At 38.9% G+C, this 72089-nt stretch overlaps 1 long non-coding RNA gene across 2 annotated transcripts; it reads right to left on the reverse strand.

Annotated features, from left to right (window-relative positions):
- Positions 1-1775: 1775 nt before the first annotated feature.
- On the reverse strand, positions 1776-28508 carry LOC142362899 (uncharacterized). 2 transcript variants are annotated; one of them, XR_012765360.1, is made up of 6 exons: positions 28431-28508; positions 21678-21750; positions 15923-16075; positions 12997-13069; positions 11089-11183; positions 1776-9261 (listed from the first exon to the last, which is right to left on the reverse strand). It is a non-coding gene; the product is annotated as an uncharacterized LOC142362899 (long non-coding RNA). The 2 variants fall into 2 exon arrangements; XR_012765359.1 differs by lacking the exon at positions 28431-28508 and adding an exon at positions 25320-25389.
- Positions 28509-72089: the final 43581 nt, after the last annotated feature.

Raw genomic sequence — 72089 nt, forward strand, 5'->3', positions numbered from 1 at the left:
CAGGTTATAGAAAAACATGAACACCTGAGTCTGCCTGATTCCTTCAAGTGAGCAACTCCATGTGTGCCTGATAAAGTGAACACTTTTGTAGAGTCTCGTGTCTGTCCATCTGCACAATCCTTGAAAAGCATATATCTTGGGGAAGTGTGAGCTACTCTTTACTCGTATATCCAGTTTCCTCTGTTTATCTTCTGTAAGTAGGGGACAGAATCAGTATAAAATGTGTAGCTGGATTGTTTGAGCACCTGAGCAGAAGGTCCTTTGTGTATCTCCTACTTTTCTTCCTGTGTTGGTCTTTCATTTTTACAACTAAGATGGTCTGCCACCAACTTCAAGTATTTACGGCCTGATTTTAAAACATACTGATGACTTACTTCTCCCTCTAGCTTTCACTAGGGCTTAAGAAGATTTGAAAATTCAAACTCTAGATAGCCCAAGCTGGGCAGACAAAAATAAATGCACAGGAGGTTTATTTGTTTGATTTTATTTTTTTCTTTTTTTTGCCACATCCAATTTGTCCAAAGTTACACAGGGAGATGATGTTAGAGACAGTTGTTATTCAAACATTGTCTTAAGAAAGATGTCATAGTCTGAGATCCAGACATCTGGTCGTCATTAACCATCGCTGTTCACACATGATATTTTACTTAGACTGAACCAGGAGGCAGACAGTAATTTATATCGTGTAGTCAGTGGGAAAAAGTCTGGTAAAATGGATAAGTGGTCATGAATGGAAGTCTCTAGCAGGTTCAGCCTTGGGTTAAGTTCAGTAAGGAGACAGAATTAAGAAAGGAAATCACACCTTGGTGATTTTCCTGGCTTACAATAAAGAGGCTCCACCTAGAGATCATCAGATGAGAAGTGGTGTTATGGTGCCTTTTCCACAAAGTCTCAGGCTGTATGCAAAGAGATATTGCAATGTAAATGTTAAGCTTCTTTGTGTTTTTGTTTGCTGTTATTTTTTAGGTCTGGCTCTATAACATTTTCTGGGGAAAAAAATCATAGCATTACTTCGTTCATTTTCAAGTTGGCATTGTGAAATGTTGGATTAATAGATGTCCCACAGTCAAATATCACCAGAGTTTTCCTGTGTACTTCCTGAATTTTGCCAAAGATAAAAATGTCATCACTACCATTAGGGACATTAGGTAGGTACTGAACTACTCCGCGGATTACACTTTGAAAAGTTACAACACCTGAGTGTATTTCAGGCATACATCTCTTGTATACAGTATTTCAAATCTTCAAGAATTTGCTTTCTGGACTCAGATTAATAACTCAAGAAAGACACCTAATTTAGCAGACCTCCACTACAGATATTCTATTTTAAGCGTTAGCTCCTTGCATCCATACATTTATAGTTTTTCCTGGTCTTTAAGCAGCGTTCTGAATTTGTACAAAGTTGAAGACTGTCTATGATAGCACTGCACACTTGGGTAGAAGGATTAAACAGTGAGACTGATCAAGTAATCTTGTGGGATCAAAGAAGACTTTTTTCTTTTTTTGGTAGATGACACTGAAATTAAAAGTGATTCACTATTCTGGAAAGAAGGGAAGGGAAGGGAAGGGAAGGGAAGGGAAGGGAAGGGAAGGGAAGGGAAGGGAAGGGAAGGGAAGGGAAGGGAAGGGAAGGGAAGGGAAGGGAAGGGAAGGGAAGGGAAGGGAAGGGAAGGGAAGGGAAGGGAAGGGAAGGGAAGGGAAGGGAAGGGAAGGGAAGGGAAGGGAAGGGAAGGGAAGGGAAGGGAAGGGAAGGGAAGGGAAGGGAAGGGAAGGGAAGGGAAGGGAAGGGAAGGGAAGGGAAGGGAAGGGAAAGGGAAGAAGGCCCCCACTGTTATCTTTCTGTACAAAGAAAACAGTGGAAACCTAATCATAGGATAGTAGAGGGGGTGGGGAAAGCAAATTAAGTTTTTTTAGTTTTCTATTTTAAAAAATGTCAGTGCAAGGTGTAAACCTCACCACAATATTTGTTCTCTGCCTAACCCATCTTTTTGCTTCTGTGTACACCTGAACACCTGTAGGTTACCAGCTGTGAAAACTGGCAGGAGGTATAGAGGTTTTTGCTTTTTTTTCCTTTCTGGACAAACAGGTCATGGCTGTCATTTGTTCAGCTAAGCATTAAATAATACCTTCAGAATTTATTCCCATATCCATTACAGATAGAAAAGACTCAAATGCCTCAGTTTCTGATCAGTTTGTCTATTTCAATGGCTTTGTTCTATGAACTTGAACTTGTCAAGAGAGGTGATTCTGCCCCTCTACTCTGCTCTGGTGAGACACCACCTGGAGTCCTGCGCCCAGCTCTGGAGCCCTCAACACAGGAAATACATGGACCTGCTGGAGCAGGTCCAGAGAAGGGCCATAGAAATGATCAGAGGCCTGCAACACCTCTTCTGTGAGGAAAGGCTAAGAAAGTTTGGGCTATTCAGCGCAGAGAAGAGAAGGCTCTGTGGAGACCTTATAACAGCCTTTCAGTACTTAAAGTGGCCTTATACAAAACATGGGGACAAACTTTTAGCAAGGGCTGTCGTGATAGGACAAGGGCTCATGGTTTTAAACTAAGGGAGGGTAGATTTAGACTAGATATAAAGAAGAATTTTTTTACGATGAGGTTGGTGAAACACTGGAACTGGTTGCCCAGAGAGGCAGTGGAGGCTCCATTGCTCAAAACATTCACGGTCAGCTTGGACAGGGCTCTGAGCAACCTAGTTAAAGATCTAGTTAAAGATGTCCCTGCTCACTGCAGGGGCTTTGGGATAGAAGACCTCTAAAGGTCCCTTCCCACCCAAAGCATTCTACGATTCTACGATTCTATCTATGAACTTTGTCCTAATTTCATTAATTATTAGGCTTTTGGGGAAAATTATGCTTGTCCCTATTTATATTCTCCACGCAGACAGAATAGCCATTGAAATCAATGGGCTGAGTAATGGCTTCCTCACCCTTTTCCTTGGGATGCACTAGGAAACAATATTGCAGAATTCCAGCTTCTTCCCTTCCTCACAAAGTTACCGCGTGCCTGAGTTCTCTGTCCACCTACCCCAGCATAATTTTAAATTGCGCCGAATTTTGTTCCAATTCTCTGTTTTCTCTGTTAGTCAGACTGTCGGATAAAATCTCACTGAGCCTATGGACATACGGGCTGTCCTTCAGTTATGATAAACATAAGAAGCACTTCTCTTTCAGTGTGTATCTCTGTGTGCAGAGACAAAGCAGAAGCATAGCAGAGAACTACAAATGGTCAGAGGATCACTTGCAGAATAAACCCAAGAACAAAGATCATTCTGGACATTGTGCTGGTGCAAACCTACTCCTGCAAAACAAACTCACCAAAACAGAAAAACAAGTCAGATGTTGAGAATTCTGATGTGTTCAAGAAAGACTGGGGTTTAGTACATTTTTGTAAAATGAGATTTGTTTTGCAGAAACATAACAGAAGCAGAAACATGCAGAAAGACACCAAACACTGATTAACAACTCATATGAAAAGAGCTGAAAGATATTAATATTACTGACTTTTTGTTTCTGTGCTACTGGACATTTTTGATTTTCATTTTGAGTTTCTGGCTCATTCAGTGTCAAAAAAACAGATTTTTTGTCAAAGAAACCAATGCACTTGATGACAAAAATGGCATTATGGAGACCAGCTCAAGAGCTGACATCAGTAATTTTACTTAGAGCACAAGGATAGTCCCCAAAACAAAAGTGATTAATGTGAGATATTTAAAACTAAAGCAAAATATAATGAAAAAAAAAAAGTTTATGGAAGTGTGGTTTATATAGAAATGAACAAGTAAAGTCTCCAAACATGCTTGGTGATACGCTGATAAAAAAATGTGGGTTTTTGGTTTTTATTTCGAAACTTTTCTTCTAATCTAGATTCAAACTCACTACATGACTGTCAGAGCTCTTCATGTCTTCATCCTCTATTTCCATTCCTCAGCCTAGTATGAAGTTTTACAAGATTAATTTTCAGTATAAAGAACTTGCAAAAGCACTGTTTTCAAGTAGCAGGGAAATATAGGTAAGCCCTGGCACTCCATCAGAAACTATTAACTTTCAGCATCCTTAGCACTGATTAGTTTTAAGGTAATTGAGATGAGTTAATGTCTCACTGGGACAAGAACCTTATTTTTTTCGAAGTCTATCATCCAAACTTCTATCTGCAGTGAGAACTCTAAGAATTGAATGGGATTCCATCTCGTTTTCTGCAGGCTGCTGAACATATTCTGTATATTTGTAAATTTCAATCTCTGTGGGATAGTCTCATGAAAATAGAGCCTTTCATTGGCTGCATAAGGGAGTAACAAAGCTGTTCCCCCCTTTCTGGTCAATTATATCGATTGTGATTCTGACATTTTCAAACACATTTCTCCATTTGCTCCAATTATACTAAGCATGATTGTCAAGATGATTGTCTCGGACTTTGAGAGACGTGCAATGAGCCAGCTCAGTTGTAGTGGTGTCAAAGTTAATTAATTTTTCTAAATCTAAAATGACCAGGGATGCATTCTGCTGTCTGTTTTGAATTAAAATCACTTTTTCACTTCTGCATTATTCCTAGTTTCTATTGATTTTAGGTTCAAACAGTATTAACTTCAATTCAAAATTTTTTTTTAACCTGTAAAGAACATGGAGGGATCACAAGCTCTGCTTAGAAATTTCCCCAAGGGGGTCATCCAAAGCTTAACAAAACATTCCCAGTAACTTAATGTTGCTTGATGTCTTTGAGGAAACTTCTCTTTCATTCTTCAGATTCATTTTTTTGGGAATGCTTTTATTCAAATGCAAAATATCCTAAAATAGGATAGTGTTCCTGCATCTGGAATTATTCGGTCTTTCCCAAATGTTTAAAAACAAAAACAACTGCAAAAAGGAAAAACAGGTAATTTTCAATTCAATAGGCATTTTTAATTTTTAAAGAAAACCTGTTGTGGTTTAGACGTGGCTAACAGCCAAACTCCCACCCAGCTGCTCACTTACTCCCCTCTGTCGGTAGGATGAGGGGAGAAAATAGGAAGAAGAATGAGAAAGCTCCCATGCTGAGGTAAGGACAGGTAGATTGCTTATCAACCACCTTTGTGGGAAAAGCAGACTGAAACTGGGGAAAATTAAAATGATTTACTGTCAATTAAAATAAATATTTAATTACTGATTCAGTAATTACTGATAGACTGAATTTATTGGTAGACAAAAAGACAAATATTAAAATAACACTTCTCCTCCTCCTTTCCCCAGGGTCAACTTCTCTCCTTCTCTCCAGGCTCCTCTCCACTACCTGAGCAGTGCAGGGGATAGTGGGGGGGTCATGGTCAACGCACAGCTTTTTCTCACTGCTGCTTCCTCCTTCTCACATCTTGTGTCTGCTCCAGCATGGGCTCTCCATGGCGGCAGCTCCTTTGGGAATATCCACATGCTATGGCGTGAGGTCCTCCACAGGCTGCAGTGGATGCCTGGTTCGGTGCCATGGAACACCTTCTTCTCCTCTGATGACCTTGGTGCTGCCTCTCCTGTTTCCTCACTCTTTTTTGTTCTCACCTCCTATCTGTGTTAGACACTTTCTGCCCTGCCTCACACCGGCTCTCCCGAGGCACCTCCATGGCGGCTGTGGGGCTGGGCCGTGCCCTGTGCTGGGGCCATTGGAGCTGGCCGGAACCAGCCATGTCTGGCACGGGGTAACCCCGGCTGCTCCTCACAGAGGCCATCCCTTGACACCTGCACCCAATACTAATTCAAATGAAACGTTTAAATAAAAGCTTTTCTCTGGGCCAGTTCTTCTAAATTTGGCTTCCATTTTTTTTGCACCTGCAGTTAATTTCAGCCAATAAAATATGTAGCTGAAGCAGTATGGAGGAGCCCTGGCAGTCAGCCTTCTATCCTGAAACAGCAGTGTGATTTTTCGAAAGGAATTTAAGTGATCACACCAATTTGCTGCATGACTCTTCACAACGTGGCGCAGTCCCAGCGTGCACAAACCAGGTTCCTTGTGGTGGCACCTCACCCATAGGGGAAGCCCCAGGGCACCCCGAGCCTGCCCCAGCCCCAGGCACACCACCAGGGTCAGGCTGAGCTGGGATGAGAACCAGGGTGCACGGGCAGGGCATTGGCACAGGCATGGACACCAGCATGGGCACCGACATGAGCACAGGCACAGGCATGGCTGTCGGCACCAACTGCTTTGCTGCCTGCTGCACTGCACGTCTCGCTAGCACACAAACAGATGCACTTGAAGAGTGACAAACACACTGGTGTTTGGTCTGGGGTCTGTTACATGCCTCAAAGTATTGTGACCAGTGTGATATAATGTTTGCTTGCTGGACTACGTGCAATGAGCTTGACAGTATCAATCTAAAACCGAGAGAGACAGAAGACATGTGACCCATAAAAGATTAAAAAAAAAAAAGGTAGATATGACACAGTAATTACCCCTATGATAGCTCTTTCTAAGTAAGGTAAATTGGTGATGACAATATAGAGAAATTCACCTCTCTAGCACTGTTTTCTGAATAAAATTTCCCACAGCTGTCAATCAGGCCATTTTACCTTCACACAAAATTAGCACCATTTATTTTAACAGTCTCTTTTGTACAGTGCTGAAAGGTGAACTATATTTTAATTCAACCTTGAGAATATTCTGTTGTGTTAAAAGTTCCTACTTTGCTGTGATCGTTATTATTTCTTAACTAAAAGTCTTAGACATATGAGCTTTAATTTCTCAGCAAGGCATTGATCTGTAAACCATAGCCTAAGAAGTACTTTTTACTTTTTAAATTTTATGATTGCAAATGACTGATAATTTTACTTTGATCATATTCATATATATATGTTCATATATATTTCCTTTTCATTCTACAGTGTAGCTGCAAGATGTTGTCTGCTTCATATAACACTTATCATACTTGGATATTATGTTTTATTAAAACAGTAAATGCCTTTTAAAATGACTCTTGGGTCTCTCCTGCACTGTCAATAAAATACTGTAAGACTGAGTGGTGCATGGGACCTTGCATAAGATTGTTAATGCTACAGGTAATTTTACAAAGAGGCTATGGCAACATAAAGCTGAGTATTTCAAAGGTAATTCTCAGGCAAATGACTTTTCTTCTCAAAATAAGAGCTACATAATACAGTGTGCTGAAGCAGGATAGCCCAGGAACTGGTCACTGAGTCCAAGGATAATTTTTCATTCCTATCCATCATAAATATTCTCACAGAAAGAGAGAGGACTGGGATTTCTCATCGTATTCCAAGGGCTGACTTACTATCGTAGTAACTGCCTGAGAAAATAATTGTACCCCATGTTTCATCTTGCAGTGCCCTGATCCCTTGACTCCTTAAGAAGCAATTAGAAGCTCTTTAGGAAGCTCTTTCAAGAAGCAATATTATGCTTGCTGTTCTCCTCCTACCTGTCCCACCCTAAAGGAACTGTGTTTGACACAAAACCATGAAAGGTGGTAAGACTTCTGTCTGACAAGTTAGGCCTTTTCCGACTTGCCTATAGCCCACCAAGAAGAATGCTCTGAGAAGTACTGGCTGTGTGGGTTCCAGAACCAGAAATGCAACAGGGGCTTCCTGACTCTCACTTTAGAAAGGGACAACTTTGGAAAAATGAAAACAGAAAGCAAGCATTTATACTACTAAGTTTATCACAGATTAATAAACCTGGATGTATTTTTTTATTGCTATTTTTAAATATTTCAGGTTTTCTCAGGTCTGTTACTTTTTCTTGTATTAACCTCAGGTAATCGGGTCCCATAAAACAAGCTGAACCTTCACTTTGAGACTTGCATACGGTGTGTTTAGCCAAGTGCTTAATTCTTCTGTGCCTGCCACTTTCTTCCAGAGCCATCTAAATGTAAAACTTCGTGGAATTTATAAGCTTGAATCTCTCTCAGTGTCTGAGATTTCATCATCTTCATGCACAGATGCAGACCACTCTGAGTCATTTGAGCTATCTGGTGAGCGCAGATCTCGGTTCTGAGATAGAATCTAGCAGTGCCATTTATGTTTCCTGAACAGTCAATGCCAGGTTCACATCTGGAGCCTGCTCAGCATGCTACAACTAAGACACACTTAAGATTTGAAATGGTGGTGGTGTCACCCAACCCATTAGTGAAGGATAAGGAAGGACACCCATAGGTCGAAAGTAGACTATAAGTTGCTCCACCTGGCCACTGCCTTCTTTGCGACAAGAAGCAGATTAGGTGCTGAGCTCCCCCTGCGCTCACCGCAGCACATGCAGATAGGCGCCATGCTGGGTGCAGCTGGGAAGCCTGAGCATCTGCTGGCACAAGGACAAGCAAAACAGCTAGTCGCTGATGAAAAAGTGGAGTGGAGCAGGTTGCTACCACTGTGAAGGGAGGTGGATCACCCGCTTGGACAGATGCTTGAAGGTGTGCAGGTGGCCAAGAGGAGCAGCTGTTTGCACCACGTGGGCAGGTAAGTGTCTGGGTTTCTGTGCACGGGGCAAGGATGAGGAATCCTTGTAGGAAAGAAGGGGAGAAAAGGCACTTGCAGGGAAGTGAGGCAGGGGCTGCTCTGGAGTCAGCAGGAAGAAGGGCTTCCACATGCACCCTTGCCACTAGCTGTGAGTTGGATCACTCTGGACCCTAGAACATTGGTTACTGTCTTGTATAATCTCCATTTCCCTAAGTGTCTGAGCTCTGCATTAAGTCTCACCTTAACCACTCTAGCCTCAGCTGAGCTTTACATAACTGCATGGGAGACAGGCTTGTAAGACTAAGACAATTTGGTAGAGGCCCCGAGGTATCAAATAAACCTGAAACTACTGTAAATTTGTAACTTAAGAAGGCTCTTCTTTATGGTCTCTTCGTTAGAAAAAATAAATGTATATGGAAAATTTGATTTTGGGTTTTTTGTGAGCACTCAGATTTCATTCTATACTACTTTATCCACCCTTCATTGAAGCTTTTCATCAAACATACAAATTGGATAATCTGAGGTCTCATTTTAAAAAATGAAAGGAATAACTGAGCCCTTGCTAGTGAGCAAACCTATTCAATCAGCTTCTGTGCAGAAGCACTTTTCAACATTAGCAATTGGATACCACCCATTAGCATGACTTAGTGCATCTGTGAAATGCTGCCAAACTTTTGTAATACAATTATTAAGCGGTGGCATTCCATAAAATAAACGAGGCCTGCCACTGTAAGCTCTCACTTGTAACAATTCTGTTTTTAAAGGTGACGAAGAACACCAGGCAATTCAGTGGTACAAGGTAGATCTGGGAAAGCTCAGAGAGTCCTATGAAAATAAATAAAAAAGTTGCAGTATAAGACCTCTTATCAAATTAAAAGCTTATTATATCTCTGTGTTGGTGCTTGCTTTCCTAGAAAAAAATGCCAAAGCATTCCTTCTCTGCAACTAAATTGACATGAATTCCCAATATTTGCATGTCACAAGTCAGGCTGCAGAAACTTACTGTGGTGCCTTGCTGACTATTCAGAAAAAAATAGTTCACAGAAGTGTAAGATCCACTTCTGTTGTCAGGTTTGTTGATTTAAATAAGATAAACTTTCTATTAGTCTAATCCTCTAAGCAAGGGGGAAAAAAACCAGAAACGGTGTCTTTTGAATAACGTGGGGTTTTTTTCTGCAAAAGCCAGGACAACATAGACTGTATGTGTAAACAGATGATTCAGAAGAAACTCACCTGATTATGGCTTTAAATAAAGAGCTGCAAATCCAGCCCCAAAGGATCCTCAGAAAGGTTCCTTAAGACTCTTGTATTTTGTCAGTCTGCACGACCTTCACAATACATGTCACTCCAAAATCTCAGTCAAGAACTTAGCTATGTAATGATAGCATTTAAATATACGTACTTATTTACCGCACAGTAATGTAGTAACGAAAGGTATATTGCTTCTTCATCTATTAGATCATTTAAGGTGTTATACTTTGTGGCCGTATTTTGGAAGCTTTGCTCAGGGCAGGCATCTGCTGCTGCAAACATATCTTTATCTGTAACCAGCTAAACGTTTTTTTAGCAGCTTTACTCCCCCTCTCGTTATTTTCTAGTTCTTAGGATAATTTAAGGGAGGAAAAAGAAAAGCTATCTATTCATCAAAAGAAATATCAGACTTGATAGCTCACCCTTTCATAATGCATGCTAAATTGCATGTGTAAAGGTTTTCATACAATACTATCAGAAACCAAATTAAGAAAAACGGAGTTCTAGATCAATACAGATTGTGTTTGCAGAAGATATTATTTAACAGATTAGAAAAGCAGTTAAAACACAGTTGTAGCACAAAGATAAATCCAGGAGAACAAAATCCAGTCTCCACAGAATGGGGAAGTGCTACATGATATAGATAAAGACTTGGAAGTTAAAATCATGTATCAAAAACTAAACAGGCCCTGGAGTTGTCAACGCTTGAGTGGAAGAGCTCTAAGAAAAGCCTGTTTGCTGCAGGATGTTGTTTGAATCAGCAAGCCTCTAAGTTAGCACTGGAACAATGTTGCAAGACTGGGTTATGGAAAAGGCCGTGGAGCCGTTATTTGTCAGCATTCAGAGACGTTATTGAAAATACAGTTGATTTGTATGTTGGAGTTTTTTTCCTCAGCATCTACGTGTGTTAATTCTGATTCCCTGGATAATTTCAAATAGCTAGTTATATTGAAGGCTATGAAGAGTAAATGATGTGACTCATTTTATCCTGAAATGATAGATTTTTCCTACCTTGTTTCAAATTTGTTACTGCAAAGTTAGATCAAGTTAGGCAAAATTTTCTTATTCTGTTAAGAAGATTTTTCTTACATTTTCTGCGTAAGGCAAAGCAAAGATTTTCTGAAGCCACATCTTTTTTTAAAAAAGAAAATTTATTATTTGGAAAACCCTAGCATTCTCATGATTTGGAACTGGGATTTGAAATTAGATACATAGGATGGCCTTTGTCAGAGATCTGCCTTTTGCCATCTCTGTAAAAGTTTATTTAAACTTGTTATGTCTTTGGGAAGTCACTATAAGAGCATGCTTGCTAGTGATTTGTTAATTTTTTTAACAGTTATATATTCCCAAAGGATACCATCTGCACTGGCAATGCTCCAGCCAGAGCTGAGAATTACTTACCCTGCAATTGTCTTCTAAGATGCTTCAGGCCATAACTGGTCCAGCAGCTGCACCAAAAACTGAGAGTCTGTTGCTCTTGTGGCCTCAGTAACATCCTACAAGGGACTCAAGGAGGACGTAGTAAGAAACCTCACAAATATATGGGAGATAAAGTTTAGCAGCAGTACGAGAGGAAGGATCCCAGGATAAAGCATGGAGAGACAGAAACTGGAATGACAGCGTTGGGTGGAAAGGACTGTTGTTCTTCGGGCGTAATGGGAGAAGAGCATGGGCTTGTAAGGTTAGTGACGGTGGGACAAGAAGTCTGAGTGATGAGGACAGTGAGACGTGATAAGGTCTCGAAGGAAAAGTCTAGGACTTGAGGCTACAAAGTGTGTGTGGAAAGGTTGAGCAAGACAGAAAACGAGGAAGCAGAGATAGAAACTGCATATGACTTATGAAACAAGCTTATTGTGTGACCTTGAGTTCATGTAACTTCCACACACTGAATCAGTTCCTGCAATTTTAATGAAGTCTAGACTGGAGGGGGAAGCCATAAACACCAATTCTAATCTTAGCCTCTTTGTTTCTGAGCCTGGTACTCTAATCCCATTGGGATATCTGCCCCGTCCTTTAGACAGATCTGCCTTTCTTCTCCGAGGACCCTCCCTCAGAGGTTAGCCTACCTCTTTCCTGGCCTTGAATGATTCATCCTCCCCAGGAATTCTTCTCCTTTTTGTCCATAAATCTCCCAGCAGGTCTGGCTCCAAGTCAGATGTTTCTTTCATCTCACAACCTTTACACTTATTTCTTTACCTGTGAAGACACTACTTAGGCAACACTTGAACATCCATGCACTTCCTGATGTCCTTATACTCAAACCTGTTTATTTTGCTGTTGACCAGAGAACTCAAGTGCACAAAAATCTCCACAGCTATCAGAAAGTGACCACTAGCAAATACACCCGTACTCTTCTTAAAGGCAACACAAAAAAAATGTTCTTTTAAAGGCAGAAGGAGCCACTATTATTGCTTGGTTAGACAGTCTACTCAAAGCCGCTTCCAGAATTTCAACATACAGTTCCTACTGACTGGAAGTTCTGGGTCAGGTAGCCACCTGCCTTTAGAAACACAGCCAGATGAACAAACCAATGACAATATTTTTTCTTGTTTCATTTTTATTTATTTATTTATTTATTTATTTTTAATCTGAAGAGAAGGGAAAATACGTGGAGAAAGAAGCAAAAGAATCTAGGCAGGCAATGGATGGTTAGGCAAGGAGTACAAATGATAAGACATAGAAATTGCAATCCCATTCCTCACTTTTTAGCCTAACTGTGAGCAAGCCTGCTGATTTCTCTAAGCCTCTTTTCTTCCAGTGGTATTGCTCTGTCGTTCTTCATTTAGTTGTATGGAAAGCACAGATATATCTGGGGTCTGTGTCTGGAGGCATTCATAAGATGATACTTTGCATATGACTGAAACAAAGCCTACTCCCAGCCTGTGGCACCAACCCCTCTCTGCTTGTACTGCCTGGGATCTGAGAAAGATTTTAGCAGCAAACTTTGAAAATATTTCCATCAGCTACATGGAAGTAAATATAAAATCATTTCTGATAAATTTGCAGAAGTGGTGAGGAGTGATAGCATGCAAAAAAAGAGATGATTGCAGGAGCTACTCTATTTGGCAAATGGGTACCCTTCAATCAAAATGTGTTTAATTCTGTCTCCCCAAATGCCAGACAACAGACTGCGAAATATAAGTTAAGCCTGGAGAATGGAGTAGTTTGTCTTGGAAAGCAGTGACTCTGAAAGGAATTTAGGGGTCACAGTAGATATACAACTCCAAAAGCCTTTATCTGGTGCTGTGGGAAAAGGGTTAATGCCATCCATCGGTATGTAAACACAGCAGTAGAGGGAGGTGATCTTACCTCTATGTGATTGTTATTGCAATACTCTGTGCTGTTCTGGTCTTCATATATTTAAAGGATGTTGGTGAAGGTCCTAAAAAGAGCCATAAAAATTATTTAATGACTGGAGACTTAATGACTTACAGCAAGAAATTTAAAGCAATCATTAAATTAAGCTTATAAAAAGAAAGATTGAAAGGTGATTTGATAATGGTTTATAACCACATGCATAGGGGAAAACCACCAGGGAACAAAGGATTCTTTAATCTACTGGGATAAAAAAGAAATATAGAAAGAATTGACTAAAAGCTGAAACATAAAATTAAAAATAGAGTACATATTTTTATCTGGAAAGGTAAAAATTGATTAAAATTAGCAGGGGAAATGGCGGACCATCCACCTCTTGCTGACTTTAGATCAAGACTGGAGTCCCCTTCAGAAGCTGGCTGTAACTGAAGAAAATATTTTTAATTATGTTAACGTAAGGGGAAAATGAGAAAAAAAATTATGGTCCCCATCAACTTCCATTATTTTATTTTTTTAAATCAACGTGGCATGGGCAACAGACTGTTGTATTACTTGGTAGCTTGCTTGAGTCTCAGGATCACAGGTCTTCTGCGAGCGGAACTATGCAGAGAGTATAGTGCTAACATCCAAATCAACTGGCTAGAGGTGTGAACTTAACTCTTCAGGAAAAAGTGGATAAGGCAATGATTTGTACAGATATGTTGTGAACTATTAGACAAAGACAATGGACATAGACTGAGTATTAGAAAGTTTGCCATCACTTTGTAGGCCTTGCCAGAAGGTATATAGCAAACATAACCTCCTTTCCCAACATTTATTTTGAAAGAATTTTACCCTAGCTGTGTAAAAGGTAGAAGCCTTTTTGGTATTTAGACCATATTCAGACTGAGCATTCCCTTCTGGCATTCATGAAGTGAAAGGACACTGAGCTAGAATGTCAGGGAAAAAATTCTCAATAAAAAACTCACTCTTTGAAAATAATTCCAGGGGTTTTAGTCTGAACTTGAGTTCGATTTGTTTGTTTGCTTGTTTTCACCTTACCTTTTCTGCTTCCTTCCTATCCTACCTTTCTGGGTATTTCTGTACATCCCGCACCAGGAAGCCAGGCTGGAATAGCCCTCTGACGAGGTCTGCTCTTGTTACAGCTCCTGTCCCCCAGGCTGTCTGCTCTGATTGACCACTTTTTACCTTACTGTTGAGACAGGAGGAGACCCTGGTCCTTGTCATTCTCCTTTAAGAGTGAGCAAGTAATTCAGAAAGAGGTGCTGATTTGGTTAATTTCATTCCCTCCTCCCTGTTTGTGAGTTATTTATGACTCTCATAAATATGCTTGCTGAATAATTCCTGTTAATTCTGGTCTGCATCTCATTTCAGAGCACTTCACTGCAAGTCTTCTGTGTGCAACATTTGAGCTGTGTTATCTAGTTTAAAGTAAGGATTTCTGGTATACTTTTCCATTAGACAACTGAATTATTGGGACTCACTTTTCTTAACATCTTAGGATAGCCTATCAAAAAAAAGCAAGACTCCTTCTTCTGTCACTCACACTGTGTGATCCCTGACAACTATCTTCACCTTTCTCTGCCCTAAGTGCAAGTTGGAGACAAACATTCCTACCCACCTTTCAAGTACATATTTCGGTAATAAAAGTCTTGTTTAACATCTTTATCACTGATCTGTATGAGGGGATTGAGTGCTCCCTCAATAGGTTTGCAGATGGTACCAAGCTGGGTGGGAGTGTCGATCTGCTTGAAGGTAAGGAGGCTCTGCAGAGGGGTCTGGACAGGCTGGATCGATGGGTCAAGGTCAGCTGTATGAGGTTCAACAAGACCAAGTGCTGGGTCCTCCACTTGGGTCACAACAACCCCGTGCAATGCTACAGGCTGGAAAGCTGCCCAGAGGAAAGGGACCTTGGGGTGTTGTTTGACAGCTGGCTGAACATGAGCCAGCATTGTGCCCAGGTGGCCAAGAAGGCCAGCGGCATCCTGGCTTGTATCAGGAATAGTGTGGCCAGCAGGAGCAAGGAGGTGACAGTGCCCCTGTACTCGGCACTGGTGAGGCGCACCTGGAGTACTGTGTTCAGTTTTGCGCCCCTCTCTACAAGAAGGACGTTGAGGTGCTGGAGTGTGTCCAGAGAAGGGCAACAAAGCTGGTGAGAGGGCTAGAGAACAAGACTTATGAGGAGCGGCTGAGGGAACTGGGGCTGTTTAGTCTGGAGAAGAGAAGGCTGAGGGGGGACCTTATTGCTCTCTACAACTCCCTGAAAGGAGGTTGTAGTGAGGAAGGTGTTGGTCTCTTCTCCCAACTAACTAATGATAGGACAAGAGGCAATGGCCTCAAGTTGCATCAGGGGAGGTTTAGATTGGATATTAGGTAAAAAATCTTTCTGAAAGAGCGGTCAGACATTGGAATAGGCTGCCCAGGGAGGTGATTGAGTCCCCATCCCTGAAGGAGTTCAAAAAACGTGTAGATGTGGCATTTTGGAATATGGTTTGTAGGCATGGTGTTGTTGGGCGGATTATTAGACTTAATGATCTTAGAGGTCTTTTCCAACCTATGATTCTATGAGTATGTTAAATGAAGCTTTTCCAGTCTGGAAAATGGTACCAACTCTTTCTATTTGTTTGTTTGTTTGTTTGTTTGTTTTCTGTCTCAGCTCCTCCATATTCCTGATGATTCTTTGCTTCTTTGGGTCCTTTCTCACCTGACTCTAGAGGATGTGCTGCCTGCTTCACTGTAGTCATGATTGTTTTACCATGCAGGGAAACTACTTGAGCAACATGCAGGAACAGAGTCTAAACAAATCACATGAAATCTTGCCTGTAACTTATTCTTCCAAAAAGAAAAAAATAATGGCTCAGTGGTTTCTGAACTTTGGGCCAGAATTTACTGTGTGAGTGGCTGTATGTAGTGCATTTACCATGGCCACAGTGTCACTAATCATGCAGTACTGACACTCCGGGCAACTGTGAGCCTAAAGATCTTGAGTTGTAATAGCTTCTCTCATGAACCTGGTAAACAGACAACCACCATATTTCTTTGTTATTCTTTAGCGTACAAGGAAAATGTGGACCTGGAAAATAAAGCACAGTAAGAGGATTTATTGTCATAGATTTGTCCTTCAGATTCATTACAGTTACCACATGGTCCGTTCTTGCCATAACTTATGTTTTGTAAGTACAGGTTGTACTTGTTAGCTTCTCTGTCACAGTTTTTGTTTTTCTTCTTAAACAGCCCCTACTAACAATGCCAGCGGGAAGAAAGACAAATACGTGTCAGACTCCAGGTGATAGATATAATCTGTACAGAGGTGGAAAAACCAAGAAAATTAATTGTTTATTCATTGGTGCTAAACATCTAGATAACAAGCACAAAGAACTGGAAATTCTCCTCATTGAGAGGTAATTTGGTCTAACTCTACTATGCTGAAATCCAGTGAGGGTGGTTGTACTATTACAATGTGAAAAAAAATAAAAATAAAAAAATCACTGGCCACGGTGTTTTTAGGAAGGACGAAGCCAGGGAGAATGGTATTTTCTAATAAACATTGTTATCTCTCATTCAGAACTGGAGAGTCATGAACATATGTAAATCAGTGCACAGTCTAGCAAGGTGAGGGATGGCTGTTTGTTATAGATCAAAATTAAACTAGCAAAGAGGATGAGCTACACATTCAGCATTTGTCTGAACAGAAGCAAATGATATTATAAATGAAACTGTAGTGGGGTGAGCATGAATAGTTTTTTCAGATAATTTAAGATGGTTTCCTCATCTAAAACTACTGCATAAAGATTAACTAACTTCCTGGTCATCAGGACAACGGACAAATTTTAGTTGATCCTTAAAATGAAATTGTAGTAGTTGCCCAAACCCAGTCCAGTTATAGCCTGATAACATTCAATAAGCATGAACAGAGGCCTTATTTTTGCTTAAATTTGACAACTGAATGAGCCAAGTCGTAAGAATATTATGTGTAAGAACTGGGAAGAAAATGAAAGAAAAGAAGAAAACTTCAACAAATAAAAGTAGGGAATACATTAAAGATGTTTGCCAGTAGTTAGAAAGCCAGTTCTGGGTCAAAGCACATTGTGGTTAAATGAGATGCCTTGAAAATTCACAGCAGTTGAAAAAGGAGGTGTGAGAGTCGTACAGTGGCATACTCGCTGTCTGACCCAGCTGAGAATACAGTTGCTCAAATTAGCATGTAGTCCCCTTTGCAACAGCGACCATTAGAAATATATGACAGGGCATTCCACTTTGAAAACATGATCCAGATATGGAGTTTCAGGATATACAGCCATTTCATTCAGTAAAATGAACACTCTCTATGTAAAGGCTGTACACTGTGGTTTTAGAAATGGACTTCATAACCATAGTCCTTGTGCCTGATAATCACTGACACTCCAGACATGGCATTCCAAAGGCTTCTCACAAAACAGATTTTAGTTTTAGTAGATTCTCTGCAAAGGTATGGACCTACCCTAAGGGATACTGGAATTCAAATGACAATTTAATCATTTGTCACTCTTCTTATGCTTCTTAAAGGCAGTATTTGCAGCATGAGCTATCAGTAAGCTATAAGGACCTTCTTGAAATTAAAGTGATTAAGTTTCCATTGCTTTTTATACCAACTTTTAACTTTCTCAGAACTCGGATAATAATCTACTTGTTATTGTATTAATACTTCATGTGTTAGTACATTATTATTGCTGTTGTCTCTGGATGTTCTATGTATTAATAAATATTTCAGACCATGGCAGATATCACTGTGCTGTTTCCAGTTAAGTGAATATCTGCTAAAATAATCCTTCTAAATGTACAGTTTGAACACACTCAGTAGAGACACATGAGATTTTAGCTCCTAAAATACCCTAGGCCTAGTATAAATGCTCTGAATTTTTTTCTGGAGGATTTTCTCATGTGTAATCTCTATCTTTCTGTTGACTACAGCAGGCAGCCTAGTCAAAATGACCTAAAACTAGATGTCTGAAGGTTGGTTTTGCTAAATGGTGGGGTTTTTTCCACAAACCATGGAAAAGTTGCAATAAAACCCATTTAAAACCACTATTAAAATTATAGGATAAAACATTTAGAAGTTAGAAAATAATAATATTAAAAGTTTTGGTGAAAATTTTGAGTGTTCTGGCATAAATTGTATGACAGTCTAAATTGCATGATCACATTTTCCTTTTTTCCCTAAGAGTTTTGTTTGCTTTAGTGTTCACAAAATTAGCAACAATTCAAGATGTCTTTTATCACTACCGACCAATACATGTCTCTAGGATTTATTTACTACACTCTGTCCAATCTTTCTCTGAAATCAGAAATATTAATTGTCCTGTGGATTTTTCTGATTTGATCATTACTATAGCATCTGAGCACTTCACAAATCATACCATAACACTTCTTTACAGCTAGAAAAAACATTAGCATTCAGAGTTTAAGATTAAAAGTACTCCCCAGTTTTAGAATCCCCAAATTATGCCTTATTCTTTGGAGGATGTTGTATTACCTACAAAATCAGTTGCAGTATGTGCAGATATGCCTGAGTCTTCTGAGTACCAACGATGGTGCTTACATACCTCTGCCCTGTCACCTCCCAGAATTAATCTCTCCATGTCAGATTTAGGTCAGTTTAACACCACTGAGAAATAGTTACGCTCTTACACTGCTCAGAAAATGAAGTCATATGCAAATGAATGGGAATCAGATTGCAGTGTAACTCTTCAGACAAAATTTATTAGTCTCTGACACATCAGTCAATGGCTGTGCATAAAAGATACATATCAGACTAATACTGCGTCTTTCATAAAGCATAAAATTTACAGTACCTATAATATCCCTATGCATAAACTTAAATGTGAATTGCCAGTGTTTGCAATTATCTAGAAAATAGCCTGCTCTTACAATTATTAAAGCAAATGTATAAACCCTGGATGACAGAAAACACAATTTTACTGCTATTAAGAGACAATTTAATGTATGAAATCACATTAGCATGCTCAAAAGATGGTTTTCAATCATTCACATGAACATTGTGAACACAAACCTGTTCTATGGAACTTCAAAAAGAGGATGGGTGATTTTTCAGAGATAAACCTTTATGAGTAGATTACTTGCATATTGCATGTACAGCAGAACAGCAATCTGTTGTCCTGAGAAACCGCCAACTCCACACACTTCCTTCATATACCAAGGAGTGAAACTACCTATATAAATCTGACACAAAAATTTTGTTTGCGACTACAGCCAATCTTCAGATCTCATTACTTAATTTTAGTTATATGTTTCTCTCCCACTTCAGGGGCTGAGAGGCAAGGAGGAGAGGGAGATGAAGGAGTTTTGTTCATGGGGGCCCTCACATACTTTTTGACAGAATGGGATATGACTTAGACTCCTGACTTCCTCAGGAGTGGAACAAACCAGTGAACAGACTGGTATCTTAACATCCAAACCACTGGATAGCTGGGGGGAAGAGTACAGACACACTGAGTACAGACCTGTCTGAAAACACGCCTGAAGTTTCTTCTGTGGACCTGGTCTTTCTTCCAATGCCCCTCCCACAGCAGCTGCCTTCTTCACCAGTCTTTCTCAAGAAGACTTCATCCTCACAGAGTTTAGAAAACTTCCCTGACCTATTCTTTCTTTCCATTTGCCCTCCAGCCATATAGTTCCATGACAATCTAGACTATTCCAGTTGGTACAATAGCTAGTTTTTACATAACTCTAAGGCTGATGTCTGCTCTTTGGAGCTATACTTCCAAGTTCAGAAATAATAGCAGCAGGAAAACTTACTTCCAATAGCATAGACCCAATCCTGAATTTTGAGGATTACCTGGCTATTGCATACTTTTACTAGAACGCTGCTTCTGTAGAAGTTCCATATTTCCTTGGTACAAGAGAACCTGCATCAAATTCATAGGAAGGTATCCAAAAGGTAAAGGAGGAAAAAAAGAGACCTTCTGTAATTCAAACACATTTTATAGTGTCTTTTGTGGAAATAGTTTGCCTTTTTCATTATGGATTATTTAATGTCTGCCAAAAGTGAAGAGCCAGTTGTGCTGTAGCTATATTTCTGACTGCCTGATACATATGAAATCTAGTTTAATTTGTGAGAGGACAGGCAAGTGCGAGACCTTGATATAGAAGAGACGTGAATGACCAAGGTCAAAAACCATAATAGACTTTTGTGTTTAGCGCTTAAATAATAACTCATAATCAGTAGAGGTAGGAGAGAAAATGGAGGTCAAACACTGGTAGAAATATTGAAGCAGCAAGTGCAGGTGTTATTCAAACTCGCAAAGTAAATAATGTTTCAGTGAATGGCACATTCACAACTTTTTTTTTCAGCCCCCATTTGTGATACACAATATAAAATTACCAGCCTGAACTGGAACTGTGTATCTGCTAAGAAAAGCAAGGGAAAGGTGTGTGTATAGGACTTCTGCACACACAAACTGGGAGGGAAATTTCATGTGTGTAGACAGGCATGTATGTGTATATATTCTTGGACTGAAAAAGAGCATCCAAGCTCAATTTTCACTGTTGCATAAACATGGATGAATTTCAGCTTTCATTTTCTACTTGAATTATTATCTATATCTCCACCCACGAAAAAAATGAAACTATTTCCAAATAATTAACACCAACTTCTGTCTTTCAGTGCTAGGGGCTTCCACAGTTTCGTACTCTCTGAGCTTTGATTAATAAGTCTTTAGTTGAAAGAAATTTTTATTAGGAGGAGACTCCAGGGACTATCTTCCTCTGAAATTTTTCGTTGGTGTAAGATGGTATGTTTGCAATTCAATTATGTGCATGAAAGACAAGATGCATTTCTTACCAAAGAAACTGGAATTAGGAGTACTTATTGGAATTCTTTATCATCTATTTTCTTGAACAATACATTAAATAAAGAGATTAGAGTCTGTAGGAAGCCATTCTCAATCAGGAGCCAGTGTCTACATCGAGATGGATATTTATGATCCATGGCACAAGGCAAGGTCTCAGGAGAAAGGAAAACCTCAAGCTGAAGTCTAAGTGAAATAGCTATGAAAAGAGCAAGGTGGAGCAACATAAAACAAAACCTATCTTCAATCAGAGAAGAATATGGAAAGATAAAGGATTTCTGAAGTGCTGGCTGAGTTGCAGACAGATATGCCCAAGTATGAAGCAGTACAGAAAATAAAATAGACACCAAGACGTTGTCTCTTGAATGAAGAACTGATTTGTAAATCCATTAACTGTTGCTCAAAACAGGGCACTAGGCAAGAGAGGAATATAAACAAAAATAGAACTAATACACCCACCTGGCCACCTTCCACAGGGACTGACAATATTGGAGCATCATTTAAAAAAAATTTTACAAATTGCATCTTTAATGGGAAGTAGAGAATAGGATAATAGGGCTCACCTGCTATCTATATGTCATCCAGCTGTGTGGCTGATAATCCCATACAGAATGTGCTCAACAAAATGTTTGTGGAGTGAGCCTGGTCATTTATGCTTAAATAGCATAAGAAGAGAGAAAGTAGTAGAACTGATGTAACATCAACAGTTACTGCCTTTTATTGCTATATTGCCTTATACCTTCTTGTTGAGATCTAGCACAAACACTAATTCAACACACACAAATTGTGTGTGACAATTTCCAACAATAGAAAGAAAAGCCATGTTACCTTATGAATGGCAGTCTAGTCTCATCAAATTCTTGGTCATATAACGCAGAAAACCATCCAAAACATTACAGACCTGAAATATAAAACAAGTAATCTCTTTACTGTGCAAGTCTGTCTACATGAACCAAATAATGTCTTAACCAAAGATCAGAACAAGGAAATCAGTCAAACACATATTAAATGAGGAGAAGGCTCTGAGTTATTCTGCCTGCCCTCAGTTCTTTAAACAGCAGAAATAAACCATACATGATCCTTGTGCAAGACTGTCATAATATGATTTAGCACCCTTTTTTTGTATCCTACATGCTAGAAAGCTGAGGCAAAAATCTGCCCCAAATTTATTAATGTTAGTAAGATAATATTTTTCTTTCAGCTTAAAGTACAGAATGGTTTATGGACCAGTATGACTTCTGGGATCACTGTACTGTTGAAAATTTTCTAAGTAAGGAAAATCAGAGAATACTGAAACTTGGGCAAAAGAGAGCCCAGTTTAGACAAGCATAGAGGACTCTGATCCAACAAGCTATTGCAGGACAGCTGACACCAAAATGAGCCAAAAATATTTAGGGGCTACGGGATCATTAGCTCTTGAAGCTGTCCTAGAGCTTATGAAAAGCACCTTGTATAATCGGTAAGTATATACTGATTAGCAATGGATTCAAGTGTACAGAAATGTGCAGGCTACCAACAGTAGCAATCAAAAATTATTGATAAGATATACAGAAGTGTGCAAAATTATTTTAGCAATGACTTAGTGGGGACTTAATGATGACTTAGAAGGGAATCATGAAGATGTTCGAAATGAACATGTAGTTTCTTTTGACTGCTCTCCAACTCATACAAAACATCTTCAGTATACTTGCCAGAGGAAAACTATTGTGTTACTTCTGACTGGCATATTTAAATGGTTATTTTCTCTCCTAAATTGCATAAGTGTATAAGGCTAAGGTATGATGCAAAAATATACTTCTTAACAGATGGGAGAGTATCATCAATAAGAACTTCACAATCCATACTCCCAGTGACGTTAGATCCAAATAGAATAATTCAGGTTGTAAGGTTCAGATTCAGAAGCCACTCCACCACTTGAAGGAAGGTCATATTCAACAACTAGTTAATTACAGTTTCAGAGAGAAGAGCTCCCTAAGATAACTCTGTATTCAATGGCAAGACAAGGAGAGTGAGAGTGCAAAAGAGAGCGAGGATCCTCCTTTGAGTCAAAACAGCGCTTGCTTTTATTTGTTCTGACCTGTCCCTGGAAGGTCTTTTGTAAATTAGAGAGGTTAGCCTCTTAATGACTAAAACTAATCTTTATTAATATGACCTCACATTCGTAATCTGACAACTACTTCAGAAAAAAATATTTTCCAAACTATTCTTTTTTTCTACCATATGCACAAAAAATTTTGTGTTTCTCTTTCTGAAATAAAGCATGTGCTTTTTATAAACATGACTGTCATATGGCTAATTTCATGCTCCTAAGCTCCAAATTGGAGAGTATTCTAACATTCAAGTAAAAGCAATGAAAGGAAGTCTATGGCCTCCCTTATTTTTGTAAGACTGCACCTGGACAGTGGTGTCACATACCAGGAATGACAGGGAAGGTGGGTCAAGTGGGAAAAGCAAATTGGTGTGGATATTATAGGCTAGGATGTTGATGACAGGTACAGTTACAGCATTTCCAGTGGGATTTACAGTAGCTGTAATCCAGAAGCTGTAATAATTCTTGAGGGATACTCATGGAAATCACACAGCTAGTCCCTTCTAAACAGAGAAATCCAGAAAACAGAACTATAAGAACAGATTCAATTTTTACTTTTAAGCTATCTCTTATTGCTGTGCATTTTTTCACATGTCTAGACAACAATATTAATGTTGTTTCCTGTGAGCCACACTTTCTAGTGCACCATTAACCTTCCTGTATCCTGCAAATCTGATGCCTTGCTCCCTGGTGGAATGCAGAGCACCCACACATGTACATGCACATACAGACACACACACACTCTGTTACAAGACTGTTCTTATAACGTTGGCAAAGGTTAAAATTAAGTTTTAGTACAGGCGTACATTGTACTCTGACGGCAGTCAATAGATCTAGTGCTACCGTCAAGTACACAAAGTGTGTTTATAAATCTTTGGTGTTCAAATTAATTTCAGGCTGCACTGCACACTCTTGCATCTACTGGTCTCTCATGTACCTGGGTTTTAATTGTTTCTCTCTTTGACATAATGAATGCCAGAAAGTAACCCTGAAGCACTCATTATGCATCATAAATCACAGTATCTTTTTAAAAGGGAAGGATAATTACAACAGAATAACAGTTCAAAACTGCTTGGAATTTGCTTTTTACTTTTGACAAATAGGGGAGAAAATAATTGCTAAAAACAATGTACCACATTGATTTAGATGACTCGTTATGCACACACAGTCTATTCTGCGAAAACACTCTTCTTTCCAAAAAAAAAATAAAAACACCGAACCTGAGAACTCTTCAAGCTCGTGACAAATTAGTTTGTTCAGGACAAAACACTGCACATTTGTAATTCCTTGTCTGTTTCTTAAAAGCCTGCGTGTCACATCTCTTCTGCCCCCTGTATATATGTGTGTTGAAGATTATTTTAAAGAATGCTTCATTATAGTAGGCTGCTTTTTTTTGTTCGTCTTACTTTTCATAAGAGTTATCTTTCCTTTGGAGTTGTCTTTTTTCCTTTTTAGCTCTTTTAGTTTTGATGAAAACATGCAAAGATGCCGTAGTTGTATGAATCACTGGGTGCTGGTACTGTTCTCTTTGTTTACTCTCTTGCTGGTGTGGAATCTGTCTTTACAGATTCTGCTGCTTTTAGTGAAAGCTGCTTGAGGTCAGATAGTTATACTCGAAGATAAGATGATTTCTCATAATTGCTGTCCCACACAAATAAATATTATTTGAATCATATAATAGTCATCAGATTGTGCTAGACTTGTTATTACAAAAAGCCAAGAAGAGTTACCTTGTTCTTATTTTGAAGGAATATGAGGGAAGCAGAGGCAAAATTATCACCATTCAAGCTTGCTAGCTTGAATTTATTTCAGATATGTCTATATGAGTTGCTGTTACTTTTGCATTTCCTTGTACTGTTATTTTTAAATAGCAATGAAGACATAGCCTGCATGATATAGGAAAAGTATTTTAACTCCATTTTGCTGTTCTTCATCCCCGGTCCTTTCTCTGCCCTTTTTAGACCCCACGTACAATGCCCGAGACCTGTTTCCCTAGGCTAGCAGCTCCATTAAAATCGCTAGGCTTTGTGTCTCCAAGCAGCCAGGGCAAACACTCTGCTTTGCAGGGTCAGGATTTATGATGGAAAGCTGTTCAGCAGCTCATCTGGAGCTAGCAGAATGAGGCTGCAATTTCATCTGAAGGTCTCCAGATGATACTGCTGAAGCAGAAACTTGCAGGATGGAAAGGGCATTCAAAAAGCAGCTCCACCTGCAACGTCCCCAAAGAGGGGTATGGTCTGAGGGACCTGAATATGGTTTTGTTCTCTTCCAAATGTTCTCCTTTCTTTCTACCCCATTACAAAACTCTCTTTGAGCTTTTTTGTGAACACGATCCTTAGCTGCAACCAACTCCTTTCATGTACATATCAAGCTACCTATACCTTGTTCCTCTTCTACCCTCCTGTACAGTGAGTTTCCAATGGCAAATCCACCATACTCAGGACTTGAACTGTAAAATAAAGAGCAAAAGTAAAACTCTTTAGCATACCAAGGTTTTACAAAATGCTCTCAACAAAGGGTTATTTAATTGTAGTATTGTATTTTTCATAGAGAATAACAGCACACTAAAATATATAGCTAAGAATTACACATACTCTTATGACCTACTAACATGGTAGGTCCAGTTAATGAATTTACCATGGTTCTATACTTTTTCACTAACCATCGAGTAGCTATGAATTTAATGGTAGTTAGCAAAATTATCTCTTACAATGTACATTATTCCTTTTAAACTTTACCTGCAATATTAAAAAAATACTGTCTCCTACAAATTAGGAAAAAGACATTTTGAAGTTGTTCTTCTAATATAAGATCTGCACAAGGTAAACTATGCAAAATATCTCTGCTTGGAGAAACAGCAAATCAGAAATATCATTTTCTACGAAACAGTTTGGTGCTCTGAAGAGGGCATCAAACCAGGCTTTTCCTGGACTGCAGATCATAGGGACAGGAGCATGCTGGCACAGGCATCAGTGAGAGGAGGGACTAAGTATTTTTCTTCAGGGTACTTTTTTCTTTACAAAATGACAGCAATCAAATTGGACTGACAGCAGTTAGAATACTAAACTCACGGTGGAAATGAGAATTTCCTAATAACGTGTATATATTGAGAGCACAGTATATGTCTTTGGACATATTGCTACAAAATTCATAATTTCTCAAGTATCATTTTGACGGCATTTTGTAGAACACCTTTTCATTAGCAGGACATTTTGTTTCCTTTGTTTATTTGTATGCCGTGTGGTTTGGCAGCAATTATTGTAAAATAGCTCTCTGGAAGAAAGTGTCACATACTTTCTTATTTCTTTTTAGTATTGGAAGAAAACATAAACGAGGGTCTTTCTCCTTAGCTGTACAACTAATATTCAAAATAACAAATTAACTGACATACCAGTGGTCCTTCTAAGACTGGGTCCCAGGGAACCCCTCTCTAACATCAGCCATTTCCTGAGGCTAAGAGCTCAGCAACGAATGACTTGCCTCAGACAAAGCTTCCTCCAATCTGTGTCCTATGGTTTATGCCTGGAAGAACAGGGGGGTCTTCCCCTCATAAAAAAAATAATAAAGCAAAGCAAATATACAATGTCATGGGATGCATCTGTGGCCACACTCAAAAACTCTATAAAATATCTAGTCTTGTCTCACAAAGTTCTCTGTCCTTACGGTCGCCATGACAACATATTTCAAGAGACACCTTGATCAGTATAAAAGTGTCATCTACTAATTATGTATTGCTGTGGAAAAAATTTACTGAAAGCGAGTTAGTCAGCAAACAGGAATTGGAAGTTAGCGTGGCAAGAAGTAGACATAAATCAAAAAACACATCTCAACTGCAGACAGGATTTAATTTCTTTACATGGATTCAAACACTGATTTCACTTCTGTAAAGGACTAAAGAAGCGTTCAGACTGAATATACTCAGACCTTGGAGTTAAAATTTGAAATTCATGCATATAGGATTTAAACTGTAGGTCCTACAAGGTTAAATGAAAACACTTCAAGTTACTTTCAGGAATGCATTACCTTGTTGAACATTGCTGCAGTGATTTCAGCAACAGTAACAAAGAGAATATTCATGCATGGCTGAAAACATTTTAAGGTCTACATGAATGATGCACAGAAATGTCTAAGAAGAGAAACATTTAAACCAAACATATCTAAATGCTGATCTGCTGAGAACAGCCAGACACCTTTGGGCTCTGTCTGAATGACTTTGAAAGAAACATACCGTAACAGGTCCCCTCCTTCTCATATTGCAGAGAGTCCTTTGGCATTCTAGACATTATAGACTGCTACCATTAACCACTCAGCCTCAAATAAGTTAGGCACCAGCTTGTGATGTACTTTTAAGTATATATATATGTATAAAATTACATAAGTAGCCAAATTATGTACACTATAGGCAACACCTTGATATAGATTCGGCTAAGTAGTTCTCGCAGGAAATAAAACAGCAGAAAATAGTCAGAAGTGGCAAAGTACAGCTTTCCAGAAGAACAAATAGCAAAATGAACTTATCTGCCTTCAGCAAAATAGATGTATTTTCTTGTCTTATTTAGATTCTCCTAAAGACTACCTGAAATAGCAGGCACTCAAGTTTATGCTGATTCTTTTCAGCTGATGTACCATATCCATATAAACCTAAAAGAAAAAATTCTTTCTCTGTAAGTTTATGTACCATAGCCAATAAATTGCTGCCCAGTCAAGGTCATTCATTTCCTCCTAATTATGAAATGCTAAATAAAGATGTCGGTCTCCCTCTTAAGAACTTCTTCTAGCCCAAACCCCAAATTTAGTAACCAAAGGACCCTTAACAAAATTGCTTCTCCTTTTCTCGATCAGTAGGTTTCAAAACAAATTTCTCTTTCCTTTTCCAGATAATCCATTCTGACCTCAATTAAAATGTTCGGCTTTGTCCTCTGTATTCAGCAGTGCTTGGCCAGTTCAGTCTGTCAGTTCTTCCAGCTCCCCATCCTTCCTCACACAATTATATATACAGCTGCAAGTTCCCAGTACAATCAGTCTCCAAAATTCTCATCTGTGAAAGCTTTACTCACATAAGTAGTTTTATGCAGGAAGAGAACAGTATGGATACTAGGATACCAGATGTGAAGTAAGTGGAGCTGCAACCACCTTTAAAAACATATATACTGTCAAACTACATAGGATCTAAGTAGCATTATCATCTTCAAAACATAGCAAAATTAATCAAATAAAATAAACAGGTCTCTATTAAAACACCATACAGAGTAAAAGAAAGTTTAGACCTACACACAACTGATAGAAAAGCTGATATCTCTGAGGAAATAAACCACAGACTTCCTACTGTTTAAGAACAGAGTATGACAAGCATGAGCAGCAGAGAAAATGTCATTAAAGTTCTACGTGGGAAAAGCTGTAAGTGTGTATCAGTCAAGATAATATCAGTGGGAAAATGGCTTCAAACCACCAGTGGCTAAAACAGTTAGGTATACTTAGAAACACATGCTCACCTTGAAAATTTAATGCAGAAAGGAAAAGATCTGAGTAGTCACTTTGCATGCTTAGTGATTCCCAGCAAGCTTTTCAGAACATCCTGTGTGAAAGTGTATGCTGGGGCATAGCTATGGCTCTTGCTGTCAGGGTGTATTCACATGGAAATTTCTAACTGAATCACTCAGTGGGCACATTTACATGGTAAAAAGCTGTAGAAAAATCTCCCAAAGCCAGAGGAAAGTTGTACTGCCAAAACTGTTAAGCCCTAAGTGGGTTTCCAAATAAAATCCAGTTGCTCTATTGGTTGCCACTTGAATGAGTCAACAATAAACTAAAGCACTAGTTAAAAAAGGCCTTTTTAATATGGAAAAGTATCTTTCAGTTTCTGAAACAGCAATCCCCTAGAATAAACTGAAAGGTGAGACTTCTGAAAGGCTTTGTCCAGTTTCAGCCCAGTGCCTTTCATATGTTTAGAGATGCATTCTACAGTTGCTGCATATCAAGTTTGTGGCTTTAGTGTGGTTTTCATCAGTTGCATTTCTTTGGACTTTAAACAGCTTTTGAACATTTTCCATATTGTGACTAACCTTTAACATACAGACCCATTCATGGACCACTTTTACTCCCTCTCTCGTTAACCTCATCTCACGCCTTTTCCTTCATAAGTTCATCTGCTTGAGTGCATGAAAGGTTCACAGAAGGTAAGATTAAATGAATTTCCTTCAGTGAAGGGCTGTTGAGGAGGTTGTAATTAATTTTGTACAGCAAAGAGTCTTTGGAGGCCCATTGATACTTCATAATGACCTTCATAATTTTTTTGATCTGTAGCTTTCTCCAAGTACTCTTTGTACTTCTGTAACTTTCTCCAAGTACTCTATGTCATCAAAGTAGAAAAGACATGTTTATTCTAAAAGGTAAATATCTGGGGTGTATGATTGACATATTGATGGTGACTTCAGGAAACAAAAACCAAAATGTCTGGTAAGAGGAAGTATATACAACCTCATTGTTTGCAATGAATGCTACAAGACATTGGAGTTGTAAATACATGCTGTGCTAAATTCTTTCTTCTCTAAAAAGACCAGTAAAATACCAGATGTGAATCTTGAATCTTAAGGAACTCAGTTACTTGAGCTCAACAAAATATTCCAGAATGTGATTTCAGCATTATTAGTCAGCTGTGAAAAGTCTGGTCCTCCTGCCCTTTACCCCTAACAGATATTTTTTGTAAGAATATTTTCTCTTTTGTTACTTGAAAAGCGAGAGCATTTAATATCTTAACAAGAACTACCAGCTGCTAAAACCTAACAAGAACAGCTCCCTTGGTCTGCTGAGGTTCACCGTTAAAGACCATCACTACAGACTTCCACGGAGCTTCTGCCCATGTGATTCTATTACTTTCTAAATATTGTGATGTTTCATGTGCATTGTGATAATATTTCAAATGTGTCAACCAGGCTGCTTTATTGTAATTTTTTAACCAGTTAGCAAGGTTGTAGTTGGAGGCATGGCTCCTAGGAGGTGCAAGACATGGCAGCAGTTGAAGCCTATTCTGGTGTTTGAGAAGGGGGCAATATTTGCAACAAACACACTTTTCAACCTCCCGCATCCTGAAAAGTGCCAAAGCCTCTGATCTTCTCTTAAGTGGAAAGGTCCCTATGCAATATAATTCTTCTCTTCTCTTTTCTACTTAAATAAGCATTTAAGTAGAAAAGAGAAGAATTATATTGTAATGTAAATGCTTATTTACAACATTTTCTTTCCACATATAAAAGAGTATTTTCCACCTCATACCAAGGCTTCCCAGCTTAAACCAAGTCTACTGTGGAGATTCAGAAGGTGGAATTATTTTCATTAGTCCATGCCTTAAAAAAATGCATCAGACTGGTGTTTGGGGGCACACATTATGCTGGTGAAGGCTTTGTGTTTTTTGTGAGACACAGACAAAAAAATTCAGTTGCAGTTGTTGTGGCCTTAAATTATGCCTAATATTCCATTTGATTACAACTTAGCTCTTTATAATTCTTTGCTTTCTGTTTAAATGCTGTCTTTTTCTGTTTAAATGCTGTCATTTAAATTTTCCAGGTACAGAACATAAAGTCTGACAAATAACAGCAAGAATAGATGTATGAAATAAACCATATCCATCATCCCCAGAAGCACAAAGAAAATCCACTGCTACCAGATCTTCTCGATATTCATAGCCATATTTAAAAAAAAAGCTCACCCATCTGCCATGAAAGAAATTTCACATGTTCATCCCTTCCCAGTCAAACAGAGTGGGTGGATAATAGCATTGAAAACAGGGAGTGAAAAAGTGGTTAATTTTTAAATAGCATAAATGATAGCAGCATATGCACAAGCTTCCTTTAATCAGTCAGCCAGCATTAGACAATTTCAAAAACTGGCTGTTAACGGTTTTTTTCTTAGCTTGTGGTATTTGAAGGACATTGATATACACATCAAACAGAATTCAGGGCACACATTGTGGAAGTGCCTGCGGAAGCTTTGCATGTAAGTTGAAGCTGGAATTCAATCCCTTTATCATACCATGACACATACAGCCTCTCTCCTACCAAATTTCCACTCATTTTGAATGAAGAATTAATTTTCTGAGGATTTACAGTTACAAGTGTTCATTAAAATCTAGCCTTTAAAAAAAATTGTCACTTACTCTACACCAAAAATTTAGCACAGGTCAACCTGCATAGCAAGCTTGCAACGTTGTATTGTTTTATTATTCATAGCATTTAACATTAAAAATATAAAATGCTACAGTTCTTAAAGGGGCCCTAGTAAAAACAAACAAGAAATTACTTTTTTACATGGAGGCCATAAACAAATGCACATTGCCAAATCTTGACCTTTATTCTCCTGTTATACACCTGCTTCAACCTTCTTGTTGCTGTGTCCATGTTCTACTATGCACAAATGTGCATGTATGAGCATACAGATGCCCAAATAACAGTTTCCCTCTGTTTTCTGTGGCCACATTACCTCACTTGAGACTATTTCAGCCAAAATTCTTATATCTCCCTGAAGTGTGACCCTTACTGAAATTTTTGCCATCACTTTTAGTAACTAGCAGTTCACCAATCAGCAGAAGCAGCTACATAACCTCTTCTCCCAGAGTCACAAAGACTATCTCCCAGTGATCTAAGGACAATAGCAGAAATGGAGGTCCTGCTAAAATAACCTCCTGAAAGCGAGTTAGTAACTTCAGTTGTATTATTTACAATGGAAGAAGACAATCATTTTGAAAGGTATTTCTCTGTATACACGCTGTGAAAGAACATTGTTTTCCTGAAGAGAAAACTACTTGTCAAATAGGGAAAGAAATAATGTATGTGTTCAGGTGGCTTTGTTGTCCTGTTTTCACATACTTAAGATGAAATAACAAATTTCTCCTTGCATGGGAATTGCAGAATATCTTCCCCAAAATATTTGTAACTCAGTGATAAGCAACAAATGAAAGTCCTTGAAAATTAAGAAGAGCTCCTTAGCCCAGGCAGTTAGTTACCAAATCTGCCAACTATATTGTTAAATCATCATATGCACTCTCTATAGGAGAGCTGTGATATATCAAAAATGATAAACTAAACCCAGTTGCTTTACATTTTATATATTTTACATTTGAAGTATGAAGAAATATTTTTAATTGGTTTTTAATGCCACCTGGAAAAGAAAGAATGGGTAAAAAATGTAATGCAACACGTTTCTAGTAAGAAAGGTAAGAAAGATTTGGAAACAGACTTATAATTAATGCTTTAAAGATGAAAGATAATTACTTCTAGCTAAGTTCTGAATGCTTCAGCTGCCATAAAAGGGAACAAGAAATCTCTGGCAAATATGCTTGGGAAGATGTGACTAAGAGAAAGGGTTTGCATCTGGAAATAAACTTAGGATGTTGCAGTGCTTTGAAGATAAGAAATCCCAATGTTGCTGTAGGTACAGTTGATCCCTGGGGGGGGACTTGCAGCCCAAGATGGGGAGGAGGAATAGTGTCTTCTGCCAAAGGGTGTAGCAAGGGTGGAGTCTGGTCCTGCTGGTACCAGGTTCTGGGGAGGAATTCCCCTCCACAGGCACAGACCGGTACCCCTCCTGCAAGGGCAACGGATGTCCAACACCCACTTCTAGGCAAACGCACTACAGAATCCAGGATACTTAGAGTCTTTTATGCAATATATTTCATGAGTCTTTCGTGACTCTTTTAAGCAGCCACAGGATTTCACTTAGGACTCGTGATCACTTTCTTCAGATGCAAGTAAAACTCCACTCCTTCCCCAAGGATAGCAGCTGCTCCCCATCCCAGTCAACAAGAGCCACAGATGCCTAGACAACACATACAAAGCTGTAGTCTTTTGAAAAGGAGGTATAAATCTCCAAGTTTATTTCTGTCCTTTACCTCAGGCGTCTGGTTTCATACATATTTGTACCACCATGTAGTATGTAACTACTGAAAACTGAAGGAATCATTTGGATGGAATGCAAGATACAATTGTAAGAAATTATTATCTTTGTTCCCCAATTGTCACATAATCAATGAGACGAAAAATTTTTTCTGTAAGAGATGTTTCAGCTTCTAAAGATTAATGCTGATAGAATCGAACAGCTGAACAACACCCTACCTATTCTAAACAATTTTTAACTTCCTGAGACAATGATTTTTAAATATATACTATGAATATATTTTTCATATGCATCTGAACTGTACAGACCCGAGAAGAGGAGAGGAGAGGAGAGGAGAGGAGAGGAGAGGAGAGGAGAGGAGAGGAGAGGAGAGGAGAGGAGAGAAGAGAAGAGAAGAGAAGAGAAGAGAAGAGAAGAGAAGAGAAGAGAAGAGAAGAGAAGAGAAGAGAAGAGAAGAGAAGAGAAGAGAAGAGAAGAGAAGAGAAGAGAAGAGAAGAGAAGAGAAGAGAAGAGAAGAGAAGAGAAGAGAAGAGAGGATTGAATCATCCCTTGCATTAAACCATATCATTTTACACTGACTTCTGTACCTGGAAAACCAATTAGTGTTAAAATAGAAAACAAAATTTTCTGAGAAGTGGGAGGTTTATGATCTTCAATGACTCTTGACTGGTGCTTAAGGTGTCAGGCTCAGTGTAAGAATACAGATACCAGTTACTGTACAGTAATCTAGGCTAGGGATTCATGGTGTGTTAGCAACTGCATTTAAATTTCTCAAATTTTCAGTCAGCAAAATGTTTACCCTACAGTAAATGTGAGGAGTAAGTTATCTTACTTATTTGCTTTGGATAGTAACATGCAGACATTATTTCAAAGTAACTGAATCTGCAACTTTCTTATCCCGCAGTGACTTGTCCACGTAGCAACACCTGTAATGCAGTGTACTTTGGAATAGATTTGCTAGTTTGTCTGCTTGTGGTCACTCAGAAAGGTTGACCTAAAGAAATAAAATACACTTATTTTGGCTTTCTTAAATCACATTGAGAACTTAAAATATTAATTTAAACTTAAACTGAGCTTCATTTAGTTTATTTCACTGCTGAGATAAGACCAGATATAACACTATATAAAAATTGTTTCACTTACATAAAGTGAGACAAATATTAGATGAAGTAGCAACTCCGAGACGGAACACTAAAACTAGACCATTTTCTATCCAAGGCTTACCTTTTCATTCATATTTAATCTCAGAAATCTTTAAGGTTTTTCCTAAAGCAGGTTTGCCTGTACTGCACTAGGACATTGACTACTGAATAAATAGTGGTGGCCAATTATGATGGATAAAAGCTAACAGGACAATAACCCCTATGATTCTTCCACCTTTCAAAGGAATTATTTTATTCTAGAAGAGTCAAACGTACATTCATGAGCAACACAATCAATATTTGAAAATTTGCCAGTCATTTAATATGAGATGTGCTTAGGGTAAAGCAGAAACACCCAAAGTCTGCAGCAGAAATGTGTGTAGTGTCCTTTAGCCTTTAAGAAACATGTTAACTGCCTTAAGTCTCTTGGTGACCAATTAACCGACGACAGAAATATCTCTTGAAAAAGTCCTTCTCTTCTTTGAAACCATTTGCTGCTAGAACCATTTTCTCTGCAAAATGTATAGATTTAAATCTCACTGAAGCATAGAAAACCTTAAAGAACTACTTTGAAGCACAGCTAAATAATGTTGTGGACAGTAAGCAACAATACATTAACAGAAATTCTCAGTATTTCAACGTAAACTGCTGTTATCCAGCACAAGTAGCTGCAGAGACAGAGCCCAAGTTTTGGAAAACACATATATGCACACACATGTTCAGACACACACAGTCATAGATGCACATAGGCATGTACGCAGACACACACACGTGCCCACATGTACATGACCATACATGCACACACACAGATCAAGTCAAGGCAGGCAGCAGACTTTCTGGACCTACCACAGAAGATTCCTGAAAAACATCCAGCTAGCTTAGAATCTCAGAACAGCAGAGAACTACAGTTCCTTTTGTCTGAAGAAATACAAAAACAAAATTACAGAGTGAGACGCTTGTTCTTCCCATTTCTACGCTATTTCTAATGGCTGTCCCAAGGGTTTTTTTTTTGAAGGATCTCTGTGTATGCATCAGCCTGCACAGTTCCTTCAGTATTCTTGCTTTTAGTATTAGGAAAAAAATTGTTTGCTTTGCCTTTGGCTGTGGTTTCTCTTCTCAGTGGAAACTGAATCTTGTGCCAAACCTACTGCTCAACATATAGGATGCTGCCAGTGACACTGATAAGGGGGTCTGAAGGAGACCTTCTGTCCTGCTGCTGGACCCATCAGCCCAGAGGTGCAGTGGAAATGGCAGAAATGGGGAAACTATGGCAGAAATTGGAAGATGTGACAGGACACAGCAGGCAACACAGGAGGAATTTCAGTGCCTGGGCAGAGGTCACTGCCTGTGCAATCAGTCCTGATTTTCCCTAGGGAAAAGGCAGAACACTAGAGGGAAGCAGCTCCTGAGTTTTACCCACGGCATCACCTTGACCTAGGTTGTCCAGATTTCACAAGAACAGCAGACTAGATTAGATACTAGAGGAAATTAATAAAACCCCCAGCTTAAATGGCAGCTACTACCAATATTAAATTGTTCCTCTTGAAGAATAGTGTTTCTGAATCATGAAGGTTCAAATATAATTGAAAATGTGCTTATGAGAAACATTTTTTGCAAAGCCTGTGAAACTGTGAGGATTAGGTTGAAGTATCCTATGTGATCAATATCTTGCAATCGCATTAAGGCCTCAGGCAACAGGAGCCCTCGTTCCTTCCCATTTCCCATTTTCTGTTTTCTGTTTCTAGGCACCATCATAGGCAATCAGACACGAACAGAAAATGAATTTGCTACAAGCTAGTAGCATTGTAAGTGGCTTTGATATAAGTGGAACAAGGGTCGGTAACTTCTAAGCTCCAGTAGCCTGATAAGAATATTAAGTCTACCATTTATCCCCAATGAGTGCTTGATTAGCCATACAGTGCTCTGCTGACAGAGTTCACTAAAAATACATTATGCTAATAACACTTGAGTGCCAGCAACACTGGGAAAGCCCAAGTCTTAACACAAAGAGTGAGTCATTATGGTATTTACCTGGCAGATACAGTTACAGGCAAAAAAAATGACTTTCTAGTTCTATTTGTAAAAACATGAACAGAAACAGAGGTGATTCCTAAAAGCATGTAATGATTAAAAAAAATAAAAAGAAATACCCCGTGTCAGCATATTGGCATATAGGAAATAAAAAGACACTTCGCTTTTCAGAGCAAGCAGCTGTTAGTGAGGACAGCTCGCTTATACGTATTTATCTTTGTCTGAACTATGTCGAACAGCTCTTCACTAATGCCTCTTTCTGCCTGGTTTAACTTGAAACGTGTTTCCTCCTTGCTGTGTGCTCAGACCGTATGGGCAAATCCCTGCTGAGGTCCCACATCTCCTGCCTGTTCCCCAGCCCACTGCCATTGCCCTGCTATTTGTGCTCCTGCTAACACGGCATTTTGTCTCATCTAAGGGAAGGATTTGTAAGCTTTCTCTCTTTCTTAACCTGAGCTACAGGAGTTACGTACCCCAGCAATAACCCAAATGATACTTCAATGTATAGAAGACAATCGGGTGGAGAGGTTCATTGCTACTTCAGATTAACTCACTGAATCTTACAGTTTCTTCCAAACACGGAACAACCCAGTCCACTTCACAGTTCTCCTGTCCTCTGCCATGGCTGCCAATGTGCAATTAGCAACCCGCCTGGCAGGCCTCTGGACTCGGTACAGAAGACAGACACATTCAGCAGCCGGCTGCCTGGCTGCCAGCTCTTGCACAGGCAAATTGGTGTGCAGTACTTGGCCATGACTCGTAGCAAGGGCAAGCAATCATTCCACAGACATACAATAGAGAGTTTTTCAAAAAACAATCAAGCTTGGAAAAAAATAGCACAATTAATGTGGCCATTAGAGCTGGTCAAAGATTTTTTTCCAAATATTTTAGTAGCCAAAAATGCTTTCTAATCCCAGACAAAATTAGGTCGGATTTGCCAAACAGGTTCAAAGAACAAATATAACATTTCAAAAGGCAATGCATTGTCTCTTCAGTTTTAAAAAGATTTTATTTTTATATATTTTAGAGGTGCCATAAAAATATTTTTAAGCGTTGATAACAGCTAAAACCAAACTAGTTGCTTTAGAATGTGTAAAATGTTCTGGTGCACCTGAAACATATTTTTATTTCTGTCATTTCGTTTTGCTCAGAAAATCAAAGAACAAAAAATAACTTGGGATTCTACCAATTTTAAGAAATGTTGACAGTGAGCCAAAACCCTCAGCTACCCACAGTCAACTATCAGAAGCTACCAGCCTGTTTAAATGCAAAGGTACAAAACAACTAAGTAATCAAATCTATTGTAGCTATTTATATGTGAAGTAGTAATGTGAGAAAGGTCCAGGCAAGGAAGGCAAGGAAGACAAGTAAGCACTTCCAAGGTACAACTTGTCTCATACTAATATAAATGCCTAAACTAGATCAGATGACTCATACCTTAAAAATGCCCATTCTTCTTCACTGACTAGAGGGGAAACACAGGTGACTAGTGCTGGTGTAGAAGTCTGTCTTCTCAATGCTGGTAGTGGGGTGAGATGAAATTCTGCATTTTAATAATTCACAAAAAAATCTGAATTTTTATGTGAAAGACTCAAAACATGGGTCCAGAAACCAGAAGGACTGGCCAATGGAAATGTCATAAATCGTTGGCAGTGACTCTGGCATTCAACATTTCATGTCCTACCTATTCTCTTGTGTTCAGCCTTTGTTGTCACTGTTTTTTTCATTTAACCCTCTCATCTTCCTTTTTTTCCCTCATTATCCATCTTTCTTTCTTCAACCCACACAGCTTGATAGCTGTTTTTCAGAACCTACTGTTGACAGTGTCCACCTGCTTCTGTCATCTGTTTGCTATCCTTCATTGCCATTGGAAAACAAAAGAGGGCATTTTAAAAACCATGAGCACTTACAAGTTATAGGGTATGTGAATTCTCCCAAACGGGCAAACTGTACCATTGTCAGCAGGAAATGATATTAGATGTGGCTCCAAGCAAGGATTGCTCTGTTTTTTCAGATTTTAACTCTGAATTGTCACCTTCATTACCTTCCATTTTTCAACATATTTTCTGGACTCAGACCTCCCTTCGAAGTTTTGTTATGAAATCAAGTAATTCAGGAACCCTAACAACAATGTCCTTAGTGGAGCTTTAGGAGATATTTGTTGGTCCAAATCTGACCAACAGTTCCACTGTTGACTTCCATGTTAACAGGACAGTGAGTAAATCTTAAAAATATAAGCAGTATACATAAGCAGAAAAAAGTTGTGTTAGAGTTATTAACAATACTTTAGTGTGCATTCTATATTATACATCCATATGTATATATGTATGTACATGCATATCTATACAAACACTGCATCCATCTCTTAAATTTCATTTAATTTTTGCCTAGAGCTTTCTGATGATGCCTACTATGCCTTACAAAAATAAGGTAAGGATCACAGCAAAAATTAAGGGCAATCTGTATTAGTCCTAGCTGTAAAAAATCAGGTATTTGACTACACCTCTGAGAAAAGAGAGCAAAGCCTGTATCACCCCACTCCACAAAAGCAGTTTACAGGCCTCAGACAGCTAAACAGAAAATGTAATTCCGAAGGAACCCACCATACTCTTGGATGACTGAACTGCTGATCACTTTGCCTGGCTCTACGGAAAGTTAAAGCAAGCTGAAAGTTTTCAATTTCTAGTGAATAGCGTACTTAAGCAGCAGAAAATTACACACTTACTGTTCCACTCCAACCATGTGTGATATATGAAGTACAATGAACTCCAGTAAAAAAATTAATGAAACCAGGTGGTAAATAATCATACAATACTCTTCATTAGCTGTGGTATTTATTCTACCATTTTGCAAGCAATAATAAGCTGCATGCAGTGTTAGCGCCTTTTATTTCCTACTGTCCTTCTTTTTTGCCATCAATATCAATATTTGCCCTTTACATTTTCCTTATTGCTCCTTTTTCCTCCCCCTTCTAGGGTTCTGATACTGTTCTTCACCAAATTTACTACCAGGTTGAAATATTATTTGGTTTATAAGTTATCCACCACTATAAATATGTCAATGTAAGTTCTCTAGCTCATCATGCAAAAGTGTATCCTGTTATTACTCTCTCTCTCCTGACAAATTACCAGTTAATTCCAGGAATATAAGACAGGGCCAAAAATTTTCCAGAGCACTTATGAACCTGATTTTTGACAGTGGAAGAATACACTTGGATAGATACTAGCTACATTTGAGGCAGAACAGTTATGATCAGGTAAAATCCTGCCACAGATATCTAAGAACTTCATCCAGGTAAGCGTACAGAAACTTTGGTAGATACTGAACATGAAGCAAATGAACGACACTGCAGAATAAGGTTTTATGAATGCAAACCATCATTCTACCTTCAGCTAAACATGCAAAATTACTTTTACGGAAATTTGGTAGTTTGGCCCTTCTTTTCGATTATTTGAAATCTCTCATCATCTGCCTTTTTCACAGTACTGTGCTGTACTCTTGGCAGTAATAGTGAGCATGTTAGGCTCAGAAACAGTAATTAGTATCTGTTCATACAAATGTTCTGGCCTGTTTTTTATCATTACTCAAACTCCATACACAAGACATGTTTAGAAGCATAAATTGTTTTCCTACTGCGCTTCTAATTAACGCTTCCATTAAGACCCAGGCAGAGAGCATGGAACACACTGAAAGAAACTGCTGTTTACAGAAACGGTGATGAAATGTATACAAATACGTCCAGCAAAGTGCAATCAAGCCAGCTTGCGTGACATGTGGATGTGTTTCTCTGTGTATGTAGACACAAACAGATGTGGTACACTCACATGCAAGACTAATTTCTTCATTAAGAAAACTAGATGAATAACAGTCCATTAATTTTTATAATTACTTCTTGCATGCCCATATCACTGCTCAATTTACTTCCTGAAGCCCTTGGTAACTTCAGTTTGGCTCCTTGGCATGATCACACCGGATACTTCAGTTGTCTTCTAGGCTTTTTGCATTTACTAGATTGGATTTACTCGGATTTTTATATTCATACACTTTCTAATGGTCTTTACCCCTCTTTTTTTTCTATGTGAAATTGGAATTAACCTTAAATTAAGACAAATAGCAACAGTTTACTGCGCTTTTTTTCCATCTTGAAAGGCAGAATGAATTGATCAAATGGTGTGCTAAGCATCATGAATAGTTCTGGATTTCTAGAAGATCTTATTTATGCCTTTGAACAAAAACATACATAAACTTTTCAATTTATAAAACCAAGTGAGAAAAACCTCCAAGCAACTGTAACTGAATTTCACCTCCAGAAATCCCATTGTGAGACTCAAGAGAGTCAATCCACAAAGAAAGAGATTAAACAAATAGTCTTGTGACCTATAGTGCAATAAGCTTTGCACTGTGAGAGTAAGTTTGAAAGCCTGACAATTAACTGCAACTCAGGGCTGGTGATAGGGTGATGTTGCTGTCTTTGTTTTTAATTACATTGTATTGAACAACCAAGTGATAAGCCTCAAAAGACAAGATTGTCTTGGATCATCAAAGAGGGGGCGGGGGGAGGGGGGGAGGAGGGGGAGGAGTTTGTTTGTTCTGTGAATTCAGGCAAACTAAAACAGCTTTTCCTGTGTTTACCTGTGTAATTAACGAAAGACCAAACTGTTCTTGAGCCAGCAGGCTGCAGTTAATTGGAATTATGAGTATTCAGTGAACTTAGTGATTTGGAGTGAAAAGGATTTACAGAGTAGGTGACAACCCTTTTTGACAAAATATCTCAGCAAAAGCTGAACATTAGAAGACACCTTCCAGATTATGTCATTTATGTAGAGAGCTTTCTCTTTTGGTTGAAGTTTTAAAGTGGAAAAAGTAGTGGGTTAACTGAGCAAAATGCTTTGAATAAGTTTAGTTAAAATACAAGTTCAAAAGTGGGATTCAAACATTCAACCTATTGCTATTATTTTTTAAATGGTAAAATCAGTGAATTCAGAGAAGTTTGCTAGCCTACCCTAAGGAAAACTGTGTTTTCAGGGACAGACATGTCCTAATTTCTGAAGATATTACCATGCCTACTTTTCTAATAAATCTTAGTAAGGACTGGAGATATATCATTATGGTCTTGATCAGAAATAGTAGCATCTAATAATCTACTGTTATTATCAAAGAATAGTTAAGACAATTTGCTTTTAAATGTACTACTCAAAATGCCAAGAATTGTCAGCATTTGTAGTCCTGTTGGCTATTTATTTTACTCTCCAGACCTGCCTGAATGTGTTCACCAAAATTTTCTTAGATAGTGCTATGGTGGTACTGGGGGTCAAAGACTGGATCAATGGACAAGCCTGCTGGGCAAAAGAACAATGACAAAGAGAAAATATGTCCCCCTTCTTCCTGATGAATGCTGTTAAGTTAAACAGGCAAGATTCCTCTTGCCTCTTTGCTTGCTCTAGTAAACCTAGAGTTATTTTCTCTTCTTTCTCTTAAGCAAAAGATTTTTCATTTATGCAGGAACAAATTTAAAATAAAGATGAGGAAGTGTTCTTCCTCCCTTCCTGAAGAAACTAACTTTTGGGTACCTACAGTTTTTCTGGATCTAATTCTCACCAAAGGACAATGAGCTCATCAGACCTCAATCTCAGTACACCTCGTGAATTTGTGCACAAAATATTGATTTCATTAGTCTGGAAGATCTGTCAAATTACAATTTCTTCTTCACTCCCTTTTTTTCCTGAGTTCTTTCACTAACTATCTGCATTATACATTGTTGTAGGATGAATGAATTCTCAGTCGCTCCATTTTCTTTTTGATCTGTTCCCAAAAATCCTTTATCCAAAGTTCTTGAAGTTCATGATACTATTTATTGGTGGATATTTCTATACATTTTTAATAACAAAAAATGTGAAAAGATTCCATTTCACATGACTTTAAATAGACTTATTTGCTTTACATTATATTTTTCTGAAACAAGAGAAGGTAAAAGAAATTCAGTTATTGTTCTCTGCTTTCAAAAATCATAATTTTACTCAGTCTTCCTGCAATGATTTTTACAAAGAGTTTCAGAATCCTTTGTTCAACATCAATAATTGCACTTCTCTCCCCCTCATCTCCCTTCCTGCTTTGTCTTCCTAGTCCTTTTCCAGAGAAAATGCCTATGAGCTGTACTGGTATTTCCACACACTTTGAAGCATAAAGTATAATCAAAACAGTATGCAAATTCTCATTGTCATCGCTGGATTAGTGATCAGGCCTGAATGCCTTTACCCTGAGCCCTACTACTGAAATGTCTGCAACACTTTGTGGGAGGTAGTAAGATATTTCCACAGTTTTATTTTTAGCCTGTCTGTCGGGACTAAAAGTGTGCAGTGCATTAGACAACTTCTTTCAGTCTCAAGTGCTGTGAGTGTCTGCAGACACTGCAATATAATCTATGTTGAAGTTCTTATGGGCTAGATTCCCAGTGGCTTCTATTCTAATTTGGTAAACCTAGAGATCCATTACATTTTAATACGTTGTTCATGAGTTAATAGAAAAAGCTGGCTCAAATTAGCAATAAAACACACGTACCCACACTGGACTTCAATCATTTCAGATGACTGGATATTTACAATGAATCAGAGCTCTAGAAGTATGACAAGTTGTGCTGTATGAGAGAAACAGCATAGGGCTATAAGATGACATTTTTTTTAAACAGAGTTCTCCATTGAAGTCAATGAGGAATGGTGCTGGAGAACTGGAACTCTATTTTTGGTTTAATTTAGGACAAATTCTGCCACACTTGGTCTCACTGAGGATGACCTTGTACTGTGAATAATGATAAGGAAATCTTGCGACTCTGAGGAGAGGAGTTTCTCAGAGTGCATAATGTCATTGCAACCTGGTCTTTCCCCTCCATATCCCCATATAAAATGCTACAGAACTGGAGAATGGCACTGAATTACTTGTTTTCTTTGGAGTTGGCATTATTTTATACTTAAACAACCTAAACATCACATAGCGAGTGGTCTTTTAAGGGACCTTCATGAGCAACATGCAAACAAGCTATAAAAATATATGTATTTGTATATGTATCTATAAGTACATACACAAATATGTGTATATGTGTGTTCTCACTATTAGTTATTTGAATTGTCAAATTCCACATTTCTTTCTTCTGCTTCCAAAACTGCTGAATACAACCACGTGAGGTCAAAAGACTGAAGACAACGCCATTATTAAGTGGAAAGCAATTACCTGGTGATGACTGACATAAAAAATACTTCAGCAGCAGACATTTTGATAAATACAATTAACTTTATTTTCTCTGTTTATGTAAGAATAACAGGTTTGTTTTAGAGAGATGGTAAATTTTCAAGGAAAATATTGATTTACTGCATAGATGGTGGCTCTTCCACAGCCTTAGCAACATCTTTTATAAATAGTTTGATTTTGTTCCTTGTTTGATGGTTATTTTCTTTATTTATTAGGATAAAGTCAAGAAGTCACTGGTTATTTGTTACACAGTTCTGTAAATTACATTAAATAACTGAAGAAATTGTTAAAAAACTGAAGGAAACACATAGGCTTAAAAGCAGTATCATGTATTTCCAGTGGAGCTGAGAAGACTCAGCTAAAAGCAAGAAAAAAGTCAGGATAGAGAAAAAGAAATACATTCTGAACTGGTTTCATTTGGTTACACTCATTTGTACTTTATAGGAATATTTAGTGAACAAATTTTCTGGGAATAACATCTTTGGAAACCAAGAGCAAGGGTACTTGTTGAAAGGATTTTCCTATTTCCTAGCTCACAACAGCTGCACATTACATGTATATTTCTTGAATTTGGAGCCATTTTAGAAACCCAAATATTCACATCAGAATTCTGAAAGTAAGATCTTGTAGACAGAGAAATGTTTTACACTTCTAACTGTGTTGATATTCAGCAATACTATTCCTCTGAGAAGAAAGGGATTAATGCTGTTAGTATGACACATTTTCATAGGACTGTAGCTGCATCCCTACTTTTACAGGTACAATAATATTGATTGTATTGTGTGCAATATTATTTACAAAGCAGGTTCAAAAATGACATTTATTAAATCAGGAAAACTAGTAGATACACTGTGAATACTGAATATTTAGCAGTCTGAAGAGCTAGATTTACTGTGAATAGCCAGATAGTTTTTGCCAATCACAGTGTTCTCACAAACTACATGCAAAGAAAAGAGATTTAATTGAATAATTGAATATTGCAGGTTTTTTATATAGAACTAATAAGTGGTATTATTAACATTGTGAATATATTATCTCCCACATAATGCTTCTACATAATTTATTGAATATGCGTTTCTGAGTTCATGCAAGAAAATACATACACAAAGTAATTTTGGACTTTTCATGATCAAAAATTATTATTAAATGCAATGTGTTTGATTCCTGAGCTTCCATGGACAAGAGGCTTCAAGTGTTTCATCTCCTGAAACTGCCATGATGTGTGGAATTAGCTGACAAAGAAAATTGTAACTTATGGAAACACTTTTTTTGTAAAGATTTATAATCACTATATATTTTCGTCTGGTTTTGCATGGAAAGGTAATTCTCTAGCCACATATTAAAGGTATCTAGACAGAGTAGCAGGGATAAATTCAAAGAAATGGAAACAGCGCAATTCATAGTGTGATCTGTGGGACAAAACTCTCAGTTCTGACATCCTAGGACAATAAAGACACAAACCAACTGATCCTGTTGACAACTGGGCTGACCACTAGCATATCCCTAAGGAGAAAATAAGAATGTTAATAAAATAAGAATCCTCTTGTGACAAGGGAGAACAGCAAAGTGATGTAAAAAGATTTTGAACTGTATTATTTAATTCACATAATAAATTTCAAGTATAGTCGTGTGGTAGGATTCTATGTGGTTCACTGCCTTTCCACTGATTTTCTCATTAGGTGTTTGCACATCTGTGTCTGGCCACCTAAATAATTTCTCCATTTGTCTTGAAAAAACTTGCAATAGCACAATACTCTGGTTTTCCAACAGCGTGTATTGCTCCTCTGTGTGTGTGTGCTTACACAGCATGAAACACTCTCCAAAGCACAATACTGTTTTGAAGGCCTTCAGGCAGAAGAATGTTAATGTAGTTGCTTTCAGTGCAGATAGCATACTCTGCACTGAGCAAGTTCTGTTCTGCCCTGAGTTGCTTATTGACCACAGCTTGATGGCAAATGGCAGGAAAACAATACTGCAGGTGGGCAGATAGAAAGACCTCTCGAGGTTCTGTCCAGCCATGATGGGATGCAAATATTATTTGTAGAGAAAAAATAGACCGCTTTTGGCTTTGATTCTCCACATAAAACAGAGTCGGTAGTGCTGTGCTCTTCGATTTCTCTAATCCTTTTAGCACTGAGCTATGTAATGCTGGTCTTTCATTAAAATACTCTTGAGGATAAGAATGAACAGATATACTCCTGACCTTACCAAACTTAGTATTTTGGAGAAAAGAATTCAAACTTTAACGTCAAAGTTAAAGCTAAAATAGAAGCAGAAATTCAATTAAAAATTGAAACTTCCAGTGAACTACAAGCCCATTCCTTGCCTTCAAAATGGACATGTTCTTTTGGGAAAGATATCAGCATAATTGTGCTGCATAACACAGGAATTAGGCCCTGGAAACATAGCCTGGTGTTACAAGCTTCCTTACAGAGAGAGTAAGGGACGGATGGACTGGATAACTCCTCCATCCCCTTGTGTTTCACCCTCCGGTCAACTACAAACATCCGTATATACCTGGCTACTTAAAATGGGCTGGCACTGAATACACAACGTGGGGTCCTGTGGGAAAGAGGGAGAGGAGAGGAGAGGAGAGGAGAGGAGAGGAGAGGAGAGGAGAGGAGAGGAGAGGAGAGGAGAGGAGAGGAGAGGAGAGGAGAGGAGAGGAGAGGAGAAAGGAGAGAAGGAAAAAAGGAAGCAACATATGGATGATTAATTCCAGGCACAAAAACCAGCTAGCAGGATCATTTTCTCCTATGGCTTGTGTAGGCTTGTGTAGATAATTCAGATATCATAATGCCAAGTCACATAATAAATAAAACCCCAATTATACTCACCACCTTGTATTTCGGCCAATGCAATGTTTGGCCTCATTCCATCCTATGGGATCATTTTCTTGTAAAATAAGCCGGAAAGTTCAGCAAAGGAGAAATTGTTTCTAGGAATAAGAGATATGCAGAGTCTCAGATACTTGCCAAGCCCAGAGTTCCTTTAAAGGCATAATGATATGAGAAGTTACTCTTCACGTGGTTTGGGGATAAATTATATTGTTGCTGCCTGATTTGTAATGCAGAAAGAAACAAGAGACACAAGGGGTTTCTCTCACACACACCTACAGATCCTAGCACTTAATTTTGCTGCATACATCCATAGGAAGCAAATGGTGCTTCATAGCTTATATCTAGAAAGTGAAAACACATGAAAAAGACCTTTTCAATGCACCAAAGGGTACAAATGCAAACTTAGCTTTCTATTTCCTGTACATTGAAAAAAAAAACACCAAAAAAAAGAGAAAAAGGGAAAAGGTAATACAGCTGTTCATTACGTTAACAAGCTGCTGATAGCATTAGGCTTGATCCACACGAACTGCATTGCACTGGACAACTTGTCTTCAGCCTGCTACCTGATGGAGTTTGCAACCACATATTAGCCATGCAGGGTCTCTCCCCACCACGAGGAGTCTCATCGAGAACAGAGTGTCCATGAGTCACCAGGTGGCAGGGGCCAACCTAATCCAGCCACCTCAAATATCCTGAAGCATCTTTTCAAAGCTGTTCCCCTGTCCTCCAAAAGCATGAAATCTTTGGGGGAAGAAGAAATAGACAGTGCAAGAATGACAGCTAACATACTGGTAGCACTGTTGGCAGGGCAGGATTCATGTGCCTGCTCCATCAAAGATAATGATTTTTCTATAAAAAGCACAAATGATTCAGCAAGAGAGATTGCAAAAGCCCTGAATTAGAGTATGCTGCGATATGGTGATCAGAAAACCTTATTCAGTGTAGAATACATGCTCAAGTAACTGCCATATTATTTTACAGATGAATTCTATAGTCACTGAACTATTGGATAAAAAGAAGAGACTACACTCTCCCCAGCTGTGCTTTCTGCAGATTTGGAATTGATTTGACACCATTTTCTGGATCATTTCCTCAAGTGACCTACACAAAAAAATACCTACCTTCCACGTCTTCAGCTAGAAAGGGATCAATACTGCCCTCTGTTTTCCTTTATATTTGCAAGAATATGTCATCATAGTCTTCCAATGACGAAAACTGTTTCTAAATCCTCCACATTAAGGACATTCAATTTTTATTTTTAATTTTTATCTACATAAATAATTTTCCTGAAATCTAGTGGAGTGTAAACAAAGAAGCTGTTCCTTCTCAGAAGCAAATTCTCAAATTATTTTTAATGTGTTATCGTGGTACTCTATATACAAAGTTGTCACAAACCAACTATTTATAACCATTTAAATTTCCCATGTTAGAGAATTTTTAACATCATATCTGTGCATTCTAAGAAGGCTGTAAGGAGGAGAAAGCAGCCTGAAGCCTAAAGGTAGGTATCTACTAATTAAGATATGCAATAAGAATGTTAATCAAATAAACTTAAGGAGGATGGTGGAAAGTGATTACATAATCCTCTAGGCACCATGTAATGTCTCAGTGCTCTCACACAGGAAAATGATGAGTAGGTAAACAAGTAAGAGAGAAAAAAAACCAGGTCCTTTGATTGTGGGCCAAAGAAGAAACTGGCTTCTCTAACCAACATTAACTGTTCAAGTAGAAAGCATTAAGATCTAAGAGCTCTCTCTAGTGTGCCAGCCTGGGGACAGATCACAGAAACTAACCAGGTAGGCTGAGAAACTGGAGTATTAAGATGCTTCTTGTTAGTTATGGTCATAGCAGTGTTTTTTGTTATTTTCTTTCTTTCTAACTCTATTCCATCATTACAAAACTATAAGTAAATAGGATATTTGGTTCAGTGCCCTGTATTATAGATGTTCCATTGCTAACCAACAAGTAGGTATTTCATTCATACTTGCATAGAACCTTAAAGAGAGAGCTTTGGGATTATGCTTTTTTTGTAGCCTTGTTGCCCAGTAAGTATGGAGTTGCTTGTAACAAGCTTTGTGCAAAGCTAACAACACAGAACTCAACAACTATCAGGATCTGTCTGGACTTGTTTTGGCCTAACTGGAGCCATATTTAGTCTTGTTTAGCTGTTTATGAACAATTATCTCATAATCTGTTGACTGTTACCTACTTTATTTTAGCATGTGAACTACTGTGGGTGGTAATAGCAAGCAGTTCTTCAGCGCAGAATGAACTATTTGTGACCCTATAATAAAATGAGGAGTAGAAGAGTACTGGCATAGGGTAATGGCAGGGGTGTTGAAAACTGTGGGCACAGGATGACACCAGGGGCCCCAGGGCTGTACAGATGTCCAGTGGTCATTTAATGGTCATTAAAGGAATGCAACCGTGTGAGAAGGGCAAAGATAGTTTTAAGGATAACAAAGAACACGTATTTAACATGTTAAACATACTATACACAGTAATGTGGAAACGTGAACCAATGAAGAAGCAGCAGGGCATAGATCGTATTATAAAACATATAAAATTACTCCAGACAGAATCAAAAGTGAGGAGGAATGAAACATGTATATCAACATCGCAGTTCTCCCAAAAAAGGACCGTGATGCAGACAACTGGCTGTAATCCTTTTCCCCTACCCTGAACCAAAGCCTGAACCTTAGGACCCAGAAACACAGTGGAAGGATGACACTAATGCTAGAGAAACATGGAGATACTAGACTATTTGTGTATACTGTTCTGAACTGCATATAATTTGAATCATAAGTGTTAAAACAATTGCAAGTGGACTAATGATTATTCTTTGATCAATCTGTTAAGACTGAAATTACAATAAAACCCCTATTTGCTTATGATCTGTACTTATTTTTCCCTGTAATAAGATTTTGACTCTAGTGAATAGGTGGGAATAAATGCAATTTGCTTTGTAACCTGTATGCAAGAAACTGGCAACACTTGCAGGATGCACAATACCGCAGTGCATTTATCTGGTGTTTCAAAAAGGTAAGAAGATGCATCTCCACCAAGTTGTTGAGCCATTTTAGGAGATAATAATAATAATATAAAGACCATAGTTACACAGAAAGCATCTTCCTGTATTGGTCAAGAATACTCTGGTCTGGAAGTAAGATAATGAAGAAAATGAAAATTGAGGATCATCATAATTTCACAATAGATGTGAAACTGCTGGCATTGACCTCTGCAGCTAAAAACATGATGCTGCACTGAGGACTGCTTAGAACCGCCTGTCTGTCTGTCATGAACTCATAAACCCGAACCACAGATTGGGATTCACCCTTCTAGGCAGTATGCTAGGACTCCGTTTTTCTTCAGGATGGCTAGGCTCTTTGCTCAGGCAGACAGTAGGGCTTTTCTGGGCTTTTTCCCTTCGTGCAGGAATTCCTTTTTTAACATGAAAAAGATTGGTAATATCCTGGGTTCAGCTGGGACAGGGTTAATTTTCACAAGCAGCTGGTTGGGCTGACCCATAATAGCCAATTAAATGAGATATTCAACACCATATGACATCATGCTCAGTATTTAAGTGGGGGAGCTGGCTGGAGCAGAGTCATTTGCTACTCAGGAGCAAGCTGAGCATCGGACAGTGAGAAAATTGCCCTCTGTATGCTCTTTATCAGTATTATTGTTGTTTTTTTCTTCTCTCTTTGCCGTTCTGTTAAACTGTCTGTATTGCAACCCATGAGTTTTGCATTTTGCTTCTGATTCTCCTCCCCATCCCACTGGGGCAGGAGGAGTGAGAGAGCAACCGTGTGGTTCTTTGTTGCTGGCTGGGGATAAATCACGACAGTGTTTAACACCCAAAGCAATGATAATAATTTTAGTTTTTCAGTACTATTAATATTTAAAATGCTTAACAAATAGTATAAGCATGTTTTTTAATTTAATTGATGTTTTCATTAGATAGTAAAATCACATTAGATAGTTAGATAGTTTTCATTAGATAGTTAATCACAGCCACAGGGTAATTTCTGGCAAAAATAAACTCATGGGCACTAATTTTGATAAGGTTGTCTTGTTACATTAGTAACATTACAGTTCTAAATTTCGTGACCTGAATTTTTTTTCATTGTATTCTTACTGAATTATTTTGTCCAATACAAAGAATAATGTGAATTAGGCTTAAAAATACTTTTCAGATTAGATGTAACCTACTTTATAAAATTTAAAATTTTTATTTATTTATTACCTGGATAAAGGTGCCTACTCTTTTGAGATTCTGTATATTGATTTCAGAGAGACTGCATTTAAGAACTGTCTTAACACCCCTCTCAGTTCCATTACTTACTTTTCAAAACAGTACTAATGATTCGCAATGTGCAATTTTGATTGCAATGGTAATGGTCCTGTAGCTAATAAACATAATAATTAGCATGTGACCTCTTGCTTGGAAAACCTTTGAGAGTATGTGCAGTTTAAATTAATACAAAAAAACTTGTGTGGGACTTGTGTGGGTTTTTTTATATGAAAAGATTCATTTTGATAAGGTGTGACAATGCAGTATCAGAATAATGAAGAAAGAATTATATGAATCAAACATGAATGCATAATATCTATATGGAGATCACTTATTACTTTTTTTTAAATCAATTTGTTTTAAAGAAAAATATTAAAAGAGAGAAAATTTAAAAATTAAATTTGCTTATTACATACATTGTAAAAAGCAAGAAAATTATGATTTTTGTATCTAAGCCATCTCTTCTACTAACATAAAAAAGAATGTGTCATAAAAGCTATGAAAGTAGGGAAGTAAAATAAATTATAATGGTATTTTGCACTTATTTCCCTAGATATGAAGGTTCGCTATAAGTATTGCCATTTTACAAAGAAGACAGCTTAGGAACAGAAGAGTTGTCTGAATTGTCTGGGTACAGACTGGTTTGGCTGTTAACACCCATTCACCTAAACAACCCTGGTGTATGAAAGCCATTCACAAAGTACATCTGAGCTATTGTACAAGCTTAGTTTTGTTTTTAGTATCTTGGCTTTGATTTCAATGGTAATATATAAAGTTTTCTGTACCCAGGTGGTGTTTTTCATGTAGTCTTCAAGTAGACATGGATTTCAGCACAATGCAGGTATTTACAAAGGTGAAATACAACCCAAATAGCATGCAGGTTGGGAACAAACTGTGTATATCCAGGAGAAGTCTGGAGAATTAGGCTATAAATACCCAGAAACAATGACAAACCTCTAACCCCTAACTGTGTACCACTACAGCCCAATACAATAATTTACTACGTCAATAAAAAAGGATGGAAGATAAGCAAAAAATGTCTGTAAAAAGGAAAAAAATATTTTCCCAACAAGGAAAGGTTAAAACTGCAACAAACATGCCTTTTTTCCTTCGCAGTCTGGAGTTTTAAAGAAGAAATTAAATTCCCTCACTCCATAGTCAGTGATGTATATAATTAAATAGGAAGGTTTTGGAGGATGTGATTTTATGGTTACTGTAGCAACTAGCACGTAGATGGTCAATATTCCTGTGCTCTTCTACCATAAATAAAAAAAAAAAAAATCCGTCTATTACCCTCTTGAAAACAAATAGGTTTGTACTGCTCAAACTTCCTTCATTCTTTGCAGGTATCTATTACTGTTCAGAATCCGGCTGCTGGGATAATCTTATTCTGGAAATATTCCAGTGGTTTTAGCAAGCAGCAATATGTGTCCTCTGTGGCTTGACCAATACCATAGCAGTGGAAATCCTGTGCACAGTCATATGTGGCTCTACTTGGCCATATGTGGCTCTAATTCTTTACACGGGGAAAGCAAAGAAAGATTTTAAATGGCTGTTGCATTTCATAGCCTAAGCTATTTATATTTGGGAAAGTTTTAGATTTTTTTACCACAAACACGCAACTACTCTCATCCTACCTCTTTAAGAGCAATAAAATTTTGAAATATTATTTCTAATGAGCAGAAGTTTAGAATTTTTCCCAAAGCTCACCTTACTGTTGTTCTAGGATGAACTGAAGATGAACTGAGGCAGAAGTGCTGAATAGCTTATTGCCAGAGAGAATTTTCCTGTGCTGATGTTGCTTAGAATATCTCCTCACCTGCCTCGTGTTGTGCCTGAGAACTGAAGAGAAAGGGACAGGAGAAGTGTGACAAAGGATACAAAGCTAGTATCTATTGTAAAAACATGTGGTACTTGTGGACTCTACTTAGACTATTCACTCTGAGTTTAGAAGCTCTCTAATTGCAAATATTTTTAATGTGATTTTTTCAAAGGATGCAATAACATTCAAGCATGAGAACAAATTTCAGCCCAATAAAGTAAATTATCATTTTATTAAGTTTACCATCTCTTCCCTCAGCGACCTCACAAGTGTTACTCTTAATTTTAAATGTAATCCCTGAGTTGCTAGGAGCTTGCTTCTACCGTATGCACATATGAAAGTCAGAATTAATATTGACATTAATGTTAAAAATATAGGAAGATGTTCTTTTTGGTTTTCTACTGAAATGTCTGGTTATCATTCTAGGCAAATTTGAGAGGAATTTCTTAAAATATCTGTCACACTTTCTCTTTTTTTAATAAACATTTGTTTCTGTGATACAAAAGGTTGAGAAACAAAACAAAACAAATAACATAGAACACCTATTTATCACATATTTGGTTTAAGTCTTCTAGTAATTGACTATACAACACATCCAGTTGTAATATATTTATTTATTAACTAAATATTTCTTATTAGAATTACAGCTTCCCTTTTTACATTCCTTCACTCTTTCCCCTGTGGGCCTTCCAGTTCTTACTTCTAGGCATCTTAACTTTAAATCATAGTCATTTCCATTCTGTGATCAGAATAGAAATACCTTGTACTGCCAGACAGGTATACAAGAAGCGACCTTGTCATCCTCAGTCAGTAAAGCTTCTAATTCTGCCAGTTCATCCTTTTGGCATAACACTGGAAGAAGTCCAGTTTTAGAAATTATACTAGGGCGTCGTTTTACACAGGCAGCCTGCTGCAAGTTGCTCTATAAGCCTTCACATACTTCAAGCCTTCTCTGTACCTGCCAACCCATATGCAGGAGACAGATGTTTGTCCTTCCACTTTGTTAACTGCCTTGTCACAATGCATCACCACTCATGTATTACTTTGTGGAGCTTTGGTTTACACAATTTAGTCTGCATTTCCACCTGTGCTTGAGCACGACTGGAGAAGTGCCTGTTAAAGCTACTGGATTACCTTATGTTTATATAGCTGTTTTTAATTATCACATTTAATATCCATACTACAAATACATAAAGTCTATTCTGTGCTCACTGCAGGTAATAAGTTTTCAGTTCTAAAAGAGAGACCATTTGGCTGCCTGCAGAGGTTAGGCAATGTATTGTATTTTCACTCGGGTAGCCAGCGTAAGGTGGATTAGCTGCAAGTGTGGCAAGACAACCAAGCATCTAGCCCAACTATGCAGCTTTTTGATCTCACTCAGGTGCAGCCAGAAACAGAAGACATGCTGTACCATGTATAAGCTCAAGTGTGAATTTAAGTGAGACCACCGAGACATGCATTTGAAGAGTCATCAGATGTGAAAAACTTATGTCATAATCAGTGTGTGGGATTAGATCCAGAGAGCTGGCAGAAATAAGAACCAGACCTGTATAAAATAGGTAGAGGAAGACTGTTGCCTCCTAATAACGGGGCGCAGCAACCTCAAGCACTCCACCAACACTGGCGGTCAGTGTGACATGTGGGTGCACAACCCATGTGTTGGTATCAGGTATCAATTTACCAGACTCCAACCAAAAAGTTAGTGTTGTTTGCATGCTTTGTTGGACTCCTAAAGGGGTTTGAACCCTTTAGTGTCACTGTAATATATATATAAACACTTTCTACTGTGCCAAATAAAAATGCAAACTGAACAATTCACAAGGTTAATAAACAAAGGTAGATTTTCTGAGACAGTCTATCGTATGTCTTAGGTAAACTGCCTCATACATTTGACAGATGTCCAGCACTGTGGCAACATACGAAACATGCTGCTGCCTCCTGACTTATGCTGCTGTGACTGAAAGCAGAATTTAATTTATGTGAGGGGAGTTGAAGGTGCTTCACCTTCAGTAAAATTTACCCTTCCCTTTTTCTTCTCACCACAAAATACAACTGCAAATATGAGGATATTCAGCCAATGGAGTCACAAAACACAGGCATAATTCACAGGCAGATGAAGAAATGCCAGAACTTCCTGGAGCACATTGACACTGCCTAAAATATTCCTACGGGAACCCCGTGCACTCTCAGCCTCCAACTGAAATAAGAAAAAGGGAAGTTGGGAGGGCTGATGTTCACACACCATCAGCCCAAAATATTTAGCACTATTGTTTCTGTAATTGCAGCTCACCAGGAATGTTCAATGTTCAATGGTCCTCGAAAATCAGACTTCCAATTGGCTGATGATGGGTTTTGTTAGATGTACACACTGAGCTTGGAAATGCAGCCGCACGTGTCAGGACTAGAGAATTCTCAACACTGCAGCAAGTTTTGGGGCCAAGAGGCATTTCACGGGATCTAAACTGTTTTTCTTCATACAAACGTACATCTCTCTTTCTGAATTAATGGCACATCTATAAGACTCTAAGCTACTGAAACTCAATAGCTATTTTAAACTAGGGAGAGTGAAAAATTAGTGACAATAGGAAATGAATTTTCTAAGAAAGGTCTTAAGGAATTTAAAATTACCAATTTACATACCATTACCTCTGGTGAAATAGAATCACAGAATGTTCGGGGTTGGTAGGGACCTCTGTGGGTCATCTAGTCCAATCCAAATAGTTACGTCTGAAATGTCACAAATGTTACAAAATTGAGATGATTTAACAAAAAACTTTCCAGGTAAGTTTTTTTTATTAGCAGCATATGCAAACCACCCCTCAGCTCCTAATCAAGATAAAATCAAGCTTTCAGGCTTTGTCAACAAGAGTAGTGACAGCCTTGCAGCTGGGGTAGCAGAGAAACACTTAGGCATTTCCTCCTACAAGGGACATCAGATGATAAGAGTACAATCCTGCTTTGGGGGTGGAGGGAGACAGGAGGAGGTCGGTGACTTGAGACTGCAAAGGTGCAGGAGCACATACCCTCACCCAGGACCACAGGTTGTCTCCACCTCTGATGAATGGGGAAATCTCAGCAGAAGGACTGAAGGGAAAAGTAGTGAACTAGTCCAAATCTCTTAGAGGTTCTTCTGTATCCTGTACCCTCTTCTAAATCCACACTCGAACATAGAATAATGACAAAACAGGGTGACAATTAAAGGTTACTTTGCAGAGGATCCCATTCTGCAGCAACATAAAGTATTGCAGTCAATAACTCTGCTGCCTCAGGAAATATTTTTCTGGGTAAAATCATATCCCTTGGAGGAACAGAACTCTGTTTGAACACTTGATCTTACTTTATGGATAAGACTGTTCTCTGACAATAAAGAAAGTTACAGGCCATGTGCAGGAGCAATATGAAAGAGGATGCTATGAATCTCGGCCTGGAACTGAGGAGCTCTTCTGTTCCTGATGAGCAGCCTGTTTGAGGTAGCCTAGATCTCTGTGGGTTCACAGCAAAGTCTACAGCTGCTGCCCTTTTGACTTGGTGATAACACTCCGGACTATCAGCTCTGCAGGGTGAGGATGCTGATTCAGCCTCCTTGTCAGATGGAGCAGTGGAGACCCAGCGGTGCCAGAGCTGTGATATGTGAGCACACTCTGGGAAAGAGAGGCAACCCCAACACACGCATGTTAGGAAGGCACAGAAAGCTGTGAAAAAAGGGTACAAAAACCTCCCCAGGAAAAGAGTTGCAAATAGGCCATGGTATATATTTTATGTGGACAGTGCTGCCATAACCTTTTTTCTTCCCAAAACACATCACACCCATGTTTTACAGAGATGTGCCAGAGGAAGAGACTGCCAAAAGTAGCCAGGCTCACAGGCACTCGCTAAACAACATCTCCTGTTACCACCACAGGGGGACTGGCTATTGTGACAGAGGCTCACACCAGCCAGGGCATATATTTTCCTTATCCCATCAGTTAAATTCTTGAACAGTAGTTCAAAGCCATAGTAAAGATACCAGTAAATCAAATCCACTACTGACTGGTATGTGAAGTTTAACCAAGACTTTTCTGCAAAGAAATAAACGGTGCATTTAAAACTGTATCTTTCACCACCTCCTGCACGCTGCCTAGGTAATCTGCATATTTAAACAAAGCTTCGTAGTATTCATGTCTGAAAGTGCATACCCAGGGAAACCGAAACCAGATGGTTAGATGTCAAAGTGACTAAAAAATTGCTTTTAAAAAGGTAGGCTTCCAATAATTAATAGTCCAGATCTTCGGATAAAGAAAATCACTGAAGTGAATGGCACAGTTCTGATTTACACTGTCACATAATCTAGTTGTGTGTGTCCAACTCTTATTCTCAAAAACATTTAGCACAGAATGCTTGGATAACTCATTTTCAGGTTGCGGAGCGGGGAACAAAAAGCCCATTTGCTGAAAGCCTTTAAGGTTATGATATATTCTAAAGCACTCCAAAACGTAACGATGTGCTAATTAAAGCTTCATACTTTTAAATAATAAAACAGGAAAGAGATACATCTCCAGCTGGAATAAGCATCCCACCACAGCATACAGACAAGGCAGAGTTTCTAAAGGCACAAATGGCAGTGAGGCATCTCCCATCGAGAACTGGTGATGACAGGTCAGGTCAAACAGTTCTGCAATCATTCAGTACCCAAATGGACAGATGTCAAAAAGCTTCTGAAGACAAAATGACTGTTGTTACTGTTTGCTGATCAAAGAAATTTTTTCAGTGTAAGTATCAGCTTAATTCTTAGCACTTGTAGAGTGGTTAAAAGATATTCTACCTCTTCCCACCTGTAAGACTCTTCTATTACACCACACATGGCAGTAATGAAGACAGATTAATGCTATTTATTTGCTGACACTGACAAGAGTAGCCTGTCTTTGTTTCTGTATTTTATCATTAAAGTCTTGTTTTTCAGCCTTTAACAGCCCCAAGACAATGCACAGCAATAATGAAGTACAAAAAAAAGTTGAAACAACATAAATAGACTGGATGAAATCAACAAAAGGCAACAAATTGTACTCAGTGTTGACAATCCAGCCTTACCACCCTCTTAACACACAGGTAGGAAATAACAGAAAAGGAAGGGTGTATTTATTTATAAAGGTTTCCTCCCTTTGAGTCAGTGTTCAGGGATCCCTGTTTATAAAGCACTATAGGTAAAACACTAAAAAAAAAAAAGAAAACAAAACAACATCAGCAAAGCTGGGAAGATAGCATAGTACTGGAGCAGGCTGCCCAGAGGTGCTGTCAAATCTGCAGATCAGATTTTCACAATCCAGCTAGACCCAGTCAGAGCTGACCTGATCTAGCAGTGGCAAAAGTCCCACTCTGAGCTGCGGTTTCAATTAAAAAGACATCAGTGGTTCCTTCCCACTGACATTTTGATGATTTGATGCTTCTATGAAAACAGCTGCAAGACAGTGTCCTGATGGCAGGATGTACTTGGGCAGCTTACTCCCCAACAAGAACAAAAGTAATGCCATTGTACCTTTCTAACTTCCATGCAGCCTGAGACTTCCCATGTCTGTCAGTAGTGGTATAACTCTTATAGAAACAAGCAAGCAAAACATCTCCTAATGAAAATAGTTATACTTTTAAGTACGGATTTAATTACAATGACAAAGGCCATTGATTTTCACACATGGAAATAAACGTACTCTGATGCTTGTACTTACAAGACCCAGACCATAAGTATGAAATTCTTGGCTTACTTCTTTTAAGTTCTTGAGATGGCTTCTGTGATCTGCTTTATTTTCATTTATTAAGAATTAATTATAGAAAGTTATCAAGCTCATCTTTCTGACCGAAGTCAGCTTCTTTGCTTGGGTAATACAGGCAGTACTTACAGCTGCAAGCAGTCTAAAATCTATTTTAAAAATGCTTTTTCTTTTAAAGGGTCACTGCCAAGGTGATTAGCACCCAATCCAAATGAGCTTTTAACCTGCCTCCTTCACTCTGTTGCTGATTTAGCTAGTAAAATCCTGCCAGCAACACCAGTTTAAAAAACCACCTTTGAAGCCATAGCACAGCAAAAAGCTGCTTGAAGTCCGAGGAGATTACGTCTAGTGCAATGCTCCTGTCAGCTGTCATTGCCATTTCTTAGGAGAAGTTAATCAGATTTGTTCAGCCTGACCTCTGCCTTAGGTAGTCTGGATCTGTCTAAGGCCCTACCCATTGGCTGCTCCCTGTCAGGGTCCTGTTCACCTCTGCAACCAGGCTTGGCTCCCTCCCAAACAGGGGTGCCAGGTCAGCTCCCCTTCCTGCTTGGCCTCTCATCTGCCTCCTCCAGCCGGCAGGGAGCCCAGACTCTCTGCCACTTGTCCTTCACCTTCCTCATCTATCATTGACTTAGGGGTGATGGGTGTTCTGCCTTCCTCTTCTGTCCATGTGACAGGGTGGGTACGTACATCCTCCCTAGATTCAGCGGCTTCATGATTATCCATCACCACTGTCTAAAATGGGGATGTGGGGGCCATGGCCGGGGTGAGGGGGGAGGGTAGACCCTGCCTGCAAGGCCTCCCCTGAACTGCGCTGTAACATCTTCCTTTTATTTCAAATGTTTATTTATCATTAATTTTCTTTTACTCAGATCTAGTGTGTTTAATATGTGGAGAGCTGGTTGTGATGTTTTTAATTAAAGTTGACTAATAATTTCCCTTATAGCTTTCAGTTTTCCGTGTAGTTTATAACCCCAGGAATGTTAATAATTCTGGGCTAAATTTTGCATGTTTCTCTTCTGCCTCAAGTGGAACTGAACACAGGATCATCAGCTACTCTGCTCCTGTTTCCTATTTTTCTTCCCAAAAATAATCTCTTGCTTTAATAAAGTACAGTAAGCTAGGAGCCAGAAGATAGATTGCGATTTCATCATTTCTACTGCATAATGCTAATAATTCTGTGTAATTGTATCTGTAATCAAGCGAGGTGTTATACATCTTTTGCATAGAAAGCAGAAAACTGTATGTCCGTCAGCTTAATCAGTGAAGCAATTGAGGTTTTCAAAGATTGTGCAAGGTCACCAGTGTAAACTGGGTTTAAAACTTTGCAGAAGAAATATGGTGTTGTCCACCACACGCAATGCTTCTAGACTGCTTGCTTTTTCAAAAATATTAAACTGAAGAAGCCAAGACGTGAAAATTACTTATGTACTCATCAGATTTTTATGCTCTGATTGTAGAGCATGCCATGCATACCATATAACGCATCAGAGATACTCTCAGTTGAGCTGTGACTACTAGGCTTTTCCATCTCTCATGATAGCTGGCTGAAAGCCGACATGCAACTTTGCCAGATCAGCATGGGGAGTCACACATCATTTCTAAAGGTCAAAATAAAAAGTTATTGTGATTACTTAAAAAAAAAAAAAGTAATTATTTGAGTTTTCATTCCTCTGAACAATTCAGTACTAAAGGCTGAATGAAGGCTTGGTGTTCTTGCTCTTTTCCCTTCCCTTCCTTCCCTTCCCTTCCCTTCCCTTCCCTTCCCTTCCCTTCCCTTCCCTTCCCTTCCCTTCCCTTCCCTTCCCTTCCCTTCCCTTCCCTTCCCTTCCCTTCCCTTCCCTTCCCTTCCCTTCCCTTCCCTTCCCTTCCCTTCCCTTCCCTTCCCTTCCCTTCCCTTCCCTTCCCTTCCCTTCCCTTCCCTTCCCTTCCCTTCCCTTCCCTTCCCTTCCCTTCCCTTCCTTCTTATTTATTATCATGGTCTCTCTTTCCTTCTTTCACAAGGTTAAAATAACATTCAGAATGGAAATTCAGGATTTCAGATAAATTCTCACTCTTTTTGTTTCTGCATCGTGTGCTCTTTGGGAAGAAGGCTGTCCTCAAAAACCCTCCAGAACTTGTAAGCTTAGCTGCAGTCTGGGTCCGACACAAGCAGGCACATCCCCCAGGGCTGTGCACCACCAGTAATTTGGGTGTGAGCTCTGGTGTGAACTGTTCAGTTCTCAGGACTCCAGGCAGCAGGGCTGCCCTCTTTTCTCCTCTTTGCTGCTACTGTCTTCAACAAATTGGCAGGAAGGCTTTCTAGCCTATACTCTTCCAGCCCTCACCAGTTCAAAACAGGTATCTTGCATCTTTTCTCCTTCACGGTTAGTCTGTTCAGAGGTCTAAAGGGGCACAAGGTGTTCAACAGATGTTAGCACCTCTTCTGCCCTCCTTGGTAGAGCAGAAGAGTGTGCATCTGTGGCCCAACCCTTTTCGCCTCAGCCGTGAGAGTAGTTTCATTGAAGTTACTCTTAAAGCATGCAGGCTTTGCAACTTGTGAAGAAAGCTGCCTTCACCTTTGGCACAGAATTCAAGATCACTCAGTCTTCTGCTTCTACTACAATACTTAGGCCCAATGGATAAGGAAGACAACCTGACTCTAAAGTTCTCCTGTTCTGTGAGGTTAACCTTCACTTTAATCCTTATACTTTTCATTCATTTCTAGGAGTGCGGTTTCTTGAATATATCAGGTCACGAGCTTCAGTGGCAGAAAGAGAAGGGGCAAAAACCATTGTTAGACAAGAATGCTAATTCTGAGAGCGAGCATCGAAAGGTTCAGTCAGCCTGTGCCACTTTGTGAGAGTTCTGCAATGCTCCATTCATTTGTGTGACAAGCCTCATTACAAGGAAGCTTTGTAAAAGGAATTCATTCTGAGGAAGCTTTGAATACAGTTCCAAAAGCAGAAAATAAAACCTGGGAGAACAGGGGAAAGCAAAATGAGCAGGCAATAGAATCAAGAAGGAAGGCATACGAAAATCAGCTCTTTTGCAAGTTCATTTTTTCATTATGTTTGACATTCTTCGGGAGACAGAACTGCGCTGCACACTTGTGGCCTCAGGCAGCAAAACTGCAAGAAGATATTTCAAGAACTGCAGAACACACACAGAGCTGTATAACACAGAAAAGATACAAAAACTGAATTGACAAGATCGTGAGGCTAAGTTGCTCCAGAATTACATCAGCCAAGGTAGTCTATTTTGAAGTAGAAAATTTTACATACTCCTAACCATTTTACCATTTTATCACTTATTTAGGCCTTTAGGTGGTGATCGAAAGATGTGGCATCTAAAAGTTCACCTGAAGATCTAATTTAAAGTCAAACCCATCACAAACAGACAGATTTTCTGAAGAAAATAAGCAATACCTGGAAGTCATGTGTGATTTTTTGGGAGATGAGAGATACCATCAATAACAATTCTAAGCAACCAGCTAGAAAAATACATAATTTGATGATGCTCTATGGCTTCTAACAACTTCTGGGATCTGCGTTTGTCTTTTTTAAGTCAACCACACCACCACTGAGAAATTAAAGGAAAACCAACAGTGTTTTGTGCTCCCTCTGCTGGTTCTGGAGCAGTCAAATACTGACAAATGCTGACAAATGCTAGACCCAGAGCTCTGCTGTTTGACATACTTCAGTGATGATGAAGCAGAAAGAACAAGCTTTGACAAGCTTTGACTTTCTCTGTGGTTTTGTATGTAACTGGTTTTGTTGTTATTAAATAAGTGAGCAAAAAATGCAAAAAGTATTTTAGCTCCAATTTAGAAGAAACGTATTTTTCTCTTTTTGGGAATGATAGAAAAATAATCTCTAATGTTTTCTGAGCTTCAAGGCACCTTGCAACAATCACCTCCTGGCTGATGCTTGGGGCAAGGCTGTGAGACTGAGTGACTTGCAACAGTACAGAGGTTGGCCAACTCTTGCCAAATAATTGTTGCCATTAAGATTTTCAGTCTCAGTCTAAGCTAATAGTTGATCAGGCCTCAGCTATGCTTATTAGACAAGCAGACTTGAGGATTTAACTCCTATACTCAAAGAAAGTAAATGCAAAAGACTTCCTATTTAAAAAAAAAAAAAGAGATGAGATTTAACACAAATAAACGAATGTGTTCATGAAAGGAAATTTGTACTTACCAGGCTTACAAGAAAATACAAATGAGTTTGAAATAGGTTGACATTCTGGCATGTTTTGGTGCAAGCAAAAATTTTCCTGCCACAGGTGCTGTGTAGAGTGATGGTTCCTCTCACCTGGCAGTGGCAGTTCCGCTGGCAGTTCTTGTGGGAAGAGGAAGGTAGGAAGAGAAGAGTGATGTCAGAGTACAAGGTGACCTCATTACTTGTTAAAACGTGTCATATTTACCTTTTAGTAAAAAATCAAGAGAGAGCAGAAGTCTGATTGGACTTCCAGGATGAGTCAGATCTGACTCATACTAAACGAAGAACCTCTTAACCTTCAGAAGAACAGAAGCTGACCTTTTGCACATGAAAACATATTGGTAGATATTTAAGTTCTGATTAAAGCTGAGTTTTGGTTCCAGCGTTAACTCAGGGAAAAACACGTGTTGTAAATAGAGTGGAGCAAGAAAATTATGTGCACAAACACCAGAGACACATATAACCCCAACTTTCCCATTGGGAACTTGTGGTGCACTGAAGCACCAAAGTAACATGCATCTTCGTGTTCGAATACGTCGCTATGGACCTAGAGCTATTCCTTTACCAGCATATGCATAATTCTGCTAATGCTCTATCTTTTTTTCCATTGTGTTACTACTGCTCTGGAACTGTGTTTGTGCAATTCCTTCTACATGGGCCACGGTTGCCGAGATCAGCTGGGGAGTTGACTGGTGGTGTAGCTGAAAATCAACCCAGTCCCAAGGCAGAAACAAATTCCCCAAGGATACCAGGATTGCACCAACAGAACCTGGAGGACTAGGCCACCTTCTTGGTGCATCCCACACTTTTGACCTTAGCAATCTCTTCATCATTTACAGAATTGCTCTTAAAAGCAATATCAGAGGGATAGAAAATGCCTTCATTCAGCAAAGAAACTTACCTAAGGCACATATTGAAAAGATGTGAGAAAATTCCGCTGGCCATTTGATTAACTCTAAGGAACAGAACTTGCTAACGTAATGAAGCATGACACATCATCAGAGGCTGCATCTATCTGGAGAAGTGTCAAGCAGCACAGTTTTATGAAGCGTGAATAGTGTGTGTTGCGGAAAGAGAAAAATATTTTAGTTTTATTTCAACCTCAGCTACCAGCCCACCACCCCTAGGGTAGAGATTCTTCCATATGCAAGATTGCATAGTTTAGAAAGTCACATAAATTATTATGGCGTGAATAACAGCAAAAGCATCAAAACCAGTCTTGTCTTTGTTGGAAATGGTAGGTAAATTCCATCCTTTCTATGTTAATTTTTTTTTTAAGGATACCCTAAGAAAAATTAGTTCTTCCTTTAACATGAAATGGACAAGGAATAACATAAAAATTGAATTAATAAATTATTAATTTGATTCAATTTTATAAAAGAAAGATAGATTCTGGAAACATTTTCCTTGTGATTCACTGAAAACTGTAGTTTTAATGGGAACTATATACTTAAATTTTCTGCGTATTTCAGAGTGATAATGTACATCTGTGTACTATTTCCCTCTGTGAAAATTACATCTATGAATTATGTTTATAACATCCCAAAACCGGAGACAGAGATCAGATCTTGGCAGCATTAGGGTCTAATTTTAGAATGCACCCAGTTGCCTGATAATTATTTACACCAGAGATGCTACTACACTTTCTCATGAACTGCAGCTTTGTATTGGTAATATATTACAGAAAAAAAAAAAAAAAAACCACCTCCTTTATTTCTTCAATTATTTTTGTATTACTAGAGCCAGTAGAAAGGGATCTCAGATTCTGGAGAAACAGCTTTAATTCGCAGACTAAGATTCAGCCCAGCTCCTACCCCATGTGATAGAAGTTGCCTCACAGGGTCTGGGCTGGCTGTGGATCCGCTCTCCCAAGAGTCTGTGCACGACAGTAGCCGTAACCTTCACGTCCACTTTTGGGCCATCCTTCCTTTCCTTCAGTTGCACTTCCAGTCTGGTTTGAAACTCTGCTCCCAACTTTTGCTTGCTTTTATGAAATGTCAGATATATAAATATGATCTAGTTCCACACTTAATTTTCTTTCCAAGTCCTTTTTAACTTATCAGACATCATTACTTCTGCTGAAAATGTCCTTTGGTGTACTGAAGACTCTCTTTCGCCTTAACACTACCGCTAAATGATGTAATGAACTATTTTAATGACAAAAGACTCTACCAAATAGGCAACTGAGCTACTAATATCTCATTCTTAGCACTGTCACAATATTCATCAGGGCTATGTAAAGGTTGGGAATTAATTATTTCAGACAGATATCTTTTCTGAAATTTTCAAGTGTTCTCATCAGGATTTGAGTAAAATATTCTCAGATCATTGCCTGAATTTCATCTTCTTAGAAATAAATTTACACAACTGGAATAATAATAAGCAAAATTAAAAGCAAAAAAATTCCACAACTGTATATAAAGCAGGTACCAAGGTTCATTTTCAACTGAAATAATCAGACCTATTTCTTTGTTTTTGTACCTAATTTACAATAAGTAGAAAGAAAATGTAAACACCTTCCTGAAATACTGCAAAAGAATTATGAGGCTAGTGATACCTGATCACTGTGCTCAGTTATTTTCTGCGTACCGATTCCTGCACAGCATGGTCTGCTTGAGAGGTGTGAAAGATCATCAGCTGTAAAAACAGAGCAATACTGAAGTTTCACACCTGCATGCAGAGACCCCTTCATCAACTCTATGAACTTTGTCCTTTAACTGTAAGGCAAAGAGGTTTTTTAATTGTCATGCTGCTCTTTCCTTAGTAAACAATGAGCTTAATTAAAGCTATTATGTATCCTCCAGGAGAAAGGATACCGATATTAAGCTGGGAAAAAATATGGTTTAGGATTTAACTGTCTGGATTTGAAATTCTTCTACTGTAGATCATAAAATGTTACCAAATGAAAGAAGTGGCAATAAATTTTTGTTATTGCATGGGAAATGGCTCCAACACTTAGCTGTAAATGCAGTTCATAGTGAAGTGTTGTTAATAAATAGGCTTCTGACAAGAAAAGTTTATTTTAGTATAGCATAATGTAAGTTGCACTGCATTGCATTACATTTAGTAAACAGAGCTACCTACAGATCTGGAAATAACTATAGCTGCAGAAAAACATGAGAGTTAGCAGAATCACTTTGAAATTTTGAATTTAAACCCAAAAGTCAGGCAAATAGTAATCACTTGCTGTTCTCAAAGAAGACTAAGAAATTAGCAGACAGGTAGGGTAGAAAAAAACCAGTTTAATTCATCATTCTCTGAGTATTTTTTTTAGTAGAAAAATGGTGCTAAGATGACTGGAAGAATTTAGTTTGTGTTTTCCATATCAATCAACTATGTAAATGATACAGACCGTGTTGATAACTGGTTAAAATTGAAACAAGCCCCCAAAACAGAAATCTATGGCAACAGCTGTCCAAAATAGAAGTCTCTGTCTTTCATTTAGAAACCTCCGGCAGGTTGGCTGAGTAATTCCTCACTGCAGAAATGCCTTTGGGATGTGCTCCTACTGGCATCCTTGTACCACCTGCTTTGGAAGTGCTATACCATGGGCCTTAGCATTTGCACAGACTTCTGTAAAAGGAAGATGTCAGCTTCCGTCTGATGTCTCGGTTTTGCAGTCACAAAAGACGTACATGCACAAGCAGTGGTTGGCTTCCGGAGGCAAGAAGCACACATGCAGAGAGGGCTCTGTGCTGCTTGTTTCAGTGAGGGTGGAATCTACCTCTTTATTTTTCCATCCATAAAAAGTGATTGTATGGTGAATAAACACTAGATCTCATGTGTGTGAAATAAGACCTATTTTATACTAGCTGGTAAATGGGAACCCAGGAACATTGCCCCCTCAACTTCAACTTTAAGTCTTTAAAAACTTCTTATATGAAATATTTTTTTCAAAATATATTCAGTTATTGATATGTCTTCCTTTTGAAAATATTTCTCATGTCATGGTTGAAATGACTTATATAATGATAGACCTTATGGTCTCCCCCTGCTGTTATTATAAATGATATTTTTACATCTCAGGGGAAGTGGTCTGAAAAAAGGTTTATGTAGAGTGGCTAGGCTGGGGAATGACTAGGGATAAGGTACCTGGAGAATAAAACTAACTGCACCCTACAGGATATAGAATAACAATAATATAAAATAATAAATATTGAGAATTGGAGAGGCCAACATAACTGAAACTGGAACTTGACACTGTAGGTAGAAAATATAATACAATCATCTTGTGTTGTGAGGGAACTATACTAAACTGTTACGCTGAATACATTTCTTAGAAGCAGGCAACTGGTGAAGTGAACAGCTTTCCATTTTGGTTTGTAGATTATCCTGGAACATGATGAAAAACCACTCATTTACCACAGAATATCTTCTAATGAAAGCCACCGAAACTGATACATACCAATGTTTTATTGACATAGGACTAATTCTTCCACCACAGGACATATTTTACTTATTTAATAGCAAAAGTTGGTCTGCTTACTCTTTGATGCGTCTGCACCCCATCTTATTTGGGTCAGCATGGGTGTGCACCCCATGCTACTGAGCATTGCAGCCAAATGGATTTCTATCAGTACAGAAAACTGCTTCCTTCTCAGAGCAGTAGGCAGTAACAACTGACAGTTTAAGACTCAGTACTTTAACTGAATCAGTAATTCAGAAATCTTAAGATGTCCTTTGTGACATCTCTCTTTTCCAATTAGTCCCGTCAGAAGCTGTACTCCTGCTGGGATACAAAGTTCCACATTAAGGGATGCAAGCAGGCATTTCTGTGAAAAATGAATGTTTGTAAAGTATAAGCAAATAAAAAAATAAATAACAAAAAGGCAGGCCTCTGATTACCTCTAAGACATTAAAAAACCCCACATTAATTCCTCCCAGGGAGAGATAAGCTGCCACACTAAAAGACAGCTTCTAGGCTCGATACTTTATTGCAGAGAGAGCATGGGAGCAGATCCATCCTGGTAACCAGTTACTTAATTTTTATGTTTTCTTGCTGTTCATTGCCATGCATTTACAGCAAGTCATTTAAACTACATTCACTCTGAAAAATTAAGCCCTGGTAATGCATTTCAATCTTAAGAATTTATTTCATTACCAGATGTTAAAAGGACACAGGAAATAAACACTTGAAAGTAAACAGAAGCTGTGTGTGCCTAGCTTACTTTACAGCTCTAAGATTTTATTTTTGCATGTACCATAAGCCTGTAAATCCCATATTCCAAGATGCCCAGAAATCATTTCCAAGTACCTGAGTATTTTTCTAAGATTCTGTTTACTTCTATGCCACTGGCAGCTCCAGTATATTACATTTAAGAAACAAACAAAGGTGTTTTAAACAACATCATTTTTAAAGACAAATTACCTTTCTGAAACTCCAAAGAAGTAATCTCACTCAGACACAGGAAGATCTATTGTCCTCTCATCCCTAGGCATAACTTCCATTAAAGCAGATCAAGAAGGGTATACACTTCCTAGTATTTAGATTTTTAAAACCATCTCAAATCAGACCAGTTGAAGAATATTAGGGCCATCTTAATGGACAAGTCATTAAAAAAGAATGAAAACCACACACATTTTACTGAGCAGAAACAGCGACATATTGCACACAGGTTGTTAAACTAGCACAACTCCATTTTACCGACTGCAGCATGCCCATGCATGCAGCATGGGCAACAAACAGGAGGAGCTGGAAGCCATTGTACAGCAGGACAGCTATGACTTAGCTGTCATTGCAGAAACATAGTGGGATGACTCTCATGACTGCAGTGCTGCTATGGATGGTTATTAGCTCTTCAGAAGGGACAGGCGAGGAAAGAGGCAGTGGGGTGGCTCTGTATGTTAGGGAGTGTTTCGATTCTATAGAGCTCAATGATTGTGATGATAAGGTTGAGTGCTTATGGGTAAGGATGAGGGGAAGGCCAATAAGGCAGACATCCTGCTAGGGGTCTGTTATAGACCACCCAACCAGGATGAAGAGGTAGATGAAGCATTCTAAAAGCAGCTGGCAGAAGTCTCACAATTGCTAGCCCTTGTTCTCTTGGGGGACTTTAGCTTACCAGATGTCTGCTGGAAATACAACACAGCAGATAGGAAACAGTCTAGGAGGTTCCTGCAGTGTGTGGGAGACAACTTCCTGACGCACCTGGCAAGTGAGCCTACCAGGGGAGGTGCCTCGTTTGACCTGCTGTTTACAAACAGAGAAGGACTGGTGGGAGATGCAGTGATCGGAGGCTGTCTTGGGCTTAGCAACCATGAAATTATAGAGTTCTCATTTCATGGTGAAGTAAGGAGGGGGGTCCTACCATAGACTTCTGGAGGGCAGACTTTGTTCTGTTCAGGACGTTGATTGAGAGTGTCCCTTAGAGGAGACATTCGTGAAGGACAAAGTGGTCCAGGAAGGCAGGACATTCTTCAAGAAGGAAGTCTTAAAGGCACAGGAGCAGGCTGTCCCCATGTGCCGCAAGATGAACTGTCGAGGAAGACAACCGGCCTGGCTGAACAGGGAGCTTTCGTTGGGACTCATGAAAAAAAGGAGAATTTACCACTTTTGGAAGAAGGGGCAGGCAACTGAAGAAGAGTACAGGGATCTTGTTAGGTCATGCAGAGAGAAAACTAGAAAGGCAAAAGCCCAGCTAGAATTCAGGCTGGCCACTGTTGTTAGAGATAGCAAAAAGTGTTTTTACAAGTACACTAACAACAAAAAGAGAGCCAAGGAGAATCTCCATCCTTTATTGGATGCAGGGGGGAACATTGCCACCAAGGATGAGGAAAAGGCTAAGGTACTTAATGCCTGCTTTGTCTCAGTCTTTCATAGTGAGACGAGCTACTCCCAGAGTATTCAGTCCCCTGAGCTAGAAGATAGAGACGGAGAGCAGAATAAACCCCCCATAATCCAGGAGGAAGCAGTTAATGACCTGCTACACCACCTGGACACTCACAAGACAGCTAGGGGATCGGGCACAGACAGAACAGGCTCGTGAAAGGCAAGTCCTGCTTGACCAGACTGATCTCCTTCTATGACCAGGTGTCCCGCTTAGTGGATGAGGGAAAGGCTATGGATGTTGTCTACCTGGACTTCAGCAAAGCCTCTGATACTGTCTCCCACTGCATCCTTCTGGAGAAGTTGGTGGCTCATGGCTTCGACAGGTGTACTCTTCACTGGGTAAAGAACTGGCTGAATGGCCGAGCCCAGAGAGTTGTGGAGAACTGAGTTAAACCCACTTGGCTGCTGGTCACAAGTGGTGTTCCTCGGGGTTCAGTTTTAGGGCCAGTCTTGTTTAATATCTTCGTCAATGATCCAAATGAGGGGATGGAGTGCTCCCTCAGTAAGTTTGCAGATGACACCTAGCTGGGTGGGAGTGTTGATCTGCTTGAGGGTAGGAAGGCTCTGCAGAGGGATCGGGACAGGCTGTATCGATGGGCCGAGGTCAGTCATACAAGTTTCAACAAGGCCAAGTGCCGGGTCCTGCACTTGGGTCACAACAACCCCATGCAACGCTATAGGCTTGGGGAGGAGTGGCTGGAAAGATGCCCAGCGGAAAAGGACCTTGAGCTGTTGGTCAACAGCTGGCTGAACATGAGCCAGCAGTGTGCCCAGGTGGCCAAGAAGGCCAGTGGCATCCTGGCTTGTATCAGGAATAGTTTGGCCAGCAGGAGTAGAGAGGTGACTGTCCCCCTGTACTCGGCACTGGTGACATCGCACCTTGAATACAGCGTTCAGGTTTTTTTTGTGTACCAGGCCCCTTACTACAAGCAGGACATCAAGGTGCTGAAGCATGTCCAGAGAAGGCCATCGAGGCTGGTGAGGGGTCTAGAGGACAAGCCTTACAAGGAGCAACTAAGGGAACTGGGGCTGTTTAGTGTGGAGAAGAGAAGGCTGAGGGGGGACCTTATTTCTCTCTACAACTACCTGAAAGGAGGTTGTAGCGAGGCAGATGTTGGTCTCTTCTCCAAAGTAACTAGTGATGGGACAAGTGGAAAGGGCCTCAAGTTGCGTCAGGGGAGGTTTAGATTGGGTATTAGGAAAAATTTATTTACTGAATGAGTGAATAAGCATTGGAACAGGCTGCCCAGAAAAGTGATGGACTCCCCATCCCTGGAGGAGTTCAAAAAACTTGTAAATGTGGCACTGCAGGACATGGTTTGGTAGGCATGGTGGTGTTAAGTTGACAGTTGGACTTGATGATCTTAGAAGTCTTTTTCAACTTAATGATTCTATGCTTCAGTATTATCCCTTGCCTGACAACACCAAGGTAAATGACAAAACAAAAAAAAAAAAGAAAAAAATATCAGAGTGTAAGACTAGAGTCCACTTCAGTAGAACAGCAGTGGATCTCATTGTGGGATCTCTGTGGTTAACTAGCAAAATGATGGAAAGCAATAACAAGCATAAGGCTGTCATGAGCAACATCCCATTCTTCTTGCAGATAACCTTCATTTAATGTCCGTTAACCTGTTTCTGCCTCACAATCTATAACAATGTTAACACAGAAATTTTAACTTCCGTGATACAGTGAACCTGAGCATTGTGCTAAGGTAGAAATTATTCTGCTTCCATCACAGAAGCCACAGATGTTACTTCATGTTTCTGTATGTAACAGCATCACAATCAACCCCGTACAAAAATAATTGGAACAGGTGGGGACTTCAACAGCATATGACCACCAATTTGTATCACAGCATCTCAAAATAAAATCCTGACTGAAATTAGAAAACGCTCAGTGGAAAATAACATAATACCACCTTCTGCTTTTCTCTCTTTTTGATGCCCTCGTGAAAAAAACGGCTATGTATACATATTCATAATTCATAAATATATTCTACATACCCTATGTAATCTCTCTCCACTCTTTCTTTTAAGAAGTGAACAAAGACCATTCAGTGCTCTAATTCTGACAGTTTTTCTCAGCACCCTAGAGTAACTGCCCTCCCTGCGCTCCATTTATTTTGGAGTGAAGCCAGATAAAACACTCAAAACTTAAGTTCTTTTTTTTCCAAATACTTTAGTATTCTTTTCCACTGTTAGAAAGGAAAAGACACATTGAGTAGTGTCCTATTAATACTATAGGGTCATTGTTCACAGAAAGTGTCTGGGAATAAATCAAAATCAACTTAAAACAAACCTAAACATTTTCTTCTTACAACATTATATTTGACATATAGAGCATATATTTTATATAATATTAGTGTTCATACTCTTTTATCCATTCCTTCTGTTACAGTGCTTGAGAAAGGGTAACAAAGCCCAGTGTGTTTTAACTATCTGCTGGCTTCCTTCGTGTTTATAGTATTTTGTGCTGTACCTTCTGGGTTTGAATATGGCATCCAGCATGAAAATGATGTCCCATCTTACTAATACTTCTGTCTCTTGGCTCAGCCAATTAAAGTGTAATGTTCTGTGACAGATGGACTCAACCCCTTGACCAAACTAGCAGTAGTTTGGTACAGGGTCCAAAGCAGTAGTTTGGTAAAGGCCTAAGCCACAACCAGGCCAAGAACTTCTCTCATTTTGGTCTGTTCTCTGAAAACCCACAAAGGAGCAGAGTGACACAATGAGCGTAGATGCATATGAGCTTGGAAAACCAATTACACGATTAACATATGAATAGCAGGTGGCTTTTCCAAGACTCATTTATCAAAGAGCAAAGAAAGCTGTAGGTGCAAGGAGTCTCAATGTCCTGGTTTCTGCTGGGATAGAGTTAATTTCCTTCCCAGTAGCTGCTGTGTTTTGGATCTAGTACAAGAAGAATGTTGATAACAGAGATATTATCAGTTGTTGCTAAGAAATCAAGGATTTTTTCCAGTCTCTCATGCTCAGCTGATGAGCAGGTGTGCAGAAGATGTGAGGGAGCACAACCAGAAAGCTAGGCCATGCTGGCCCATAAAAATATTCCATACCATGGATGTCACGCAGTGTTTACGAATGAGAGTTGGCTGAGGGGGCAGAACT

The sequence above is a fragment of the Opisthocomus hoazin genome, chromosome 1 (genome assembly GCF_030867145.1).
Source record: "Opisthocomus hoazin isolate bOpiHoa1 chromosome 1, bOpiHoa1.hap1, whole genome shotgun sequence".
In the NCBI taxonomy this organism is placed as follows: domain Eukaryota; kingdom Metazoa; phylum Chordata; class Aves; order Opisthocomiformes; family Opisthocomidae; genus Opisthocomus; species Opisthocomus hoazin.